Source organism: Anoplopoma fimbria, chromosome 11 (assembly GCF_027596085.1).
Source record: "Anoplopoma fimbria isolate UVic2021 breed Golden Eagle Sablefish chromosome 11, Afim_UVic_2022, whole genome shotgun sequence".
In the NCBI taxonomy this organism is placed as follows: Eukaryota; Metazoa; Chordata; class Actinopteri; order Perciformes; family Anoplopomatidae; genus Anoplopoma; species Anoplopoma fimbria.
In genome coordinates this window covers 7,650,437-7,722,525 of record NC_072459.1, presented here as the reverse complement: position 1 = coordinate 7,722,525, position 72,089 = coordinate 7,650,437, and the positions used below count along the sequence as shown (strand labels likewise).

General features: G+C 41.6%; 3 protein-coding genes across 3 annotated transcripts; 2 read left to right on the top strand and 1 right to left on the bottom strand.

Moving 5' to 3' along the window:
- The first annotated feature begins 24,768 nt into the window (after positions 1–24,768).
- LOC129098278 (ectonucleotide pyrophosphatase/phosphodiesterase family member 7-like) lies at positions 24,769–31,008 on the top strand. The gene is made up of 6 exons (XM_054607261.1): positions 24,769–25,003; positions 25,463–25,608; positions 25,950–26,579; positions 29,179–29,413; positions 30,591–30,714; positions 31,005–31,008. The coding sequence occupies exons 1-6, from the start codon at positions 24,769–24,771 to the stop codon at positions 31,006–31,008; spliced, it is 1,374 nt and encodes a 457-aa protein (XP_054463236.1).
- Positions 31,009–33,117: 2,109 nt separating this feature from the next.
- cbx2 (chromobox homolog 2 (Drosophila Pc class)) lies at positions 33,118–39,720 on the top strand. The gene is made up of 5 exons (XM_054607411.1): positions 33,118–33,201; positions 33,342–33,385; positions 35,587–35,652; positions 36,085–36,154; positions 36,235–39,720. Exons 1-5 carry the CDS (start codon positions 33,130–33,132, stop codon positions 37,558–37,560), a joined length of 1,578 nt encoding a protein of 525 aa, XP_054463386.1. The 5' UTR covers positions 33,118–33,129; the 3' UTR covers positions 37,561–39,720.
- Positions 39,721–60,596: 20,876 nt separating this feature from the next.
- Positions 60,597–61,367, bottom strand: nog1 (noggin 1). Its single transcript, XM_054608175.1, has one exon. The coding sequence runs from the start codon at positions 61,319–61,321 to the stop codon at positions 60,647–60,649; it is 675 nt and encodes a 224-aa protein (XP_054464150.1). The 5' UTR covers positions 61,322–61,367; the 3' UTR covers positions 60,597–60,646.
- Positions 61,368–72,089: the final 10,722 nt, after the last annotated feature.

Genomic DNA, 72,089 nt, shown 5'->3' with positions numbered 1-72,089 from the left:
AATCACACTCGAGAATATCATTTTTTGCCTTTTAACCGAATGAAGAAACAGAGTGGCTCGCTGTGTTACTACATGTTATAGGCCTGAGAGACACTGAGGTCTTCTCTCATTACATGAGTTAAATTTTAGTTGACTCATTTACAATGATATAACCTAGTAAATATAGATCCGTGTTTTGGATCCCTGCCTGACAAAGCCAGCTGGTTCAATTAAGTGTGTGATGCTTTCTCTGGCACACAGAGTGAAATAGGTGGGTGGGTGGCAGAGAAGCAGTTTCAGGGTCTGGAATTGATATCACTGCATTTAAATAATGATAATATTTGATAAACAAGACAAAAAAAACACAAACGTAAACTACCATCAACAGCACTACACCATCATCTACAACAAATATATAATTTGTCAGAGCAATTGTAAAGAGAATTAGATCACAATTTGGGAATTTGAGCTCTACACTGCTGAGTGCATTAGTATCCAGCCACACAATGAGCAGCTCTTACACAACACCGCCCTATAAATCAGATTATCATGAGCTGTTTTATGCAATTTGGCTGCTAACCACTATCTGTGAAAATGCAGTATTTTGTGTGAAGGGAACGCCGCTATAGATAGGAGCTGTAACCCCTCCATTCTGTAACTATGGAAACAATAATGAGGTCACTGTGCTATTTTAGCTGGGTTTACTTGGAGATCATTACTGACATCACCACTGCTGAAGTTTGTGGAAGTTCGGTAAGACAGAGCTTCGCTGGAAACTGAGGGAACTTGTCACACACCAAGTCACATTAAGCTGTGATGCTGCCGGCTATAACCTTGAGTGATCTCACATGGAGCTCATTAGTTACTGCAAACAGTTCAACAAGCTATGTCGAAATCAGAAAATAAAAAGCAAAAACATCCACTTAATTACATTTTGTTTGGCCTTCAATCTTCTGAGAGATTCTTTACTTCTAATCTAAATTCTTTTTCGGAATTAAACATTTGTTCGCTGAAAGCCAAGCCGTGCCGAGGATGTGAGAGATCTGAAGGTACTTTTCAATAAAAGGTTCCAATCAGTGATTGCTTGAACGGCTTGTGTTGGGACTAAGAACTCGAAATTGAAATATAAATTCCTGCTGCAGCGTCTTGCATTCACAGTGGGGTGGGGGGTTTGTTATTTAGCGTTGTTCGTTAATTCCTTCATTGAACAAAACATGCCCATTTATTCAACAGCATAATGAAAGAGGAAACACTAAGTCTAGATGAGCAAACCCAGTATTATGCTCCAAATTACACCCTTAGAAAGACTTGTTCGCCCTTCATTTATGGTCTTATTTAGATGTCAGAGTAGCCACTGAATTTTGCAAACTGGAGAACTGAAAATGGTCTGCTTTTAAGTCAAACCCAGGATGGATAAAGGTTGGATGAATCGCTCTTTATTTGATACATCCTTTAACCTCAAGATGAAGTCACAAAGGGAGAGGTACCATTATTTAATGCTAAATAGACCCGGCTATCCAGAAGAGCTAGCAACCTTTAAACATTGATTTAAAAGGTGTTAAAACATAAAAATGTGTTGTTGTCGCATGTTCGATTGTCACAATCGATATCCAACCAGCGGACTAGTTTTACAGATTGACGAGTGACCGTGTTAACTGGTGACTTCCAGCCAAATGCGTCCTTGATTCCTCGTAATAACTCACCTAAAGGGTCGGCCTAGATAATAAACACAGATGAGTGTGTATTTAAAATTGATTGAAGGCTTTTATGAGGACACCTACATGTTCTGTTGGTGATTTCAACAGCTGCTCTCACGTTGAACGGGTCAACAGTGTGGCCATTTGACACGGGAGTCCTTCTCCCAGTAGTATTTCACCTATTTATTATCTGTTTCAATGACTTTTTGAGGGGCTCTAGCATTGGACATCCTTATTTTCTCTTGACCTTTTTTATTTTTTTGAAAAAAGCATTTGGAGATTGTTGTTGCAATTGAAATGAGGAAAGTACAAAACATAGAAGACCAATGTAAACTCTCATCAACAGCACCAACTCATGATTTACAGAGAATATGCAAAATTTGATCATCATTTGGGAATTTCGGCTTCAGTCTGCTGAGTGCATTAGTATCAAACTGCAAAATAGACAGCACTTACCAACACTGCCTATAAATAAGATTATGAGGAGCTGTTTTAGCAATTTAGCTGTAAATCAACACTAAGCATGAAAGTGAGGAGGACAAATATTCCACGTTTGTTGTTGTAAATGGGACGAGTGCCTTGTGGTAAAAAATGGTAAATGGGCAGATAGCAACACCGACCGGTTTGCACACATTCTCGGAGCATCTGAGTGAACGTTGTCCCCCATGTCTCCGCTCTGTCCTTAACCATTTGTACTCTGGTAATGACTCCAACATGCTGTGTTCACCAGATCGAAAAAAAGGAAGAGAAGATGTGGGGGGTGTGGGGGTGGGGGGGGGGGGGCGGTAAGAGAGGAGGCTTATCGTACAGTTAAGCTGCAGCTGCAGTTTCCATAACAACTACCTGCAAAAACCCTGCTCCCTCGACCATCATTAGAATAACATTTTTACTCGTCAAGTAAGCATTAACGGAATCTACATGAGCAATGAGAAGGGAGTAACACAGAAAAACAGAAAAAGTGCCAGTGTCCATTGGAGCTATCGTTTGACAGTCGTAGCAGGGGGAATATCTAATAGTGTAATTACAGAATGGGAATTGTAAGCGGTGTAGATTTCCCTAGAAAATGGACACATGATGTCAAAGACTTCCAGAGGCTCGTGCAGGAGTTTAGCATAGCAAATTATTTTTTACCCACACTGGGTTCACGAAGAAACACAGTTCAGGGCTTAAGAGGCAGGGTCTTGATCAAAAAACACTCAAGACATCACATTTTTTTTGTTCTAACTCCGGCGACCGACTCAAGGAGAAACGCGCCTTCCCCGTTCAGCCTGTCCTCTGATCATGCATTACAATATTAACATGAAAAGGGGGGGTAATCAGGAGTTTAAAGAAAAAGGGAGAGGGAGAGGGAACACTAAGTGTTGGCTAGTCCAGGGTATCATTTAAAATCAGCGCTGATGGCCTCATCGCTGCCAGCCTGTATGGGCTGTAACCTTGAGCGAGGGCTGGTGGGGGCCCTGGTGACCAGGGAGGGGATGGGGAGAGGGATCGGCTCTTTTTTGCATTCACATTCTGCTCAGCAGGCACCCGGGGGCTATAACCCTGAGAATCCGTATTAGGTGAGCCAAAGTCACCATTAATATAGAGCACTGGGCCATACTATAACCTTACACTTCACATCTCTGGGGTGTCCTGAACTGAGAGGGGGAAAAAAATGGTACTTTCGAACAATCACTTGGGGGGACTTTTCAAAAGTGACCTCTTACCAAAGTCAATCCGTTTGCTTTTCCCCTTCGTTTTTTTTGTATTCATTTTTATCTGTGTTTGCTGTTCCTGCTCAAATCTCTCCATCTCTCTCTGGCTTTGCGCGGCGGCTTCGGCCTCGCGTGTCCATGGCCGGTCACGTCAGAGAGGCTGTTCCTCCTTCACTGGATGCAATTACAGATTAGGGCTAAAACACAGGTTGAGGCCATGCTGCCACCACACCTTCAGCTCCAGCTCCAGCTCCAGACTCCGCTGAGTAAACGGCAATGTGAGGAGGACCAAAAAACAGCAGGAATAAAGTCTTCTATGTGCACAGTTACGCTCAGGAACATTACCGTTAGCCCTAGAGACCGGTGGGTTTGATTCCACTCCAGAGGAGGACAGAATCTGTTTGTTGTTTGAGCTCGGTGAAATTGAGAACTGCACTTTTTGTTTTACTGTCCTATCTACGAGGACATAAGGGATGTACTCTTTGTTAAAACTACTTCCATTTATGTTGATTTCTTTTGGCTGGATGACTACGACAAATTAGAGTTGTGCTTCAGGAAAGGAGCCTTTTTTGTAGCAGATTTTGTTGGCCAGGCCTGAGAGAGAAGGCAGAATGTTTTGTTTAAGGCTGAAAGGTGAAGTAATAATTTTGTTATTGAAAGAAACTTAATGAAATGCCTGTTCAATGCATTTGGTGTCTTATAAACCCATGAGGGATGGGCACGTTATGTGCATGACACCAAAATAAAGATATCAATCGATCAACTAATCAATCAATGTTAGCTGGTGAAATAAGGTAAAGTTAAATAAACTTTAAAAAAGTGCTACATGCAGAACTCTACCATTAGAAGTGTCATTTCAGGAACAGTGCGTTCTCACAATGTTTATGAATGATTCATAACTCATAACGTGTAGAAATATGATGACAAACAAAACCTGCACATTCTGACCTTTATAAAGGTTATTTAATTCTTAACTCCACGGATAAACAGAAGGTTTTTTAATAAGTTAGTTGTAAGTCAAAGTGTGTGTTTAAACTCTTCTGTCACATACACAACGACGTTTCGTATCCATTGCAGACCATCAACTAAACAAACCACAACTGGCAGTTAAAAACAAATCCATAATCTATACACAGCTCTTAACATTAACTTCCTTAAATCTGGAAAGTTCCTTCATTTGAAAAGTTAGACGACAGGATGCTTGAAAAAAACCTACAATTAAGTGATTTACAAACTCTTAATTATCCACAAATAAATAATAAAAAAACATGCCAGGACAACTGAAAACAGAGACGTACATGATTAAAACAGATTATAAGCAAAATCTAGGGCTTCACTTTCATCTCTTAAGGATTAAATGAAGTTATTTTACCCAATAAAGTGACTTAGTATGTATACAATCACCTTGAATCATAATATGAAAAGCTCCAGAGCTTCACTTGGTGAATATGAAGGTAAATGCAAAAGCCTCCTCTGGCCTTGAGAACACACTGTGCGGCACCAGGCTGGAAATTAGGCTTAGAAAGCTGCTGGATCGTTTTTAGGCAAAACATTTCTTTTAAAAAGGGGGTTCTGCTTTACATCATGAAAAAGAGAGAGGGTGCTGTTCCTCTGGCAGCAAAACAACTAAAGCTTTTAGGAGTTCCTAACAATAGCAGATGGTAGAAGGAATGTGTCCCAAGGGGGAGGGTGGGCAAGGAGAAGAGTCCAGTAGGTGACAGGAAGTGGTGCGCTTTATGGGTAAGTCAATGTTTGGGGAAAGACTTGCAGTGTGAGATAGAGGTGAACTGATTTCCAGTAAGTAAACTAATTAATAACAATGAATATGATAATATGATCATCAAAGGGAAAATAGTTCTATAGGTCATAGGTGTCAAACATTCGGCCTGCAAAAGGGTCCAATCCATCCATTTGGATGACTCTGCAAAATGTAAAACTTGCAAAGAAGTCATACATTCAATTTTTTAAATAAAATGTGCTGCTAATCCTGTTTGTCCACTGGGGGTTGCGTTGTCCTTGTAAGAGTAGCAGGACCACTGCTAGACACCTTTTCATAGATCCCATGGTTTTATGTACTTGAATCTTTGTCAAAAAGGAGAACAGTCTGTGTTTTCAAGAAATACGGACCAGTTCTTCTTTCTCCACAGAGGTTAAAGGGAAGTCGGTGTTCTCAATGTGTTCACATCACCTTTCAGTGCTCAAGGAATACGATATACTGCGCCATCGTGGCTAAAAATAAAAGAACGTGCCAGGACAACTGAAAACAGAGACGTACATGAATTGTTGGCAGGTTTGAGGAAACTGTCTGTTTATTGTCGAAGCTGAGGGATCAGAACATCTCAGGTGGTTCATCAACAGTATGTTAAATGACTTGGTCATTAATTGTGAATGTTTTCAGAATACACTTGTACTGCTTTACACTAAAAGAAATTTGAAGTTGTTATTTATACGTTATTATACTATGGTTTTACTGGTCGGGCCCACTTTAGATAAAATTTGTCTGTATGTGGCACATGAACTAAAATGCTGACCTGATACCAGAACAAAATATATCCTATTCTATTTCAGGTTACCTCATCCTGACATGAGAAATTAGAAAGAATACATATTTCAAATGGTTGGTTAACTGAATCATTTTCATATTTGCTGTTAAAGAAAAAATCACTTTGTGACAAAACTATAGAAACCTTTTCCAATGTTACATGGAGAGTATAAGCTGAACCCTATGATGGTCAGCCTTGGGCGGGAATTAATTCATGAATAAATAAAGGAATAAGCAGTCCTCTGGTGATGTGATTTCTTGTACATTTTTTAATGGAATTCAAAGAAATACATGGTCGGGGTTGTTTGTACAGAATCTGTAGGAGTCAAACAGTGACACTGTTCTTTTTGTGTTGTGGATGTTTTGTATTTGGACGCATTGGATTGAGTGGAATTCCATTTGTGGAGATTGAAGAATTGATTAAGAATACGTTCTCTTAAACGTACACTGGTTTCACCACAACCTTAAAGGCCCACTAGAGGCTTGATGAACAAACAACACGCAAATGCAAAATACGCAACAATGCGAATTTGTGACAGTTGAAAGACTCTTTCAATAAAAGCACAACATGTTTGGTTGAATCCTTTACTCGCAGTGTGAAAAGCTCAGAGAATAAAATCGTCTGCCATGTTTGTTTAAATCTTTTATTAATATGTTGTAAAGAACAATCCGGGTGGTGTGACTCTGTTGCAAATTAGTGGTCCATCAGTGCAGTATTTAGGAGACAAATAATAATAAATCAAAGATCACTTATGAAACTGTGGACCAACCTACTGATGACACATTAATAGGACACAGCGGCAACCTGACCACAAAACATGTGCGTTGTTATGACCTCACCAATGAGCTATATTTAGCAATTTCATCACTTCTTCTGGAATGTAACGTTAAAAAAAATAAAAACAGCAATCAGCTGGTCTACATTTTTTCATTAAAGGTGAAGCTGCCTTTGGCGTCTGTTGCCCTGATTTGATCCCGAGTTCAATTTGATTTCTGTCTTGCTGTCATTGGTTTAACACTGACGAGTCCGTCGGGGGGGGAGCAATGAAGTTAGTAATTCATCTCAGAAAAGGGCAGTGTCGGACCCAGCCAATCGCTAAATATAATGTGCCGCCAGCCATTCATGGGATCTGGAAAGCAGGCTCACCCCTGACCTTTGGCCTTTTTGAAATGGGCAACCTTTGCCAGGTGACCCGTTTGAATCCCCACACCTGCTGGGAAATGTGTCTGGGGTACATGAGTGGTGGAAGCATTAGTTCCTACTGTCACGATGCCCTTGCACAAAGCAACTGCTCTAGTGTAAGAGCATGAATGCGTAGTTCCCTTAAGAAATATTTAAAGTAACAATGGGTATATTTGCAGCAGGGATCTTCATTGATCAGATAGGACTGGGGTACCGGTATCAAAGGAAATAACCAAATACCAAGTAGTCTCAAAACTTCACCAGGCAAAAGTTACTTGTAACCGATCCCTTTTTTGTGCCTAGATGTAGAGAAAAATAAATAATATTTGCTTGGTTCTTGATCGCAGCCAGTCATCACTATCCATCCATTATCTTTAACCGAAGGCAGGGTACACCCTGGACAGGCTGCCAGACTCTCAATCTCAAAAACGAACAACCATTCATGTTCACGTCCACAATTTAAAGTAATCAATTGACCTAAGGTTTAGGAAGCCAGAAAACCCGGATGGAACCAGCGCTGACAACATGGAAACTGGACACAGAAGGCCCGTCTAGCCCAGAAATAGAATCCCAGCCCTCTTGCTGTGCTGTGACGGTGCTAGCCCACTACAGCAACAACTACAACCCATGCCTCCGAGTTTTCCTGCCCGCACACGGCTCTGACCACTTGAATGTCTGAGCTAACGGTGGTGGTAACGACGCTAACAACAGCAACCGTGCTGACAGAGCTAACAGGTTTTACAGGGTTTAACCAGTGGGACACACAGCTCCCATTAACATGATGGGTATTGAATCATATTGACCGGCGGACAGCAGGACAGAGTGCAGGACTCGGGTGGGACGAGAGGAGGCGGACTCTCTGTTTACATCATGATGCTTGGTGCTCAAATGGACAATGTTTTCCTCTGGTTGAGTTTTTGGCGAAAAGATTTCGGCCATGTGGACTGCAGTATGGGGCGGCTGTGGCGTAGTGGAGAGCAAGGTAGTTCTCCAATCAGAGGGTCGGTGGTTCGATACCAAAGTTGATGTAGACAATGTTTTCTCTGGTTGAGTTTTGTCATCAGTGTGTGAAAATGATTGTAATATACTATGTGACTGTAAGATTCATTGTGATGCAATTTCAAAAAATGCACTACATCATTTGTATAACTGCTGTTGTTTTGATTTGTTTGTCATGTGTTTGTTGTGTTACAAATGGGCTACAACTGATTTCCATTGTGCATCCACGTGTGTTGCATAATGACAATAAATTATCTTAAATGAGGTACTCTATTGGTATTGGTGTCACTTTAAGGGTACTGGAATTGGTACTGGATGCCAATTCCCAAACCGTGGGTCAGAGAATCTTTTGTTCAGAACTATATTTTGAAGAAAGCTTAGCTGGGGAATAAAAGAGCCAACTGGTGTTAGCAAGGGTCAAAGAATACGGCCGGTCTGCCAGAACAGGGGGCAGATTAAACTCTCCTCTTCCTCAACACAACTACTGTGAAGCCACCATGTGCCCTCAGGGGGTGGGGTGTTTGGAGGCTCAGGGTGGGGGCTCGACTATAATGATTGGCACCTGTGAAAGAGGGTTTGGGCAAGTGCACGGACCATATCAAAGAGGATCAGCCAGGGCACAGTGTGACCTGACTTTTATTAGGTGCCAAAATGAAATGGTCGCTCTATAGCCCTTCAAGAAATCATTTAACCAGTCACAGCTGAGAGAAATACACGCATGCATGCACTCGCTCCACACTGGTGAAGTCACACAAATACATACACACACATAGATTGTACACTAAAGACCAAAGGTTGCTAGCATACATTAACCATGCGGTGAAAGTGGGATGTTTGATGAGAAATCAGATGTCCGAAATCTGTTTGTGTACATGCTTTAAAAAGTTGTCAAGTCAGTCAAGTCATAACATTTACTACAGAGGCTGGGAGATTTTAAAGTATATTCATAAGTAACGTTAGTCTGTTTGAAAATCGGTGTGAGGTGAAGTGAACAAAAATATATATTTGAAAATCTTTCAGGCTTTTTAAACATACATACATACAAACAGACGTGTATTGTGTATGTATTGTAATCAGTGCAGTGATATTTGACCCAAAATGTTTAGTCAGACACCAAAGAAATGGTATTTCATCGGCATTTGGAGTTTGCTCAGTTGTCATGGAAACAACAACAACGACAAAAAAGAAAACTCTTTCACATTCAAACAAGGAAACTATAAAAGGAGGAAGGGTCATTCTGTCGTTGTGACATAATTTGAATCCTTATTTTATTTATTACAGTCTGCATTGCGTATACCCACTTCTGCATCCCCTCTGGTCTTCTTTATGGATTGTTACAGGGAACGTTTGGTAACAACAGTTACTAATGCTAACGAAGCTTCTCGAGTATTGAAGCTGGTTTTTTTCTCGTTTTGACAATCTTACTGCTGACAACGCATTAGTTAAGTTTGTAAGGACTTTGTCTGTCGGTAGCTGCTGTTGATTTTTTATTAAATATGCAGAATTGTAAACTTATGGGTTATTGTTGATTGGACGATTATCTCAGTTGTCACTTGTTACCACGGTAAATATTTAGTTAACAAAAAAATATACATTGAGAAAGTGCAATTGGTAACACAGTTCATGGATGTGCAAGTAGCAACAAGTAAGTAACAAGTATCAGTATACGGTCCAGATTTATCAATGCATATAAAACATTATAAGACAATAATAGGAAACCTTAGTGAGAGAGCCCTCCTGAATATCATAAACAGTCTGATGATCACATCAATGCCAGCCGAATAGACTGTATATGTTGTGCTAATGCACTACACAGTGATGTTGTGACTCTTCCTTCTTTTATATTTTTCTTGCATTCAACAGGGATCTTAACAACTAATGGACGGCACCGTTTTCTCTAGTGAGGGATCTTATATGCAGCTCTATGTGGATTTTTTTCGGATCTCTGGGAAATAACCATAATCAATGTGAGTCTAAATTATGCGCATGGATTTGTCAAATTTGGATCAAACTGTGTAAGATATAAATGAAAGAAAGGATTTGCATTAGTTTTGCAATAGTGTAAAGTCCTTAATAGAAAACAGTTACATATGTTTTGCCGCTGATTCTCAGGGTGGAAATGAATGTCTCCATGCTGTACGCTTTAGAAGTGACTGAGCAGAAAAAGTCCCACATCGTGGCTGAATGATTTGTTTAAGAATTCTGCCCGAGTAGTGAAGGAGAGCGCAGAGGGATAAAGCACCTAAATAACAATAGCGTTAGTCTTGCAACCTTGAACATTTAACCATGTTATCCACGTTATAAAAATTGTGTATCAACGTCTTTGGTGCATCTCAGATCTCTGTCCTCAAAGTCTGTTCAGAAGGTAAAATCAGTTGATAAAAAGGTCAGATCCTTTAGAAAATAAGGAGTACACTATTGTAGGATCAATCTTATTGTGCCTTAAGTACAAACAGGAAGCATTAGAACCACTTTCCATGTTCACCCCCTCTCTTAGAATAGAAATGGACCAACTTCAGGACTTCCTTGCCAACACGTTTCTTTGCATTTTGTCTATTCTCCGTCTGGTTACTGGAAGTCTGGAATATTTCCTGTCACTTAGCAGCACTCCCTGCTCTCCTTCCCATCTCTCCGTTACCCTTTCCTCATTTGTTGTCTCCACATTGGCCGAGCCTGCCGTCCCCTTGAGGGACCGCTTCACTCATGACTTCCACTGTTGTGTGTCGGCAGTCCTCTGCCTTTTTGAACAAACATATCGATCACTTCCACCCCTCCTCCTTCGTCACCTTTTTTCTGTCCTGGGCTAAAAATACACTTTCACGACCGATCCGTGTCGCGAGCGACCACCTCCAATCCTCTCCCCTTCATCCTTTGACCCCCCTCTCCTTCAGGCCTTTAATCCTCTTCAAATTTATGTCTAGTATGTTTGTTTTGTCAAAAATCCATCTCGCAACCTCCTCAAGACTCTGCGACCTTAAGATGATATCGTCACATTCAGAGGTCAGAGGATCTCCCGTGCATCTGGAGTTGCATTGGATTCCTTTGTGAAAACCCACGTATGTACAGTCTTCAAATAAATGCTGATGCTGTGTTATTAGGTTCCTATAGCTCATAAAAACACGACAGCCCCTAGATGTTTACAGAGCCAGGGACTTTACAAGGGTCAATAAAAGGAAATTGCTGCTCAAGGCAGCTGTGGGAGTATGACTTAAGACATACAACTCAATCTATGACCTGATCCAAACAAAAATAAATAAAGAACACAGGCCCTCAAGGCTTTGGAATGAAAGAAAAGAAAAGAAAAGTCCATCGGCAGTGTTTAATTGTATTGCCAGGCTCAGTCTTGTGCCCAAAAAAGTGTCTTAACTCTGCCCCTCGTTTACCCTCGTTGATGAAATCTCACCTGTGAGCCTCTTATCTCTTTGACAAGACTGACAATAACAAGCTCGAAGGTCACCGCAGAGACACTTCTTTACTCCCGAAATAACAAGTTCGGGTTTCATAAGGCTGGAGAAGTGGCAATAATGTCCAGATCAGTGGACCGCACGCATACCCTTGGCAGTGCAAGAAAAAAGGTGTGTTTGCGAGGAGGCTTTTCGGAAGGTCACAGCGGCAGGGCCTGGACTGAAGTGTCTCAATCAAGGCAGTGCAGAGGCAGGGTCACCTGATGGCCAGTGGCGTCCGATCCTGAGGGCACTTAACCCTGCATGAGTAGCTAATGGAGGGAGTCATCCAGAGCGGATTCACCTAACCGATTTAAATAGGCATCCACTCACAAATGCACGGAAGAAGCGCGGAACTGCTGAGTGCTACGAAGCCAAAGGTGCTATTAAGGGGACGAAATAACACTCAACAATATCCACAGACGCTGTGTCGGTGTGCACCGAGCAGATAGTTCAGGGAGCGTGACTTTAAGAAAGATTTTGAGATTTTTTACCATTATTTCAAAGTAGGATATTAAACCTCATTGTCTGCGGTTAATCTTCGCAAGATAAAACCAAAAAACTGACAGAAGAATTCAAAGAATGGTCCGAGACTTACCCGTCACACTGACAGGAGTCAACGCAAAAAAACTGTGGGGGGGAACATGCAGTAAAAAAAACTCGACATCATATTAAATCTGATCGCGCCGTAACGAAAAAGCGAGCAGTGATAATAATAAGCTCTGATGGGGCCCTCTTATGGCCCATCGATTTCCAATAGCTGAGATCATAGAAAGCTGGGCGGGGTAATTACACTGTGCAAGCAGAGGTCGTCCTGAGCAAATATCATTATCATCAGATTAGAATGAAAGGCTGGCGCAGGGTCGAGCACGGCGGGGTGAAGGAGACCCAGAGGAGAAGCTGCTCTGCACACATTCCTGACCCTTCATCCGTCTCAATGTCCCCACCTTGCTCCGGACTCCACGGGTCAGCCCTACATCACTATGACACAAACAAGGGCGAGGGAGGGGAGGGGGGGGGCAGGTCACCGAGGCGCATCCATTCATCAGCGAGGGACAAGGCATATGATGAGAATGATACCTCAGAGTAGCAAACACATAAACAAGGAGGACGACACCGGCTTGGAGCGGAGAGATACGGAGGCAGCGACACCAGGAGGTCCGGCGTTCTGTTGGAGGCTGGATCGAAGGAAATGTTGGTTTTATTTTGGTAAAAAGTGCCTTCAAGTAGTAGTCATGAATAAAGGAAGAGCCACGAACATAGTGACTCCTTTACTCATGTTTACATAAAGTACATATCTATTATTGATTCATATCTTTATTCTTTATTATTTCTTGTATTAATCGTTTAGTCTTTGAAGTGTATAAAATGGCGTTTACAAGTTCCCAGAACCCAAAGTGTCATCTTTAAATTATTCATGTTGTCCAACAGAACAAAAGCCAAGGATATTTAAAATTGGTTATAACACAACCTGCAATTCTAAAAGGTGGAACCAGAAAAGGTTTGGCATTTTAGTTTTGTACATGACTTATAAGAAAAAAAAAAAAAAAAGAGTATCTGGAGCTTGCTGCCTGGTATCAGTTTAAGTTTAAAGGTAGCTTAAAATATACGTTTCCTGTAAGTTGTTCGATACATCAGTAGTGTCATTTTATGAACACAACACATGCATAACTGGCAGTGCATAGCCAGTTTTGATTGAAACTGTCAAGGATATGACCCTATCAAAATAAATAAAACATCAGGAGTTGCTATAGAAATGCTTATATGCAAAGGCTCCTGTATTAAAAGCAGAATCCTCTCTCTCTCTCTCTCTCTCTCTCTCTACAAGATGTCACTTATGGTTCAAACGAAGTGTGGAGAAGTAGATGAACCATTCACAGATGATTAGGTGGGAGGAAGTCCCAGCAGGCCCGTCTCACCACACCCATCTCCCTCACCCTGGGTACTCCCCCATCCCCCCCCACCCCACCCCAGCCCAGCAAGAGGCTGGGAGTGCCACTCTGACGATCCTGTGACGTCTCTATCTGCGGCGCTCAGTGTGGGAGCTGGCCCGGGCCACCAGCATTAACATAAACACGGCGTGCTGCTGGGGTCCGCCTGTCAGGGGGCTGTCACCGCCGAGGACGGAGGAGGGACGCCTCGGCATTACCCTCCAGGCTTATCTCACTCCCGGTGAGTCCCGCAAAAAAAGAAAGAAAGTGGGGATTAGTGCTCGGTCAGGAATTGCTTTTTGGGTCCTTGTCACTCCTGCACGATTATTGAACTCCTTCTTCTAAACCCACGTTATTATTCTCATCGTTCTCTCGAACTTTCCTAAAGCGAGGGAATCCCTGGGGGTTTTTAAACGGCAAACCCAAAGGATCTGAGTTTCTTTGATTTTGGTGAGTTGTGCTTACATGAGCCAATGAAATATGTGGCAATCTGTGTATCGTCACAAAGTGAAATGCTCATTTTAGGTTTTTCCGTGTGCTTTGGGTTCTTTAGGGTAATTTGAAGCAGACAAAGACTAAATCAAAACAGAAGTGCATGAAACAAACCCAAAGATAATTTGACAGATCCAAAACGCGGCAGACCTGACCAAAAACTAAAACTCTGGCAGCAGCGTGATGCTCCACCAATTATCGAGCAGCCGAAGTCAAAAAGAGGAGTGGTTTTTTTCTCTGCACTTTACCTTCTCAGTCTTCCTTTCTTTGTTAATTTAGTCCAGTTTGTGATTAAGGTCAATAGCGATACACACAATGGGAACCAAACATGACCCAATAAACCTGAATACAATTTGGATCTGGACCTGGATCGGGTTCTGCGCCAGGTTTTTGGTTAAAAGGACTATTATTCATATAAATGTCTAATGCTTCTATTTGGAAGTCCACTTCCAAAAATAATCCGTCCAAAATTAAAAAAAATGTCCTGTTGATAAACAAGCACAAAAGCATTCAGTATATGTGGTGATGATTATTTCCATGACAAATACTTATATGTTGAAAGGTTTGAATACACCTTTTAAAATTGAATTAAATTTCACTTTTTTTTAACCTGCTTTTCAAAAACATTCTGACTGAGCGCTTATTCAATAGTCGAATAAAAGGAAACAGATTCTAGGAAAAGTACTGCTGCACAAGTTTGAAAGAAAAAAAACTTTACTTATTAGCTTCTGGCAGAGCAAAAGTCAGGAGGAAAACCTTGAGGAAAGATTTGTTAAACCGCCGATTACGAGGTCAAAAATGAACTTTCACACTTTGCATTGTAGAAGTTTCTTTTCTTGTCTGTCTACAGCATGCTGGGTCCAACTGCCTTGTTGCCAGCAAACTATTTTTTGCTAAAGAGACGCAAGGGCATGATAAATCACAAAAATGATTTCTTGTGAACTTTAGCTATACAGCATGTAGACTTTCTTTATGCCTCCATCACGGCACCACCTATAGAATTCCTTTCGGCAGATTTCTTGACGTCTCCTGCGAAGCCGATTTCCGTATCCTCCGGCTCCGAGGAGGTGCACGCTCCCGTGTCACCAACGATGATGTAGCGTGAAAGCTAAAGGTGCTCCAACTCGGCTGACGGATGTCTGCTTCACCGGCAAAAAAAGTAAACAGCAGTTAAGTCCTTCCTCTTCCTCTCCAGCCTCCTCTTCCTCAGTAAGTGCGGCTGCAACATTGTGAGAGCCTAATCCATATCTCCAGACCTCGGGCCTAATCAAACAGACTGAATGTAGCGAAAGGAGTCAATAGCTGCTTAATTACTAACGAGAGTAATGACAATAACAATCGCGTTTCCTTTCCGGGCTGACGTAATTAAGTCGGGCTGCTTGAAAGGCACAGCGAAGGGAGAGCCCGCCTCGGAGCAAGGCAGCAATTAGGGCAAGAGCCGAGGAGGCAGCTTGTGGCAAAGCCGTGAGACGAGCTGCAGACTCTGTCTCAGCCGTCTTTTTTGGGGGGTTTTCGTCCAACACCTCGTCCTCCTTTCAGGCATCAGTATCATCAGTTGGTGCCATGCGCTGACAGCGCCGGGCTTCATTATATCTGTCCTGAACCGTCGGCGGGGCGAGCACTGTGTTGTTCAACCCCGGCTTCCTCCGGCACGTCGCTGGCGGCTGCCATGTTTAATGACTCTCCTCCTCCTCCTCCTCCTGCATCCAGCGCTCAGTAGGCACAGCGTGAGATGTGGGGAAACACTCAATTTCTGTAATGGCTTGAAATGGAGTAAATATCACTCCCCCCCCATCCCCCACCCACCCTGCCATCCCCCACCCCCTCACCCCCCCCCTGCATTTGTTACTCGTTCAAGCCCCGTTATCACTTGCTGCCTAATTTCCTGGTGCACCGACAAAGGCAGAGGGCGTTTCCATGGAGAGGGAACCCTTGCGGTTTTTCATGCTTCTCTCAACTTGGCACTCTGTTCATTTCACAGCAATTATACTGAGTCATTCCACACATTCTGCCACAGAACTCAAGGGAAGGACCTTTCAGCTAATTGCTTTCAAATGGAAATAAAAAATAATCACACGGCTACTTTGTCAAAATGACTCCTGTTACGCAGCATTTGGTATGGGGAAATTGATGTGGGATTCCTTTTAATGCCCCATTTACAATACCCTTCGCTCTATTTCCAGATGAAAAGCTTTCTTTAAATGCATTTGGGATGAAGTCCTGACACTACGTGAACCATGATTCTTCAATTTAGTCCAGGTTTTTTTTAATCCCAAATATTTGGATCTATTTTCGCTGGAGCAGCTCTGTAGTGTGAGGCAACATATATAAATTCAGTTATTTATTATGACATTAATATTTAATGATGTGTTTCACAGTTATTGACTCTGCTTTTACCTCCATACAGCACACTGTTTTTTTTCCTTTGGTTTTATGTGACTTATCCGAGGTCTGTGAGTCAGAGTTTTCTTTATGCTAATAGACATTACTCTATTCAGGAAATGCAGGAACAACACAAAGATTAGACGGCGTGCTGCTGCGTACAGTAATTGAAATGAGTAGTGCAGCCACAAAGTGTCTGTCAACACATTAATCATGAATGAGCCGCCAACGTGTGTTCAATATTATTGCAAAACGTAAAAATACTCTCAACAATTACTGGAATGCGTCTACTGGAGAATAGGCTGCTTGAAGACGCCTCAGAGGACAAAACGCTGTAAGTGGACTGTGACGCAGCCAAATCCACTGGACATCCAGGGCTGGACTCGGATCTTCGGTTCGTGATGCTAAATCTTTGCTCATATGAAGCATAAACCATGAATATAAAGAAAAGACAAGTCTATAACCACATGCTGATGTAGCATATCCACCATTAAATACAAAGTACAGCTAAGGCTAGTTTTGCAGAGTGCTGCAGGGATGTTGTGTTTTTGTAGGCCAACAGGAAGTTAGCATGGCACTGTTTACCTCCACCAAAACCCAATGGGGTTCTTCCATTGGGTTTTGCATTATTCTAGAAAAGCAAACGTTAATCTATAAAGGAACTAAACCCCGGTCACATGACTTCATTTCCCCACCACTAAGCTAAAGGAGAACTAGTGTTCTAGTGATGATAGCAACCGTCTTTTTTAAGACACGTAAAAGCTTCTAAATTCATGAGATGGGTATTTACTGACGTACTTTATATTGTAGAAGAAAACGTAGAAACACAGTAGTTACTTCAAGCATCTAACCATAAAACCCATATAAAAAACATATTGACTTTGAGAGGATATGAAAAGTTAGGGATCAAAGTCATTATGATTGATCCTCTGGGGACCATGAATATGTATCCTGTTCCGTGTCAATCCATCCTACAGTAGTTGAGGGAGTTCACTAAAACAACAAAAATGTCAACCACATCAACGTATTCTCATACAACGTCAGTAAGCTTCGTCTCTGGTGAAAGTCTGTACAAAATAACCAATCCTTCTGATAGATGTCATTATTTTGCAAGTGAAAACACTTGACTTGTTGGTGGCACAACGTGAAAAGTTAGGGATCAAAGTGTAAATGATTCATCCTCTGGGGACTGTGAATCTGTTTCAAGCTGTTGAGATATTTCACTTAAAAACAAAAATGTCAACCACATGATGGCACAAGAGGAAAACTTCTCTCTGGGACCTTGACTGTCTGTCCAAAATGTAATGGCGATTCATTTAAAAAAAATGATCTATTGACCTAAAGCAATGCCAAAAATGGACACAAGAGAAAATAAAATCAGTCACCTAGCTCCTTTCCGCCCCCTGCGGCTAAATTATTTTGAAACAGTCCCTAGTTTTCCGCTCAATTCCACAACTATTCCACAAACTCCTGGTCTGCAAGCTCCGTCTGGCTGTAACCGAGGTATTCGGCAGCAAAAAATATATTTGTCAATACACATCAACCATCGTAATATGAGCTGCAGCGGGCTATTATTTCGGGTTTAGCGAGCCTCATATTTTTTTTTTGCCGTTTGAAGGCAGGCAGGCAAGCAGAGCGGTGCTGATGTGTTGACGTATGGTGGGAGGCAGGAAGAGGCAGCTGCTGTTCATCTCCACGAGAGGAAGGCCACTCTGAGAGGATGAGTGGAGAGGAGCCCTTTCAGAAGATCTCTGAGTCAGAGCGAGTGGGGAGGCATCGGGATATTATTAGGGAGGTGTGCCTGCTGCCCTGCTATTATGACTGAAATAAATTCTTCTTCTGCGGCTGCTTTAGACAGAAGATACACCTGCCCCGCTTTGTTTCATCTGGTGTTACATGGGAGATGGGAACGAGATTTTATATTATTAAACCTATAATTCCCATCAGATTATAGGGCTAAAGAGACCTTTGATTGTTGTGAAAGGGACAAAAGGCTATTAGGGATGAAACCTGTTCATCACAGATTAATGACGCTGCGAGAGATAGATTTAGAAAAGTGAGGAATATGGTCTTTGTTTGACATTCACTGCAGTGAATTATATTATCTTGGTTCAGTTTAGTCACCTGAAACAGCTACAATATATAACAGAAGCTCCAATAAAAGACGCCCAACAGGAGGTCTGCTTTTTTTATTCTCCTTAATTCCTCGGCTCTACAGACTCGGCATTATCTCATGTGAAACAGCCACACTGCACTTAATCTCTAGTTTAAATGCACTTAAATAAATGATTGAATGTATAGCGCAGGAACCGAAATGTCACTGATGAGCTCCTTTTTGAAGCTTTGTGTAAAACATAAAGGCAGAAATGAAAATGTTAATGAATTGTCTGAGGAGTAGGAGATCAGAGGAGCCAAACGAATTTCATATCACACCTAAAGACCTGGCATTTAATTAAAGTGGCCTGAGAAATGGCTGCCTGGTTGGCTGACAACAGTTTCTCTTGAAGCAAATTAAAGAAATCAATTACCGCCGTGTGAAAAAGTGTAATGCCAGCACACTGGAGCCCCCCCGGCGTCACAATGAGACACCGGGCCAAGGGGAGAGGAGCGAGGAGGAGGGCGCCCCCGATGCGCCACATCTGACTGGCTCCGCTGCAGAGTTTATCGCGTCAACCTGTTACGGGCAACGGAGCCTGAAAGGGCCCACGCGCTGGAATGAAGCCGCAAATCAGCCGAGCTGCCTCCACAAGCCCGAGCCTCCTCCACTCTGCTCCCAGCTCTTACTCATTCTCTCACCTTAATTCTCCCCCTCTCTTGTCTCACAAATACACGGTGCACACATATGGTACACATGCTTGGGCTAGAGATATTTCAGAGCAATAACGGCCCGTTTGCTACACACTGCATATGGCATGTTGGCTCATTAATGTCGTCCTCTACTAATATAACAACCCCCTGCTGCTACTCCGTCAAGCTGTCAGAGCTACGTTACCATGGAGCCCACACTGTCACTATCTGCACTCCCTGAATAAATATCGAATTTTGGGGAAAACTATAAGTGATTTCAGAGAGAGGCAGACAGAAGGGTCGACAATATGTTGTGTTTGAAGGATATATCAGAGATGTCAAACTGATTCAGCAGTGAAAACAGGTTGAAAGGATAAAGGTAGAAGCTAAAGCTACAGATCACAGTGTAAGAGTGAACCACCACGTCACCTGGTGATCGAGACAGAAGACCGGGAAGGTCTTTATTCACCGTTATAATCATGAAAAAGCAAAAGCAGAATGTGTAGACATTTAGTAAACCTTCAGCAGCTAGCGTAGCATAGAAGTGCTAACGCTAGTTTGTATGTGCTAAAAGTATTCTGCTAATGTTAGCTTGTAGAAATGTAACATTTTAAAAAAAAAATATTTTCTTTTAATCTCTCTGGGTAATGAGTATCACTTGTACACAATGTTTAACCATGACGAGCTCCAAATCCACTAAACCAGCCAGAAAATTAAGAACTTTTGAAACAATTGATGAGAGTCTATGTAGCAGAGCCGGATAGTTATTGGACCCTGGTTGGAGCTGGCCAATGAAGCGCTATGATTGGTCAGTCTGCACTCGAAGGGCGGGACAACTATATTTTCTTTGCGTGTTTTAATTTAACATTTATGTTGTTGAAGGGAAGCTATTTTTACCACCATCGGGCCAAGATTACCACCCAAACATCTACGAGAAATATCAAGCTCTGGCATGAAGTTCCCAAAGGACATTCATGCTCCCCAGGATGAACCTTCTGTTATATGAACTCTCTAGTGCCACCCTTAGGAAAACTGGTACATCTTACACTGTGATTTGAAAAAAAAACGTTACTCAAACAGGAGGAAAATAATACATTTGTTGTTTACATAATTATAAAGGCTGTTTGGTCATGACAGAAAATACATTTGGGGGCAAATACAGAAGTGTTTTTTGGTATGAAAATAGTCAAATGAAATATAACCCCAAAATGTTGGCTATTCTTATAAAATATTGGTATTTATGTAACCCAGTTTACACCTGGTAATTTTAACATGGCAAATTGCAGAAAGGTAAGCTTTAAGGTAAAAGTACAAATCAATTTATGTATAAAGGTGAAGTATAATCTATATTTATGCCATCTTTTATGGTGTAGCCTTTAGCTGATCATTAACTAGATTTCCTATTTGTTTCTGGTGTACTTATTTGTTGTTCTGGAAACAACAAATAAAGAAAGAACAGTCATATGTACGCTACTGGCTGTTCAAGAGAGTGAATAAGGAATTAATGAAGAGGAAAGCTGATACACTGTAGGTTAGCAAGTGTAAGAGAAAGTGATTACATGCTAGTGGCCTGCTGGAGGAAGAGCTACTTTATTATAGGGATATCTGCTGTCATATTCCTGCTGCTCAATTTTAATGCAGTGAGTTACGTACACTGTGCCGTTGAGGCGGAACTGACTGCCACCCTCTCTAAATGTTAATCTCATTGTTATCAAATCAACGTCAACACACATAACAGGAGCGGCGTTCACATATAGACTTTGTTCAAGGATACAGACAGACACTCAAGGTCGGTGTGAGTGTAAATTCACTTTGATTAAGTGCTGACACAGACATTAGATAGTCGATAACAATGGAGGTGAATGAAATGCGTTTTTAAAAACATCATTTTTTTTAACTGTATGTTCACTTGACTGTGGATCTGTGGTCCTTTGGTGCTGCCCTGAGACCTCTGCCGTCATCACACACACTCTCTAACCCTTCGTCAGTTTAAGCGTGGTTGTTTGACAGGTGTGAAGGAGACCTCTCCTCACAGCCAGTCCAGTCCCCCTTCTGAAATCTGGTCTGTTTCCCTGATAAGACTGCTCCATAAGGGGGGCCTGCTGGAGACTATTGGCCCGATCCACAGCGGATCAGCATGCATCACAACGTGCCAGATACTGAGGAGTGGGGTAAAAGGAGCTATGAATGATGAGCCATTTATGTCGAATGGCATCGCTCAGTACCGGTGCAGGAAGTTGGCACTCAAGAGGTGCTCTGGTGCATAACGGAGCCTTTCACTGCTTTCGGTACGTATATGAAGGAGGTCAGTGGTGAACCACTTGAGCCACCTTTTAAGTTGATATGTTGAACAGTTGCTTATTTACACATCCAGCAGTTATGGAGCGACATTATCATTAATTTGTAGTCGTGTTTATGGTCAACTGACGGATGTCTCTTTTAGCTCTGTTTTTGGTCTCTACCAAGTCCGAAGGGAAATATCTGTCACTTTAGCTGCTAAATGCTCCACTAATTGTGTCTGTCTGCTGTTTTTTGTTTTTTTTTACAGCTTTTCTGATGAAATCTGATGAAAATGACACTATGAGAGTGGTGAGAGTCAAAACGTTTTGGGACCTGACTGAAACTATAAAGCTCTGAAAAAAAGCCAAGGGAAGCTACAGATTCGGGTGATTATGATCTGTACTGATCATCAAGAACGAAACCTTTTTACAATGCTACATTAGCCATTCCATTCACATATTCATATTCATATGTGTTTTTAGAAAAGATAAATATAACCGGCTTTCTCAATTACGCAAAAATGTATTTAAGATAGCTTCAGGTAGTTACTGAAGAAGCGAACATGGATATCACATGACTGATCAGCTGTTTCCGCCGCCAGCTTCATCTCGGATAACCAATGCTTGACGGCTCGCCTTTGTCCATGGACAACATGAAACGTGGCCAACAGTAGCTGACATGAAAGAACAGTTAAAAGTTGCCCAATTTAATCATATTCCGGAAGGCCTCTCTCTATTTTTCTCTGATAGATGTGTTCTTCGACTCTGTTTACTGGCCAATTACAGACATCACTAGCCTATAGACTTCTGACAAAACTATGTTGTAGTAGAGTTTATTCATTCTAAAACAGTTGATGTAAAAGCGCCTTACTCCCTTTTTTTTGTGACATTTCACAAATTCTCTTAAAAGCTCAATAGATTGTTCTTATGGAAATAGTGATAAAATATCAAATGTGCTTATGTTATATAAAGTAGAGTACTGAGAGGCAGTGTTGAATTACTGTTTATCAATATTGAAAAAAAGATAAAAATGAAAATTGCATGTAGATGCAAAAATTGATAAAATATAAAAAAATTGATTTAACAAATATTGATACATACTGTCAACATTGGAAAAATGATTATCATGAATAAAACATTAACATTGTGGACATGAAATGTAAAGCAAAATGGTTATATAATTAAAATAAGTAAACTGCTTAGAGTTGTATGCAAAAGTTAGTGTTTTGGCACGAATTGATAACAGTTAAAACGTGTGTGTTTTCAGGTTACATAAATAGTCTGATCAATATAATGATCAATATCTCACATTCAGCCTTGTTTAAGCTCTTTCACTGCTTGCTACCAAAACAGATAAAATGACAAAGCGTGACGGTATTTAACTTTGTTGGGCGATTTAAAATGTTGTGGTGTCAAAGTAAAACCTTCCTAGCAGTTATTCAGTGAGAACCATACGTGAAGCTCCAGTGGAGTTTTCCTGTGGTTTGAAGTTTTACACTTGGACTTACTGGCATGTAAACTGATAATAAGCCCTAAAAGTTTGTTTGCTCACAATTCAAAACACATCGATCTCGGCACGCTGGCATGAACTTGATGGTCTACTTCCAGTCGCAGCAGGGAGAGAGGCGGCGTGCCATTCAAACTACAAAGTGAGCAGAATACAGATGCAGGACTGTGTTCCGTTTAAAGGACGGCCGTGGTTTATGTATTTTTACACCAGGATGTTTCTGATTTGAGAGCAAACATTTTATGGGCATGAAATTGTGGAGATTTATTAGAACTCCTAATATTTAAATAAAAAAATGCATTTAGAATGAAGGAAACTTGTTTTTGCTTTTTTCTTGTTGTGCTTGTTTTTGTTAAAATACAAAAGGCTGTTTAGACTAAAAGGTTTAATAACATAAATGAAACAGCAATTAGCTGAAGAACAATTGTTTGGGTTGCAGTGATTGATCAAAAGTTTGCAGCATGAATTTTTTAATATCTCAGACTGTTCGTTCAAAGGATGTAAAATCTTATATAGATGGTGTCATGAACGTTAAACAGAACTCTAGATTAAAAGAAACTTTGCTAGAAGATAAAATACTACATTTTCATCTTGGGAAATACCATGTTTTTTATTTTTTATTTGTGCATTAGTAATGTACTCTGGCTCAAACTGATGAAATTGTTTTGTCTTTCTGTCTGGGGAGGGTGCACTGCAGTGGTTGTGAGTGGGCAGCAGGGAGTGCTAAAGGCAAAAGAAATTACTTTTCTTCTTCAAGAAAATGTGAGAATCCCTGTGGAAGTCTGTGCAGGACTGAGAGGGTCAGATAAAGTTTGCCTGCCCCTCAAGTTCAGAGTGTGCGTGTTTGATAAAGTTCTCATAGCACAGATCTGAGACCGGTGCAGTCCAAAACACTCCTCCGAAATCTTGCTGACAGTGGAGACGAGCAGATAGAGTTAATGCGAGGAAGCTAATGAATATGAATGAGGTAAATGAAAGCTGATGAATGTTATCCCTTATCTCCATAAAGATTGGACAATTCCCTTGAACCTCTGCCAAGGACACACACAATAAAGAACAAATTTGAAGAGTTAGCTCGTCTCGCAATTTGATGGACGTTGATAAGGTTACATCAACGCAGTGATATATAACGTCTGGATGAGGGTTTGATCTGAGCTGAAACACTGAGCAGGCTGCAGATCACTTTTTAATAGTTTGTCCATCTTCATGGAAATTGCACAAAAAAAAAAAAAAAAAAAAAATCAATGTATGTTTTATAAGATCTTTTAACAATATCCTGGGGCTAATACACACATTTGAGGTATTAAAATGAATATGTCTATTAGGGTCTTTTCTTTCCCGAGAGACCACTGCTAGCCGACGAAGAGATATATACTCTCATTTTCCTCTTCATTTTCCCGGTGTCAGATCAATCATGCGCCATCCCAACTCAAGGTGAAAGCCATCAAAGTGTCATTCCTCCATTGTGGGTGATTCACAGGAAACTCCGGCACACAGACGGTGCGGGCAGACAAACAGAAAGACAGCATCAACAAGCGGGTTGGGGGGGGGGGGAACAAACAGCCCCGATGCCCGGGGAGATTAATCTGCTTTTACTGCCGGTCCTCAAGAGCAAAACGAACACAACTCCCAGTCGTAAAATTGACTCATAAACACCAGCAGGCCTCATGTAGAAAGAGCGGAGATAAAGTCTGTCCAATCTACCAGATAAGATACGTTGGGGAAACTTTGCTCGGAAGCTGTTGGCTGCAGAATCCTCACGCGAGAAGCCGGGAAGGTGGTTCGTCCTGTAAATGCGAGTGTTTTCCGGAGGTTTAGAGTCAGTATAGATTTGGGAAGTGCGCGCGTTGGCCATGCTGTGGACCGCGGGTCTCTGCCTCCTCTGGGCCTGGTCCATCCTCGGAGCTCCGGTGAACGTGCAGAGACAGAAGGTGCTGCTGATCTCCTTCGACGGATTCCGGTGGGATTACGACCGCAACGTGGACACGCCAAACCTGGACAAGATGGCCGAGGATGGAGTCAAAGCTCTGTATGTCACACCTCCTTACCTCACTCTCACCAGCCCTACACACTTCACCCTCTTGACAGGTAAAGTGTTTCATTTTCTACCACAGTGCTTTCAGTTGGCAGGGGGAGGGGGGGGATCTGCATATCATGGCGGAGTAGGAAACCGCTCTGAGTTTACTTTGCTAGGATTGTAAAAAAAAAAAAAAAAAAAAAAAGCCATGGTGAAAAAGGAATTAGTTGTAATTGAATGTCCCAGGGTCCAACGGCTTTTATAGCTGAGTAAGATAATTATGCTTGGATGACTGAGGGAAGAATTCGCTGCTCCCTTTTCTTATTTTGACTCTCAAATCATCAGTGCCTGCTAAAAGAAATTTAACTTCCTTGAAATTAAATTCCTCTAATCTCCGAAGTTGGTCATAAGACCTTGTCCAAAAGCGTCATGCCACTCAGCCCGCTAAGTTGATAGAATTTTTAATGTGAATGTGTCACGCTGTGAATAATGAGCGCAAGCGGACTGACAGCGATTTTCCTCTTCTGTAGGCCGCTACATTGAGAACCACGGGGTAATCCACAACATGTGGTTCAACACAACCAGCACGGAGAAGAAGCCCTACTATCAGACCCAGTTTGTGAACGAGTGGTGGAACAATGGCAGTCTGCCGATCTGGATCACCGCGCAGAGACAGGTCTGTGTGAGGCACAATTTCCATCTTATCACTGCGAGAGACTGTTTTGCAGTTTACAGCACTAGAAACCATTTCTCTTGACAAAACACCATCCGAGGCCTGCTGAATAATTTCAGCTAGATCCCTGCAGTTGTGATGCAAATTATTTTTGGCCGGTTTAGATGTTACTGTAACTGCATGCAAATGACAGCTGCTGTTAGTTTGCTGCAAAAATCCACCAACCACTGTTTTGGTTTCTTTGCATGTTGAACCGATCGACCCTTCGCATGCTTGTCGACATGTCATGTTTACAAGTGCATGCGCTATATTTATATGCCTGTCTTTCTCCTACCCCCTTCCAGGGCCTAAAAGCTGGCTCGCTTCACTTTCCTGGCACGGCTTCCAGTTACCAGGGACAGTTTGCTATGGTGCGGGAAGTGGAGCCGGTGCTGTACAACTACAAGAACGAGACCGCTTGGCGAGAGAACATAAACAAGGTGATGGGCTGGCTCAGGGACCAGGATCTGGACTTTGTGTCCCTGTACTTCGGCGAGCCGGACGGCACAGGCCACAGATACGGGCCCGACTCACCGGAGCTCCGGGAGATGGTCAAGCAAGTGGACCGGACGGTGGGCTACATTCGAGACATGTCCGCGCTACACGAGCTGACCGACCGCCTGAACATCATCGTCACATCGGACCACGGCATGGGCACGGTGTACCGGAACGGTCTGGTGGAAGAGATCACGCTGTCCAAGATCCCGGGCTTCTCCTTCACGGACTTGTCTTTTCACCTGGTGGACTTTGGCCCCTCTGGGATGTTGTTGCCGAAGCCGGGCAAGCTGGAGAAGGTTTACAGTGCCTTGAAGGGGGCTCATCCGCACCTCCATGTGTTCAAGAAGGAGGATATGCCGAAGCGCCTCCACTTCGCCAACAATGATCGTATCCTCCCCATCATTTTATGGGCCGACGCTGGATATGTGATCAACGGGGTGCGTTGACAGTTTTCTTTTTTATACCTTTCTTTCTCAAGAATGTCCTGCAAGGCTGCTGAAATACAACTGTTTGATGTGACCAATCACTGCTCCAACAAGTATTCATTTAATCTAAGATTAACATTGTTTGCTAGCTAGCAAAAGCTAAAAAGTCAGTTAGTTCACCAACGTTATTCATGATGGATCAGCAAAAAAGTTGTAATTTCTCCTCCTTTGAGAAAAACACGAATTAAGTGACATGGACAAATATTAGAAAATTAAAAAAACAGACAACAAAGAAAGGCAAAAAAATGTTCCCCACAGTCTGTTGGTCCATTCTACCTGTTCAGCTCCAGAACAGTTTTCTGGCTCAACCTGTATCTTGAAAAGAATTTGAGCAGCAGCAGCAGCATCATACAACTCAGCTGGGTTGAGTCTGTCACTTAACTTTCCTTGAAGATTTTGAGAATTTTGCTCAATCCATCTCAAAAAGCAGCGTTTTTAAAAGGTAAACCTCCTCAGATGTAAGATTAAAAGTTAATACTGGACCTAGTGTTTAAATTGGAGTTAAAAGTTTTGTTGCAACAGAATTCAATTTAATCTAGATTAAGAGTAAAAACTAAACTGATGTTTGAAGAGAGGCTTACATTTTATTGAGAATATGCTACTTTATGTAGCAATAGTTAGCTAGCCAAAGAGTTAGTAATAGTAGTAGTAGTAATAATAGTAGAAGGCCTGGTACAAAAAGTGACAAAGTATGTTTATGAGCAGGTTGTGGTGGATGAATAGATGAAACCAAGGGCTTCCAGAGAGGAGACTGAGGCTTGAATCCTGTTTCAGTGGCAGATTAGTTAGATTCAGTCAACTGAACTACTTGGGTAGGTTTAAGAAAAAAAATGAAACAGCCCACAGTAGGCGACATTAATAGAAACCGTATCAAATATATGTACCTATTGGGTGCAAATAGCATTGTTGGCTATAGACACCCGACTGCCAATAGAAGTCTGCCTTAATTAAATATTTCTTTATTTCAAGCTGGTGTTAAAGTTTGATGCAGCATGATTTAAAGTTAAACCCTAGGGTTTAAAAATGAGTCCTTGTCGGTGTAACCCAAGCTAAGACGCTGCAGCAATGATTAGACATGTCTAACCGTTTGTTTAGTCTGACATCGCTGACTTGGGTTTAGCCAGATATGCAGCATGCTGGGAATTTTAAAACCACAGACAGGTGTGTGACAGCTATTTATTTTCCAATGCAAATCATACAGTGCACTGCTTAGTGCAGCTTTATAGCAGCAGCAACATTTGAAAAATGATTTAAAAAGGTACAGCGTGTAGCATTTAGGGGGATATTTTGGCAGCAATGGATTTATTATGAAATATGTTTTCTTTAGTGTATAATTACTTAGATTAAGATTAAGCCGGCTGCCATGTTGCTACAGTAGCCCAGAAGGGACAAACAAAACGCAGGCTCTAGAGAGGGACATTTGTGTTTTCATGTTTTCGTGTCGGCCATCGTTGTTCTGTTACACGCTTGGCACAAAGAGGAAGTTTAACCTCACCAGTAAATGCTGCTGAATCCTTCACATTAGACCTTCGACTACTGAGATTATGATTATGACCCAGTTAACGGATTATAAATAAATCAAATGATAAGCACTGATACAGATAAACAGTCTTTACAAGCCGTCCAGTTTATTCTATAAATATCCTCAAGTTTCTTCTACAGATATTTAAATTACCAGTTGCATTTGGCTAACAGGAAATGGTGAAACTGGACTCTTTTCATCCAAAAATAAGGAGTTAAATTTTAATCTCAGTACATTACAATTTCAATCAAGTGGATTTGCACGTCCTCGGGATAATCCAGGCCTGGCTGATGACATGCAGCCCTCTCAAATGCTTTATTGAAGCCATTCATGCCTCAAAAATTCTAAATTAGCGTTTTTCATTTGACTCCACTGAGCGGTAACTTTGACTCTGAATGTGTCAGTCAGTATCGGAAATCAGCAAATCATAACAATAAAGAATGAATAACTAAAATCATAAAATGTCTCCACATGCTGAATATGAGGAAAAGAATCTGTCCTGTGAATCAACTGATAAAAAACAGGTTATCTAAAGTTTATAGGTTATGACCGGCCATGATTACGACTGTATTATCTGACTTCTTGTTCTCTCTCTTCATGGCCACTTAAACTCCTTTTAGTCTGATCTCAGAGAAGGAGAAGCATGTTGTGCTGTTACATAACTGCTGGGATAAGGTTATTCTGCATGCTGATATTTCTAGCACATTTCGCTGGTAATAAACTGAATATTTACTACAAAATGATCAAAGGAATTTATGAGTGTTTTATGAAAATGTTTATTTTCGGGCTGGATTTAAATGCTCATTGGTTGATAGAGGCAACAAAGAGATTAAACAGTAAGCAGACGACTCTTTCTCTTGGACAACACCTCCCTCTGCTGACTGAATGAGAGCAGGCCGAGATGCGTCACCTCTGCAGCTGTTAAGATCCTTCTACTTAAAGCAATGCCTAATAAACTTTACGATGTAATTGAATCTAACAAACTGGGTCATGCGTGCTATGTTAATCCTTCCCTCTGTGTCTTTGCAGTATTTCCCCGTTCAGTTCAACAAAGGTGAGCACGGCTTTGACAATGAAGATATGGATATGAAGACCTTCTTTAGGGCGGTGGGACCGGCGTTTCACAAGAACCTGGAGGTGGGGCCCTTCGAGACGGTGAACATCTACCCCTTGATGTGTCACATCCTGGGTATACAGCCGGAGGTCAACGACGGCCACCTGAATGCCACCAAACACATGCTGGTTACTAGCGCTACGAAGCAGGGTGAGTTTATATCGGACTAATGAGTCTCTCCCCGTGGCCTCGAAAGTGTGTCGCTCCAACACCTGCTCCTTCATTACTAGGCCATTCATCCATCATGTCTGACTTCATCATGGGTGGATTACTGAATGGGACTACAAAGCAGAGGCCCCAAAGTGTTAGGGGCCCTACTGGCATTCTTTGAAAAAATGTGATCACGTACCGATCACAAAGACATGCTCACAAATGATCACAAAAGACGTAAAACAACTACAATGAGACTCAAAAAGGCAACAAAGTGACACAACACATTCAAATTACACACATTTCTTCAAAGATGCCAACTACCCAAATAGACACCCAATGACTACAAATATACACAAATCAACCACAAAGAGATAATAACAACTTCAAAGAGAAACTATTAAAAAAAGAGAAGTTCAATTAATTTAGAGACAAAAACCATAACAAAGAGGCGCACAATGACCTGAAAGAGACATAAAATGACACATAATGCCCAAAATCACACAATATTACCGGAAAAGACACTAAAAATGACTTCAGAGGCACAAAACGAACAAAAAAAGACACATATTTACGACAAATATACTCAAAACAACTTCAAAGACAAACAAAAGGACTCCAAAGAGACACAAGTTGACCTCAAAGAGACATAAAATGAATACAAAGTGTCACAAAATGCCCAGAAATTTCACAAAATTACCTCAAAGACACAAATTGATCAAAAAAGACACATAATGACTACAAATCTACACAAGACATCCGGAAAAGAGCTACAAAACAACCACAAAGCGACACAAAACGAACTCAAGTAAACACAAAATGACCCTACGTTTTCTGCAGCGGATTAATCTAATTTGGCGCTATAGTGAGTATTTCTGACCACAGGACATTTCTGACAACACTTACTGTGAATGTTTTTGCTGTTATATCGCCATCTTGTGGTTGGTGGATGCCATTGATACCTAAGTAGAGGCAGTATTTTGATCGCTGTGGGTTTTGCAAAACAAGAACAGTAAGAAAAATAACACTGGTCCTTCCATATATATATATATATATATATATATATATATATATATATATATATATATATATATAATACAGTAGATGCAACATCAGTCTATCACCACCTTCTCTCCAAAAACACACATTTAGACTGTGAATGTGTTCTCAGTTTCAGGTGAAGATGGGCATTTCCTGCAAAATGTCTTCATTGGATTGGCTGCAGTGGCTGGCTTTCTTGTTGCAGTTTTTATAGTGATGACATCCCACAAAATAATTCAGAAAAAACGCAAGAATGAAAGGTAAAGACCAAGTAATTAAAGACTGTTTTTATATGTCATTACTGTTTGTCACATGAAGGGCTGAGCAATACGGCTAAAACAACATTTCGAGGAAACTTTTACGTTTTTCTTTTAATATTGATATTGATGTCACAATATGGCAATTGTGTTCAAAACCACAATAGTATTTCAACTCTTTATGCATGTAAAACAAAAACTTAACTGTTGACTGTTAATTTGTACATAGAGTTCTGTAAAACAATAATAAAGTGTTTATCTCTCAGAATGAATTTATTTTGTTTGTGTTTCAGATAAATGAAGTTCAGAACATCTTCCAGAACAAGAAAAAGAAAAGGCAAACTTCACTTTGATCATCACACAAAAGAAAATAAATGCAAATGCTGCACCGTTGTGACGTTGACTGAGAATAGAAATGAACAGAATTGGGAGAATATAATTAGATTAATAAAATAACAGCTAAAATGTGTGTATTTTTGTTTAGTATTTGGTTGAAACTACTGATGTAGTGTGTGACTAAACAGGATTTTTGTATATTACTATGTGTGTTTCGCAACATGTTGTAATTAAATGTTTACTTTTAATTATGGTTATGAAGTGTCTTACAAATGTGAAGTGGGCCTACCAATAGTTGTATTGAATAAGAGCATCCGAAGTCATAAACATAGTGCATCTATTTATAATAATTCCTGATGTAGAAGACGTTTAAATAATTAAAAAACAAAAACAAGGCAGCAAAAAAAACAGAAAATCTGGCTTTAAAAGCAATAAAATGAAGATAAATAACTTTATTCTAAAACAAAGTGTGTATCAGTGTGTATCAGGTTTGATTTGAGAAAGAAGAAGCGTTTATTTAATCACGTCCATGTCTTTCACTTACAATATGTGAATAAAGCGTTTCGATCACAGGACGGTGGTCGCCAAGGGACATGCTTTAACAACCACATTCTCAGTTGCCCGCCTCTCGTCCCGTAGTGTGATCAAGCTAAGGGCGGAAGCAAAGAACTTCCGGTTACGACTTTCAAAATAACATTATGCTTGGTGATTTGAGTTTTTCTATGAGACCCAATTATGTGTGTATTTTTTGTATTTCTACCGAATTAAAAAAACATGTATTATAACAAATGCTGTCATTTCAAAATGTCTTTAAAGTATTCTCACTTTTTCTAATGCATGTCTTGGTGGTATTTTTAGCATTTCATTTATATTCTTGGTGTGTGTTCTTTGGCCAATGGATCTAAGTCTATGTGTTAGAGCTAAAACATTCAAATATATCTTGAACAACTATCTTTAATTAACTTTTAATATAATGTCTAGTTATTTTATATATACTAGACATTATATTAACTATACCTCCCTACAAATAAAAAAAATACTAACTAGAAATATGGTCGTCCCTGGCCGCTTTTATGTTATATGCAAAACAGTAGCACTGATAATAAATCGGCAACGATATCCTCTCCACCGGTTGGCTACAAATCGATTGACATTTCGCCACTGCTACGGACCTTTTACATGAAAATACAGTATCAGAGAAATGTTGACCCCGTATGAGCCAGCTCGCAGCCTTAGATCCTCAGGTGGGGCCCTTCTGCTTGTTCCAAAGTCGAGACTGAAAGCCAAAGGCGACCGTGCTTTCGCCATAAGGGCCCCTCGGCTTTGGAATGACCAGCCGGAGGAGATAAGGCTTGCAGAATCAGTAATCTCTTTTAAATCACTTCTTAAAACACATTTTTACAGAATGGCTTTTATGTGATGTCGTCGCTTTAATGTTTCATTTTAATTGGTTTTAATATTTTATCTTATATTCTTTTACTATTTTATGTTTACCCATTTCACTTGATTTAATTTATTTTGTTCGTTTATTTAATTGTCACAATCAAAGCATCTGTTCCTTGGACAAATTTAAACTTTCTTAGCTGCAGAAAACAAACTGAAAAACAGGCCACATGCTGCGTGGTCTCCTATCTGAAGTACACGCATTTGTAATGACCTTTTTTCTCCTCATCACTTGTTGTTGAATGGCCTATTCTGATCAGCAGTCACCACTGAAATAAGATAAGATAAGATAAGATAATCCTTTATTAGTCCCGCAGCGGGGAAATTTGCAAATAATCAGTGTCACTTGTTATTTCATTTTGTTTCTTCGTTTAGTTTTATCCTAGCGATTGATCTTAATGTTTCTCCTATTGCACTGTTTTGCTGCCTTGTCTGTCCAAGCACTTTGTAAACCTTGTTTTTAAAAAGGTGCTACATAAACAAAGTTATTATTACTATTGTGAGCGCCTAGGCCGAGGGGAGCTTTATTTTGAAGGCAGAGCCTGCGAACATCCGGGCCCGACCGCGCGTAATTCCGGTGATGTGGACGCGCCTCTCTCGTCTTTTGATAAAGGCTCGCTACTCGGGGCGAAGGCAGACATGGAGGAGCTGAGCGCCGTGGGAGAGCAGGTTTTTGATGCGGAATGCATCTTAAACAAGCGGCAGAAAAAGGTCAGAGCCGAGGAACAAACACACAAACAAACCCGCCTCCGCCTCGTGGTGGTGGTGTTGTTGGTGTTGTTGTTGTTGTTGTTGTTTGTATCAGCTGATCACAAAACATTCATCCGCTCATTGGTTTCTTCTGCTTTCAGGGAAAGTTGGAGTTTCTGGTGAAGTGGAGGGGATGGTCGTCCAAGTGAGTACGAGTGGGAGCGAAACAATGAAAACAACAACAACGTGTCGCTTGTTGCTTTCCATCGATCCGTTATTTATTGATTGGTTCCGTCCAATCAAAGAGTCCGATCAACCATCACATGGTGTTTTTCTGGTGGCAGATTGATGCACAATTCTTTTTTTTTTTTTTTTTTTTTACATTTGCTTTCTTTTGTTCATAACACCCTTACATTTTGGGAAGTTAGCTCCAAGCAAAAGCAATTTTTTTTCTTTTTTTTTTAAGGCTGTATCCGTTTTGTTTTTATTGTTTTTACATACCTCATTTTAATCTAAAGATATTATGTTTTATTCATTTTAATCCTAACTGTAAACAAGTAATGCGTGTGGCCGAGCTGTCCAATTTACAAGGACCGTTTGTTGTTTAACTTACCTTATTTTATGTTGTATAATTCGTTACATAATTCTAGTTATATATAAATATATATATTATTTTTCTCTATTTTTTTTTTTTTTAATATGCTGCATTTATGTTGCTGCTTTCAAGGCTCCACTTCGTTTCTTGTCACTTGCCCTTTTCTGTTCACTCCACATTGTTGCTGTAATCCACCATCAATGCACACTGTTGCCTGCCAGCTCCACGGCTTTCTGTTAGAACCACATCCTTTGTGTGTGTGTGTGTGTGTGTGTGTGTGTGTGTGTGTGTGTGTGTGTGTGTGTGTGTGTGTGTGTGTGTGTGTGTGTGTGTGTGTGTGTAGGGAGAGGGTGGGGGTTGATTATTTCAGTGGTGACTGCTGATCAGAATAGGCCATTCAACAACAAGTGATGAGGAGAAAAAAGGTCATTACAAATGCGTGTACTTCAGATAGGAGACCACGCAGCATGTGGCCTGTTTTCCAGTTTGTTTTCTGCAGCTAAGAAAGTTTAAATTTGTCCAAGGAACAGATGCTTTGATTGTCATAAATAGGAGATGGTGTAGTTCAGCTAAAATAAAGTATAATGAGAATAATTTACCAGCAGTGGTGCCACAAAGAAGCGACTGGAAACCAAGGTTATTTTAGTTTTTTTGTTATCTAAAACACACTCCATGCTGTGCCATCACAAGCACAACAAAGTTGTTATTTTCATCACACCCATAAACGTCAGAGGGCTTCTTTGACCTAAAAATGTTCTTCCTTCCTGGTGCGTATTCTTAACGGTGACTGTGGGAACAGAGAAGTAACTCCCAAACTGAATCTGATTTAGTGTCTTTGCAGGAGGCGAGTTGTAAAAGTAGCTTCTGTCACCAAAGCAACCAAACTTCCCCAGAAATTCCCAAAATATTTCTGGAACAGGCCCTGAAGAATCTCCACTTCTCTTCCGCCCTGCGTCCTTATTTTAGTCTTTGGAAACATTCCACTTTATTTTGAAAGAGGAAATCAAAACCGGCCTATTTTTCTCGCCTCTGCAGAGTCGGCCAAACGCTAAGTGTAACTAAATGGGCGTGAGTGTCAGATCACTTGTTTCAGATCGTTCAATTAGTTTCTCCATCTGTGGACAAACGGGTTTATATATTTTAGCTCTTGCCCTGTTTTGAGCTAACTTGAAAGGTCTTTCTCAGCCAATCATTAAAGGAATATTAATTACTTACCCTGTGTTGCCTAGAAAAGCTTTTCATCTCGCGCTTCAACGTTCAACAGAGACTCCAACAAACCGGAGAAAGTCTTGATGAATTGAAGTAAAACGTGGCCTCGTTTGGAAAAAGCTAAACTATATTAAAACATCTTGTGCAATATAATGACAGTGTCATTTATTAAGTTATATGCTCTCTTTTTACTTCACAAGCATCTGTGCTAAAACTGTACTATTTAAAACACTTTCACCAAAACAGCCCAAAGTGAGTTTTAAAAGTACGGCTTTGGCAAAGACGTGGATTATACTGAGAGTTTTTAAATGTATGTTTTGATATAGTTCTGCTCTTATTAAATGTAGCCCCTTTAATTCAATACATCAAATCCTTTATCATTTGATTCTATTCTTCAGCGTGGAGGCAATGTTCCTTTTAAATAGTTCATCTCAGATAAAAAAAAAAAAAACAGGATACCTTAAGTAAGTTCACAGCTGCTGGAACACCAAAGTCCTTTGTGACTAAATGAACAAACGTGGTTGAAAGGTCATTTATCAAAACTTGGGGGTTCCGTTTAATCTTTCACACTGTGACTCACTCTTATTGTGGATTTATTTCAGACACAACAGCTGGGAGCCCCAAGAAAACATCCTGGACCCCAGACTGTTGGCTGCATTCAACAAGAAGTGAGGGCCTCCGCTTTTAGAATGAGCTTTGTGACGATCAAACATGCATTTAGAGATATCATAAATAAATGACATATTCTCCCAGCATTAATAGAGTTATTGCATTTTTGGCTTTTAGCTTTAGCGTGAGAAAGTAGAGTAACATTTCAATTATAGAGAACATTCTGGGATCATAATTATTACACGTTAGATGTAATTTGTTAATTGTAATATTTCAACCCACTTTATATTTGTTTTTTTAATTTTTTTTTAATTAAAATGTGTTTGCTATCATATTGCTAATCTACTTAATGTTGTAAGCATACTGAAAGCTGACAAAAACTTCTAATGTAGTCTGAAAAGTGTAACATTCTTAGAAGAAAACTGAGGAGCCATTACGTTAATTGATGAATATTATTTAATCCATATTTGTTCATTTTGTTTGTCTTGAAGAGAGCAAGAAAAGGAACTTCTGCTGCTCAAGAAAGGGAAAAGGCCGAGAGGACGACCCCGGAAAATACTAGTAAGTAAAACTCAAAGCAGGATATTGTTAATACTTTGTTGGCTTCGTACAAAGCGTCTAATATTTGCTCTTCAACTTAGGAAAATGTGCCCGAAGCTAAGTCAAGCAGCTCTTCATCCGGCTCCTCATCATCCTCCGATTCCTCCTCCTCGTGCTCCTCCTCTTCATCCTCGTCGGAGGATGACGACGACGACGACAACGACAGAAACAACGTCAAACCGGCGACGCCAGGAGTCAGAACGCGGGACCTCCACCCGGTCCCCCAGAAGAAGGCGCAGATCGTCGTCGCCAAACCGGAGCCCCCGAAGAAGCGAAGCAGGAAACCTCCGTCGCCCGAAGCGAAGGAGTTCCCGCAGAACAAGGGGGTTCGCAAGATCGTCAAGGGGTCCAAGGACGCCGATGTCCCCGGGGCGATCAAGAAGCCCGTTCACCCGGCGAGCTTCACCTTCATGGGGTTCCATCGGGGCTCGCCTCGGGATGCGGTAGCCGCTCAGAGCAGGAGCTCTCTAACTCAAGGAGGGGCCGTTAAAAACTCTGTTGGACCCGGAAGGTCGGTCCAACCGGCCTCCGTAACCCTGAGCAAAGCCAGCCAGAGCAGGAATGTCAGCGAGGGGAAACTGTCCGTCTCCGGCGCGACAAGTCTGGATTTGAAAGCAGCTGCTGGTAAATCAAAAGGCGTAGCGGCGTTGAATTTGAATACATCCAAACACCTCATTCAAGGAACCACTCAACACACACTAAGCTCCCCCATCGGACAAAAGAAGGCCCCGGCCCCTGTGTCAACACCGCAGCGGACACCCAATAATAAACCTTCTTTACCGACTAAGAACGCCCCCGTCAATCAGAGTCCTGGCCCCCAGCCGCTCAACCTCCAGAACAAACGGGTGCAGGGCGGAGGCGCTCCTGGAAACGTCACTGCTCCGGTGTCGGGGTTGAGAAACACAACGAACCCGGCGAGGAAAACAACCGTCCCGCAGAACCAGGAGTATAATCCCCCTCAGAGTCCGGCGGCACCCGGGAGACTTCAGACCAGGAAGAGCCAGCCCGGGGCGGACAAGATCAAGGAGGCGACAGAAATCCAGACCCCCAGAGTCCAAGGCAGGCTGGAGAAGAGCGGCGTGCAGAAATCCTCCACGGAGGTCCAGAGCCAGCCGGAGAGACCGGCCGCCAAGGACGGCAAGAAAGCCGAAATGAGCACGGGCGAAGACGAGAGCTGCTCGGACTCCGACCAGGACTCTCCCTACGTGGGACAGGATTGCTCGGTGGCCTCCCAGAACCAGGACTGGAAGCCCACGCGGAGTCTGATAGAGCACGTCTTCGTAACGGATGTCACCGCTAATCTGGTTACAGTCACGGTCAAGGAGTCGCCGACCAGCGTGGGCTTCTTCAACATTCGCAACTACTGACGGGGGAATCCAGTCGCTGCAAGCCAGATGGGCTTTGAAGCAAACATTTTTTGGCGTGGGGGTTTCGGTTTCTGAAGGAATTAGATAAAAACCTTTTTCGGCTGGAGAATTCCTGAGGAATGCCTCGAGGGGGGCGAGGGGGGCCGGAGGTTTATTTGCGCTTCATCTTTCTTTTAGTAAAAGACCAGTTTTTTAGGTTTAAATACAAAAGGACAGAACGTCAGTTGTTGATTGTGATTATTTATTTGCTTGTGGTCTACAAATTGTTGGAGAAACAGCAGTGGAGAAGGTGCATGAAGCTGCATTCTGGTCCCGACTGATGATCAGGAACAGTCCGAAATGACGTCGCTACCGGGTTACTGGAGATAAAATAACTTATTCATCTGTTTAAGTGTCAAGGTAAAGCTCCAACGCCCCACATTCATGCTGAGTTTCTCTGTCGATGAGGTCAGATCAGAGGAATGTCTTAGTGATGGGAGTAGTAGTGAGCAGGAGGCGCATCTTTATGGGTAGCAGACATTTAGCTCATTATGTGTCGGTGTGAATCCATATCAATCAATAGCTAATGTAAGCCAGTTTTTTTTAATTCTTAGCATAGTATTGTTTACTTTTTAACATTTCATAAGTTAGCTACCTCTTTTTATTTTGTATTCATTTCTCGTGGGATAGGAAAGCCTTTCCCTCCAGGGTATTCCATCATTGTGTCCTTATCCTTGTTTTATATATAAATATATATATATTGGACTCTCATGCTGTATAGACTCATGTTAGCTCCAACAGCTTCATTTCTGTATCGTTCAAAAAAAAAAAAAAAAAAAAAAAAAAACCAACTCTAATCAGAACAGCTTCCTGAGTTCCACGCAGCGTTGAACTGCTCGCACCGTTATCGCCCTCGAAAAAAAGTTTCATTCCACAGTGCAGCCGGTTTATCAGCAGAGCTTTACCCAAACGGGCTGAAGCATGTGGGGAGTCAGATACGGTATCTCTGCTCCTCCTCGCTTTGTTCAGATAAGACTCGGCCCGAAGGTTTTGCTCTTCTGCCTCTGCGTCGGTCCTGTCCTTCGTTCACCCAGCAGCTCCAAATCTTCTCTGACTTTGTAATTAATACGGACAACAAAAAAAACAAAACAAGAGAATACGTGCTCGTGATCACGGACTGTGACGCCTGACGAAGGAATGACAGGTGTGGACAAAGCTTGACAATAAACCGCCGCTGACCAGATGTCGTTGTGTCTGTTGCTGCTGGTGTTTTTTAAAAAAGGAAAACGTTGAGGTCTGAAACGCCAGATTTGGTTGGTTGTTTCTTTTGTTTTTCCTTGCAGCTGCAGACGTCTCATTTCACCCACCTGCATGGAGCTGCAGGCCCCGGCCTCCCAGAAAAAAAAAAAAGAAGAAGAAAAAAAAGATCTTTATCTGATGTAACGGAAAAGAAACCACAACTTTCTGCTCCCTTGAGAGGAGTTCGGCAACAAAGCACTTCGACTGAACTCTTCTGTCTAAATCCTGCTCTGCAGACTGTGCCTTTCTTTTCTCTCTCAAAGACTAAACACAGAGAGGCATTACCCCAAAGATAGCTAGAATTTCAGGTAGTTCAATAAAGGAGTTACCCTGGAGACCGGACCGTATTGTTTTGAGACGGAGGTAATGACAGAAAAGAGGACATATGTACGGAACGGACACATATTTGATGCCTCATTGAAAGGATAGATTCAAGATATTGTAGTTTCCATTCATGACCAGCTGAACACAAAAGGATGAATTCTCATATTACAGGTGTGAAGTGTCTTCTTGTCGATCTGACTCCAGCATATATTTGAATCGGGCTTTAGGTAAAGTTTAGTCTAATCAGAATATCATGTATCACTACGGGGTAACGCACGCTGTTTCTATGAGAAATGTTTTTTTTTTATTGTATCTGTTTTTCCTGAATTAATGAAAAGAACAAACTTGGCATAAATATGTTTTTTTTTGTTATTTTTAGTTCTACTAACCATCTCAATGAAATGTTGTTCTCTTTACAATCTATTTATTTCAAATCCAGAGCCTTTCAGGGTAGGACGGTGTCGCCAATCCTTGTATTGTGCCACTCGTCAAATCGACTAATAAATGATACAGCCTTAATGTCTGACTCCTTTGTTTTTATCAAGCAACTAGAACTAACCAGTCGGGTTAAAGTTCACATCCATGTCTGTGCACAATGTAATCATTTGATCCTGTTTAGACATCTGTGTGAATTTGTCCTAATTAGCAAGTTCATTCTTGGGTTATGGCCAAACAACTTTTTCTGAGGTCACAGTAAGTTTTGACCACCATAATTGTAGTCAGTTTATCTTTGAGTAGAGTTGATATTTGTGCCAAATTCTGAAGACATTCCCTCCAGGTGTTGCTGATTATATATCGCGTTCATGAGAATTGGCAAGACTGACTTTTGTAGCCGGCGATGAGGCATAAAAATGCCAAATTCTTTCTGGTTCCTGCTTCCTAAATATGAGGATTTGCTGCTTTTTTACTGAGTGATATGACTGTAAATTGAATATTTTGGGGTTTTGGACAGTTTGTGGGACAAAACGAGCAATCCGAAGACGCCACGCTGGACTCCTGTTGCTGGTATTATTCATTATTTTCTGACATTTTACAGACTAACCAAGGACGGGTTCAGTGAAAGAACCAGAATCTTTCGTCTTAGATTCTGTTTCCCTCACAACAAAACTATTTTTTAATTTTTCTACAAAATAACCTAAATATTAGTACTTATGGACAATTATCATACAAACCAAGTCAAAGTTGTGTCAAGCATTATTATGTAATTTGTTGAAAAAAAATCACACAAGTATAAACTACGTTTCTGAGAAATAAAGAGGCAGCTAGATCACCAATTTAATTCATGTAACCAGGCAGAATTTTTGTTTTTTGAATAACCTGTTATTTTTTAAGTCACTGAGAATGGAGAAATACAAAAAGTGTTAATTTGTGCAAGTTTGTCTTTGTATGTTTGCATTATTGCAATCAGTTGATATAACTTTTTAAAATAAAAACTCCAAATGTAAAATACCATTTACTTTACCTTCATGCCATCATTTTCCACCCTACCTTTATTATCCCATGTAGAATTGAAAAAAAGATCCTGAAATGAGCACCTCCCTATGAACTCAAGAAACAATCTAAAATGGAAAACTCACATCCCTACTAACCAATCAGTTCAATACATAAACAGATGGATTATGGAAGTAATGTTCCAGCATTTAGCTGAGTTGAGTCAGAACATGTTTGGCTTTTTTCAAAAAGGTGCCGTGGACTTGTATGTTTATTATGACAGACTTTAGCTGATCTGAAATTCACCAACACTCACAAGCTGTCAAGACTGGATATGATATTTGATTCTCTCTGCATTAGTTTGGATTTAATCGTCATCAGCACCACTGCGTATCAGTCACATCCATCAGGGAAAGAATAAGACAACAGGAAGCCAGTTTTCTGTCTCTTTTCTCCACCAGCCCTCATGGACACGTGCACTTAAAACAGCCACTAGATGGTGCTGGTGCACTTGAAGGTAAGGACACCCAAGAGCGCTTCAGTTTCTTAATTAACCCTAATTATATAATCTGTTGGTTTACACACTTGAGATTGAACTCATTTAAGTCAGTGCATCTCATTATGTGCAGCAAAGTGACAATTCTCTGACTCTCTCCCATTATAAGCTCCACAATAGTATTCTCTCTGTAATAACAGTAGAACAGTACACTCTGGTATTTCCTCCATAGTGAAAGACCTGCAATGATACAAACCGCATCGGTTTTTTTGTTCTCAACAATGGCTCGAGTTTAGAGTTATCTATCTACGACCAAGAACGAGCCAAGAGAAATGTAGACGTCCTCTGTTTCCAGTAAAACCTTCATCTGATAACCCTGAACATGCCTCTGACATGCCAACACTTTCACTGTTTGACCACTAGTGATTCAATTCCGTTTCATTTGATTGGCCTCAGGTCTGTGTAGGTATTGGCTGTGTGTGTGTTTGTGTGTGTGTGTGTGTGTGTATTGGCTGTGTAATACTTTATGTCTCACTCACAAACTTGGGAGTCCAGAGCGAGCAGCCACAGAATAACTCAAAAAGACTTTGATTTGGCTCTTAGTCGTTTGAATCAAATCATCTCTCAGAGGCTGTTTGTCCTCCAGTTTCCCATCATCCCTTTAGCTGCCAGCACCAAACCGTTTGGCTGTATTGATCTTTGACGGGCTACTGTCTCCCATAACGCTGCTGTAGTAATGCATGACGTGTAACCATGACGATCAGAAAAGTGCTATGTTTCGCTCTTCTGATTGGCCGATTAGTCGTTAGGATAATAATCCTTTCACCAATCTGATAATCTGCTGCCTTTTCATTTATTTTTATACTGAATTGGCTGTTTTTAACTGCTCAGACAAAAAAAAGTACTAATTGACAATGAAACCTTTGGTCCGAAAGTCATTAACCATGTACATTTACTCCAGTACTACTACATCTCACAGCGAAATATTGTACTTTTTTACTATCTGACAGATTTAGTTAACATACAGATTCAATTTATTAATACAAAATCAAAATCAACAAACGTATTCCAATATTTTATTATAGTTGAATCTACCCAGCAGTATAAGAAGTCGTTTTAATGAACTCCATCTTAACTAGCTGTAACAATAAAGTGAATATTGTATATTATAGTCTAGTAATGTAATATATATTATTCTGAATTCATCTGCGTAATGAGTACTTTTAATTTTTGGTACTTACATACTTTTGCACGCAGGACTTTAACTTGTAACAGAGTTGTGTTTTTTACTCTGTAGTATTGCTTATTTTACTCAAGTAAAAGCTCTAAATACTTGTTCTATTATTACACATACTGAACAGTTAATCGCTTAACGCATCATATTTTATTTTATATGTAAAAACTGAATCTCCAAACAAGAATGCTGTTTCCCACTGAAATGTAGCATGAAATGGTTCTACTCAACTAAAGTGTGAATATATCAATTATACTTAAGTATAGTACTTGAGTATATATAAGTAGCTGCAGTACTTTCTGCTTCTCAGTATCATAAATGTGGCCGAGTGGGGAAAAAAGTGGTGCAAGCTGCTCATTTTACAGCATTGTTATTGTTCCGCTGAGGAGACTAAATGACGGAGAAAGTCTGCAGCACCTTTCAACGCGCAGACACCCGTCTCCCTCCCCCCCGCCGCTGTATTTACACACTCTTAAAAACACTGTCACGCGGCGTGACTAACTGACAGAAGTTATCATTACACAAAGCGCTCGATTCCATAATTTATAGAGATCCCCGTCCCCCGGTCGCGAAGGAATTCTCCCAAAATAAATTCAAGTAAACACTTACGCGACAAAGAGGCACTCACAGTGGCCTGGTATGCATAAACACTATGAACAGTGTGACAGTGTAATCCCAACCCCACCACCCCCCACCCCCAAGGCCCAACACACACACACACACACACACACACACACACACATAGACCCAACAACCCAGCCCAGCACTGACTTCAGGCTGGGGTTGGAAACAAGCCTAAAAAACCCCCCATGCACCAACCCCGATTCCCCCCCACACCTGACTCCTGACTCCTGGCAAAATAAGCCAGACTCCAATCCATCTTCCATCGCAATAACACACCCCCCCAAACCAAGTTGTTTTTGAAGAGCATTCAGCAAGTTCATCTCCGGGGATGTTTTTTGTTTTTTTCTCTCCCGGGACGTCTTATTGTTTTAGCAACACAAGATGCCGTAAATCAAATCGTCTCTCCGCTTAACTCTGGCCTTTGTTTAAAAGCCAGAAATAAGCTTTTTCCATGATACATTGTTGGAAAGTCAGCATATGATACAGAGGATGCAAGCGAACGGTTGCACGGAAACTTGTTCTACTTACCTTTTCATTTGCAGAAAAGATTGTACTTCTTCATGTGTAAATGAATAGAACAAAATATAGAAAATATATTGCCAGAAAAAGGTTCTTCTATTCAGATAAGTACATAGAAGCGCGTCTAATAACGCTTATATTCATTTATTGTGTAAAGGCTCCACAAACAAGGAGCAACAGTAAAACACACTTTTTTTATTTTCTACCTCCATCATTGGCGAGACTCCAGGCTGCATGTTGACTAATACAGGTATTTAAAAGGCCAATACTGATATTGATGTTTCATTTGCTCTGTTTGTATTTGTGTTTGGACTCCTCTCTACCTTGAGGATTGCAACTAAACGGGGGCTGGTTGAGTTTGAAAAAAAAAAAAAAAAAAAACGCCTGGGACGGTTGCTATTCGATTTCAAAGGGAATGTTTAGAAACCTGATCCGACCCTCCAGCGAGCATACCTTCTACACCCACGTCTCCCTCGCCCCTCATTCTAAATCACTCCGCCGGAGCAGTGTAAACAAACTTCAGTTTGCTCTCTGATATTGAGAGGTTAAGACAAGCGGCAATCCTCCGCTATGACAACATGGCCTCAGACAGACGATGTCATCTGTCTTACCTCACTCTCCATCCATCACCGCGCCGGAGTCGACATGTCTGACAGTCCCACTCTCGCTTTTTCTTCGCTGGCACAGGCCTCTCCACATCTGTCACTTTTTCCTCCGAGCCTACTTTTATTACGCCGGATGAACTCCGCCTCCTCGCCTCCTGAATTGGCGGACACCTGAAGGGCAAGCAGGCAGAGAGAGAAAAACCTATTGATTAGTCACGGTATCTGATGTCATCCTGGCTCCACTAACACTTTTTAAATTGCCACTCAGCTACCTGTAAAACCACAGAGAGCAATGTCGGAGCCATAAGAATTCACTTGAAGCTTCTGTGTGGACTTTAAAAGTCCACACAGAAGCTTCAAGTGAATGAAGTATGAACAAAACATGTAAATATGAAGTAATAACGAGTGAAAATAGAAGGAAATGAATGTGTTTGGTTTGTAGGTCTGTTCTGCAGTGTTTGTTAGACATTATATAGTAAACATTCCACAATTAACTTTGTTGTTTGATTTGAATTCATGAGCTGGAAAAAGCAGAGAATGATTGATAAATAATAAATAAATAATAGACTGAAAAGGTTGGAGTTTGGGTCAGAGCTTGTGTTTAATAATATAAACTATCTCTGCTGTTTTCAGCTCTACGAGGAGGCTACTTGAAGGGGAGATAATTAAAATGTAATTAAAGATAGTCCTAGCCGGATGGGGATCCTGAGAAGGGAAACCCTAGATATTTCAGAGGAATGATGAATGTTATATATAACAAGCAAACGACTTGTAAACTAATTAAATGAGAGGTTCTTCCTCGAGTGCTCTTCAGCTAAATTTGGGAAAACCACAACTGATTAATTGCTATTTAGGGAAGTCAGACAGAAGCATATTACAAATAAGAGAAAAGTGTGTTTCTCTTTATTGAAAAAAAATAAAATAAGGGATGGAAATAACACAATGTAATCTGTAATGTCGTTTAAACCACACCAAGATTTCTGCCTCTTAAAAGAAAGCTAGAAACGGCATTAAATGTCGACAGTAAAGCTTTTGTCAGTGGACCCCACTTAGAAGATGGTAAGATGTTCTTAGACATCAAGAACTACGGTCTATCCAACATATAGTTTAAAGAAAAGTAGCAGCTTGTGTAAATGATAACAAGCAGTTACTTAACATCAGCAAAGATGTGTCTCCAGATGACATCATAGTCTTTAAAGATAAAAAAAAAATATGAAAGGACCTAAAACAGAGCCCTGAGGGACACCAAATGATGCATAGCAGTTCTACGCAGCCTGATCTCCTAAAAATGACCTTCCCATACAATGAAACTGGTGGTTTCCATTGTTGAGTTTCCTCTGTTTATATTTAAACTATCCAAAAGATTTGTGGGATTAATGTATCAATAAACATCAACCTTTTTTGGCATCTAAAATCATTTCATTTTCTAAAGGGTCATCTTGTCCCTATTATATCTCCTAAAAAAGATTTGAAATGATTCTCGTATTTATCACAGAATTAATCTCCACATGAACATTGATTCACTGTTAATATAGAAATATTGATCAATTCAGATTCCAGAGAGAACCTTGAACATAAATTTGTCCTTAGTGATCATAAATGTATAAGCCTGCCTTTGAGTTCATGTTTATTACCCACACCAGCAGCGTGACTCTTAATATTTGTTTGTCCTGCACTTTGGTCAAGACTGAAATATTGACAGATACTGGATTAACTGACGTGATGAATCATAAAATCTTTAGTGCTAATTAGAATTATGTTAGCATGCTAACAGGCTAAACTAAGTTGGTGAACATTATCAATGCTAAACATCAGCAAATCAGCATGCTGGCATTGGCTTATACTCTCGTTCCCCAACGAAATTACAGATATTATTCCATTAATCATAGTTATTACAGTGTCAAGTTCAGACAACTAACAGGTTTGTTTCCAATTAATGATTTAGTATTAATACACCGAAAAACCGGGGACGGTAAATAAAAGCAAGACAGAAGGAAGTCTAGTCTGAGGGGTTATTGTAGAAAGCAGTTTTTGACATGAAAACCAGTTTCTCTTCCAGCGAGTGGTTTCTCTTAACACCCACAGGGCAGAATAAGGAGGAATCTCCCTCTGCTGTGAAACCGGGGTAACAAAGTCAAACTGTATCTAGCAGACAGAAGGTGCCAGTGGGATGTTTGCCCCTCTGATCTCCGCATAATCTGCTCTGGGGAAGACACAGCTACTCTCCTTACCGCCTTCAAAGGCTCCTTCTCCTTAACTTTCAGCCTCACGTCCTAATCTGATTGGGCAGGAGAGAAAATATTGACTATTTCACAGCTCAAAGCAGTGTAAATATTTGACGCCATTGCTACGATACACAAGTGGAAATGGAGCTCAAATATTGACAATTGAACCAATTAATTTAGAAACAACAACCTAAAAAAGTAGCCTTTTTAAAAGCAATTCAAAGCATGTCAAGATGTTCTGCAAGAACATGTACAAAACAAGTTAGAAAAATCATATTCACACAGACTTTTCCAAACCTTGACATTCCTAAATACTACATTAATTCCCCCCCCCAAAACTGGGGTCCTTTGGTCAACCCACATAAAACCCCACAAAGCCAATGGCACCAGTAGAGGCGCGCTGATAAATCAGCGGGCAGGCCGCGAACAAGGCCCGGTGCCGGCGGACCTGTGTGCAACAGGACGACTCTATCGCTGAATTTCACAGGTCATTACTCTGGCTCCAGCCACCGCAGCCTCCAGTGGCTCTGGAGACGGCCAGCTTTTTTTCTCAGAGACAACAGCTTACTGGGCTTTGTGCTGGCTAAACAAGCGTGTCTGTCTCACAGCAGTAGATTAATGTCTAGATAGAAGGGTTTGCTCCTCGGGGAGACCTGTGGAGGAGCCATCCTTCAACCTTCGGAGGCCATTACACAATAACAAAATAACAAAAATCTGAGAGAGGGGCTCATTGACTGAACCCCCCCGTCCTCTGGGGCTACAGAGAGAGCGGTAGAGGGGAGGAAGAAGATTCGGATTTAAGTCTCACCAAAGAGAAGAGGGATGAATTTCCTAAATAAAATCAAAGTGGGCATGTAAAAAAAAATCTGCAAGATCAAAAGGAGCTGAAAGCAACAAGAAACATCAAGGGCTGCAACTAATGATTGTTTTTCTCAATTAATTCGTTCACAGTTTTGTCTATAAAATGATAAATATAATTTCATATGGGGCGTCCTTAAAAATCCCTTTTTCTTTTTATTTGACAAGCAGTCCAACATCCAAAGATTAACAAGCTGAAACTGTAGAATGTTTTGGTTGAAAAGTGACTAAAAAGGATTAATTGATTATCAAAGTAGTTGCAAATTACTGTTTGGTTCATTGACTTATCAAATAATAATAGTAATAGCAATACATGTCAGTTGTATAGTGCTTTAAAAAGGTACTCAAAGGGACTTTAAATGTATTAAAGACAGTAACAGAATGAAAACTGCTCCAGAGACAATGAAAGAGGAAGAATGGGGGTCGGCGTCCTCTCTTAGCTGTTTGGGCCTTTAAGAGCTTTAAGAGCATTTTCACTGAGTGTCATCTGTGAGAGGGTTTGTGTGGTAAACACACAAACCCTCAGCACTTCACATGAATGGCAGTAAACAACACAGGATCTCTGGCTGCAACCCCCCCCCACCCTCACCCCTGAGGAGAGAGGGGTCACACAAACACGGCATCTGACTGGCTCTTAATTTGTTTAAAGCAGCCCATTCAAAAAAAAAAAAAAAAAAAAAAAAAAAAACGGCTCATCGACGGGGGAGAAAAACTCGTTTCCAGGGCCGTCGCCGTGGCTCCAAGCCCCGGTGTTGTTCGGGGAGGGAGATCGGGACGCTGACTTCCAGCACACACAGCTTCACAGAGGCGCCAGGTTGTAATTAACACTTTGCAGATTACGTTTACAGGACCAACAAGGTCTGCCTGAGTTTTATTACCGCCTGGGTTGTACTTCTGCCCTCCATGGGGGTTGAGAGGGGGGGGATACAAAACACCCTCTGTTTGACGTCGGCCTGTCCTGTGTGAGAGCGTCTGACGGGGTTTGGACTGAGAGTCCCCCTGGCTGTCCACTGTTCTGCAGAGATAATGTGAATCTGTTCACTTCTGCCAGTTTTCCAGCTCCTCCTGGATGAGGACACACGGCGCAGTCTGACAATATGAATCTATTTCTGTCCCTTCTATCTGCAGCTTTTCTTTTTCATTTATTTATTTGAGCTCACGCTGTTGGCCCTAACGGTCTCATTAGATGAGCGGTGAAACTAATCCATTTCTTGGCAGCGGGCGGCAGACAGCTGGGCAGTGAGGAGTCGCGACAAAGTGGCTGATATAATTGCGGTGTAATCATTTTCATGCAGCTCCTTTTGGCTGCAAGCAGCGCTTCAGGTTAACATGCGATGGTAATAAAGCAGCCATTAGCCCACCGATGACCTCAGAGAGGCCGAGTCATTCAGCTTTCATCAAAAATGCCATTTGTTGCAGATTGCTCACACAGAGGAATCGTCTTAAAACGCCCACAGACAGGAGTAGAATTTTAAATATTTAAATCTATCCTGTTAGAGAACTACTTCTGTGAGCTTTTCTTGGTTCACGTGTTTCGAGAGCTCTTAATTCAGCATGCCAAAACTGGAACAGATTCCTTTGTGTTGGTCTTAGATCTAAATATATCAGATAAAAGCTGAGCTAATGTCCTGTGCTAATATTAGTCCCTAGTTAACATGCTGAACACTTGTGCTTTTTAATCACGGACCGCAGCAGCGTGGACAGTTTGCATGCTTTACCCGTCGTCACTGAGACAGGCAGGGGGGGCTGAATGAGCAGTACATTTTAAGTGCAGAAACATCTGCACACATCTGCACCACTAGATGGCACATATCCCCTGAGATACGTCCAATGCAGTCGCGCACCACTGAGCAGCTGTCATTAATATTCCTTCAATGAAAAGAATTCTAAACTGATGGCTTCCAGTTGTGTCAGAAAAACAAGTAAAGAGTTGTTTTTTTTTGTTTTTTTTTAAATAAATCAGTTCAAACTCCAAACAAGACACGCTTCAAATACTGAATCAACATGCAGCAAATTACCACTGAAAAGCCTGTCAACAACTGACTGTGGCAAACAGTACGGAGGGAGTTCATTACAGATCAGAACACAGAGAGGTGTCAGTCGGGACGGAAAAGGCCTGGCTTTCCCATTTATCTCCCCAAACCACACTTGTGTGTCTTAAACACTTCACACTGAATTAAACTGAAGTGGAAACCCGCTCTCCAGACTCCTTCTTTCCACTCCATGGCTCGGGTGATAAATCTGTAGTCTTCCAAACTCTGCCGCCTGCTTCCCTTGTTCCTCTGTCTCTTTATTTTATAAGCGTTCTTCTTCTCTCTCCGCTCAGACAGCAGGAGGTTTGCTTTGCTCACAAAATATATATCAGGCAGACGGTTTGTGAGTTTGGATCTGCAGAACGATTCAATAAATCAGCAGGAGGAAATGTCCTTGAGGCACCGTGCAGTTTCCAGTAGAGATGCTAAACAAAAGTCACCTCACATCTGTAAATGGGTATGAATCATAGACTGTATACATAAGAAGTGGACGTTGACACCACACATTGGTTTGTGGACTGTCGTTTTGAAACCTCATATTTGGCGATTTGGCCGTCGCCATCTTGCATTACGGCCAACGCCATGTCGGCTTTTTTGCAACCAGTGAACGGAAGTGACCATATTTGGAACGCGGAGGAGTTACGTAGAGACGCTGTATACGTCTCTGGTGTCGACCTGTCAATCATAGTAGCCCCGCCCTAAAGCATACCCTGCTTTATGGTCTGTTTGACTCTAAATGGACCATCATTTACTAAATGAACATCATGCTGTATTGAAGAAGACTTGAAACTAGAGATTGAGACCATAAACTCATGTTTACAATGTTTACTGAGGGAATAAATCAAGAGAGAAGTAGAGTCATTTTCTCATAGACTTCTATACAACCAGAGGAGTCGCCCCCTGATGGACATTAGAGAGAATGCAGCTTTAAGGACACTTTCTCATCGGCTTCACTCGGCAGAACCAGAGGTTGCCTCCTGGTATGACAGCAAAGCTTTACAAATGACCAATCTGCGTGTTATTTCAATGGAATGATATAACAAGTGTTGTAAATTAGAGTTGGATGAGAAAATTGGGACCACTCTCAAGTTTGTGTATACAGAGGTGGAGCTTAGTTTAGCATTAAGACTGTGAGCAGGGGCTCTATTCAAAGTAAAAAAAATGCTTACGAACACCTAAAGCTCACTAATTAACATGTTGCATCTTGTTCATTTGACACCTCCACAAACAGAGATCTGAAAAGGGCAATTTGTGGTTTAGGAGGAGTTATGTGCTCAAACGATTTCGTGACAAGCAATAACTTTAGAAATCCCTGTAAAAACCAAATCTACATAATGTGAGTGTTAGACCCCGCAGGTTAAATGTGAGATACTCGTCAGGCAGTTTTTGTTTTCAACGATGAACGATGAAGAAACGTTTCTCTGTGACAGACAAATGTGCTTAAATCTCACTGCTTAAATCTGGGATGATGCCTGAAGTAGGCCCCCGTCCTGCTCATGAAACACAGTATTTATGTGACATGTTTGTGCAGCACCTCGACAATATGCAATTATATCAGCAACCCACAGGCGTGTTAATGAGGGCGCTCTGTCATTAGGATGGAGACGTGAGGTTGGTTTAGTCTCTGGTTTCTGGTGCTGCAGGGCTTTTGCTCCTGATAACCGTTTTGTTTTACAAACATTTTGGGAAACCTGCTTTTGAGGCAAGGGTTTCAAAACCGTCATCGTCAGCTGACCTCAGGTTGTTGCACACATTCTCTTTCTCCATCTCACTCTGTGGCGACCAAATGAAGAAATGTCTTAGCGAGGCGGCAAGGTATTATGTCCTGTGGAAGTTTCTGGTCAACTTAAGACAACTTTCTTTAGACCTTCCTGATTTGCCCCTACACTTTTTTGTTGCAAAATTTCCTCCTGCCACTGCAGCAAAACCTTTGTCCTTCATTGATTGACAGTAGTCTGTCGGCATCATGAGGTTCTCCAGCAATTCTTCTGGTCAAGATCATGGATCTTATTAGAAAGCACAAACTTAATTATGCCAAGAAAGCCACCCTTGGTGATCAGTTAGAACCAAAGAGTGATATGCAAAATAGCAAAAGTAGTTAGTTATCACTACTATCTCAGAGTTTAGAAAGGGAAAACACTTGAGTCCTTTAAACAGCATCCATCCTACCAAAGCAGGACTACTGGCAGACCTGGACACACGGATAAGGGCGTTTTCACAGCGGCCTTGTTTAGTTCGGTTGATTCCTGGAGCGTTTACTCCTCTTGGTTGTGGTTCATTTGGAAAAGTGTGAACACAGCAATCGCACTTGGTTTACGGATCAAAACAACCTTGTTGAAAAGGTAGTTTCGGTCCAGTAACAAAAAGTCTCAGGTATGGTTCGGTAGAGTTCGTTTGTGCTGGGAATGCACATCAACCTCGATCTGACCCGACTGGAGGAAGCATTGCATCTTGTGTTGGATAAATCCAGCTCCCGTAGCCAGCTGGGAAGTGTATTTTGTGTGTATTTTTGAGCTGGAGCTGTGCCTCTTTTTCAAAGTGTATCGTTTTCCTAGAAAGTAATAAATGTAAACAACGAAATGAATGATAGCCAGGGCCAAGTACACTTTGCATAGTTGTCTGTCCATTTTGGAATTGGAAAGTGGCGAGTCTGTTTTACATCTTCTCTTTGTTCACCCCCAAGAGTTTTCCTGCATGGAAATTCTGGCTTTATTAGAGAGCAGATTCCTTATTCATCACCAATATCGGTCCGCTTGTGAATGCTGCAGTGTGAACACAAACCAAACTCAAGGCAATATGCAATGTATTGTAACTAATCAGTCCTCCAAACTATCGCTGTGAAAAACAAGCCGAATGTTGCTGCCAACACTCAGAGTTCACCTGAAGTGATGCTTCTCCACTACTGAGCTGGTTTACTATCTATACTGTTCAACACCCAGAGAGAAAAGAAGGAAAGTCAGACCATTCAGCTGGGCCTATCAAGGAACGCTTTCGTAAACATGTATTGTGATCGGTCCTGAATCATCATTAACCAAAACCTCTGGCAAAGGATGCAGACCTCAACACTAGATTCTAGTTACAAAACGAAACCAGCAAGATGGGAAGCCTCCAGCTTCCTCCAGGCTATTTCTTTGCTTTTCATGTTTTGTTTTTTTCCTAGTTTTTTTTTTTTGCTTTTATTACCAACAGTGGAGAATAAAAGACAACCTGGGTGAAAGAGCAACAATAAGCAATCTCTGGCCAGATTAAAACCAACGCTGTGGTTACATGGTGGACCTGAATGACAGAAATGTACGCCACAAAAATGTGCACATCTAAAAGGAATTTGTTGTTGTAATAAACACAGAGTGACTGAATGACTCATCAACTTCAAAATACTTAAAGTTTGCAAATCTAGAATTTAGTACAACTACAAAAAGACTGATGTCCCAAACTCCAAATGTTGAGCAATGTGACTATCAACAAATTATGAATCATACAATCTAAATGGGATCAAACATCTTCATTTGTGCGTTTTTTTTATGGCTTTGATACTATACTGTCGGCACCACCATTGCACCCTTTTTTTCCAATATTATATAGTTGGTATCAAGTGAATATTGAGTGTTTTTTTTAAGAACCAGGGGCCTCATTACAAATAAAAAGTATTTTAACTGCTCCTCCTATCTTAACTTAAGTTTCAAAGATTGGAAATATGCTATCTTTCTATTACAAAAGCAAATCCTAAACTCATAACGTAACTTAAGAAATCTTTAATATAACTGCAAGTTTGATTCTTCAATCTGCACTGGTCCTGTCATGCCTGTATTTTAGATTATTATGTGCCGGTAAGCTGTTTACGATGGACAATCCATCATATCAACGACTCTCACTTGACACTAGTTAGCTAGCTTGCTATCATGGACAAAAAAAAGAGGGGCGTTCAATTTTAGCTCCAACGATTCAGTGGAGAAGAGGAAACCCCACTTCTAAAATCTTACTGATTAATCAATTAATTGTCTTCGCAATCGATTTACACCCATTTATACAAAGTTCACGAAATTCAAAAGCGTCATCATACGGCTTTGGTGATGTTTCAATCATTATATTTTGATGTTCGTGTTGTTCCCCCTCTTCATTGTCATTGCCATACAGACGTTAACAACAGTGCTGCCGCAATCTTTGGCAGTTATTTTGAATTTAGGAAAGGGATTATGCCATCCCATCTTAGGTTTCCTAGGACGGATCTGTAACGACTACATTCCTATCCGGAGATAAGATTTATTTCTCAATGCAGTTGGTAAACAACAAAAATCCTAAATGTCCAACTAAACTGAGATAGGACAGGATTTCAGATTCTGTAATGAGGTTCCAGGGCAGCGCTCTTTGGTATTACTTTCTGAAGTTACTGTAGGCGAGAGTATAAATCACAAAGGGGTAGACATGGAAACTATTTGCAGAAATCCTGAATTGCCTCTAATCCTTTAATTATGAATATCTTCAGGAGGCTTGTGTAGTTTTGCAAGTTATGAAGATAATAGCACTTTGGGAAAAGGGTAAGCCTGAATATACTCGAAGGCTTGAGAGGTGCCAGTGGAAGTGGGTGCTCGGGAGAAACAGGGAGACACGGGAGAGACATGATGGACGGCTCACACGCCAGTCATTGTGAGAAAATGATAGCTAGGTGCCGCCAACTGAGGCAGTGTGGCGGCCGGCCAAAGCCCCGGGAGAACAAAGGCAAAGGATCCCCGTGTGTGAGTGAGCCCCGAACCTCCATATTTACATGGGACGCTCAAGAGTTAATTGCAGTGAATTCCTGCGCTGGGTGCAAAGTGGGGGCTCGTTGTTGCTTTATTTTACATAACAAACACACTGTTTCTTGTCATTCCTCTCTTGTTTCCAAGGAACTTGGATGCAAAAAGGGGTTTTCAGCTCTCTCAAATCAAAGGAGCTTTTGAGACAAAACTCTTGAATGAATAAACTATCAATTATTGTTTGTTTGTTTGTTTGTTTGTTGTAATAAGAGTCAGGGAAAGGTTGTTTTTAAAGTTTTATCACAAAGACAATTCTACGGTGAGAACAAATGGAAGCAGTAGGCTAATATTTCGGTTATTTGTTCTGCGTTATCGTGGGGCTTTTTCCTTTTATTTACATGCATTGGTGGCTCCCTGAGGAAAAACATAAAAAGTTCCACGCATTCCTCCGATTACCCCGTGTGTTTGGGAAACGAATTGTGTTTGATTCAGCTTCTCCGGGAAAAATGTTCATGTGTGCGCTTTGGGCTGCGGGAGAGCCAAGAGGCCCCTCTTTTAACAAACCAGACCTCATCCTCACAGTAGTCGGTGGACAAAAGCCAAAATGTGTCAGGGTTGCTGCAGTTCCTGATCTTTGGTAAACGAAACAGTGCCCTCTGGACTCTCCAGACTTGGCAGAGCTGGCCCCCGTGCACATCAAAGTAGGGTCTGACCTTGCATACCAGATGAGGTTTGGATTAACGAGCTCTGGACATCAAACAGCAGGATCACTCCCCACAAGTCATCAAACCCAGCTCGGTGAAATTTACAGCGGAGCAAAAAAAATACAAAAAAATGCTGGAAAAATCAACATCAACCTTTCCACGCATCTCGGTTTGAACATCGTGACCAGGGACGGGGAGCAGCCGCAGCAGAGAGGATATTTCAAAAGCCTCCAATTATCTGATGTGTGGGAGAGCACAATGAACTGGGCCGCATGCCAAACAGCATCCTTTACCAAACAAATAAAACTTTTGACAGGACGTGTCTGCCTTTCAGAGGACTGCACACCAACAAACGGCTCAGGCGGGGCGGCGATGAACGCTCCTCGCTTTCAGTGCTCACTGATTTCTGTAACTTGATTTAACAACTTGCATTCATACTTTTATTGATAGTTTGTCCCTGAAATGGTTTTACGAGACATCATTGGGATTTGGTACAAAGTTTAGTCAAAAGGAATTCTTTAGGCCTGAGTTTGTTAGTTTGTATGACGTGTATGAAGCGGTTGTTTGGGAAAAGCTCCCAAAGTCATGAAGATTGATAGATTGATAGTGATCATCTCTCGAATGGGGATAACGGAGAGAACTTTGGGAAAAGTTTCTCCTTGAAGGCGTTCATGGTGGTGCAAGTCTCAGTTACTTTATGATGCGTTCAGGACTGCTCGAGAATTAGGCAAATGTAAATTACAACGTTAACATGATGTGTTCACATTTAATCAAGGTGTAGTGTTGGTGATAAACTTAAATAAATATAGTTGTTTGAAGAAGACTTTCACAACAGCATTAATAGAAATAAGAGATCATAACAAAGTAAAATAATAGCATTTAGATTTTTGATGGTTTACACTGACTTCAGAGCGGCTGAAATGATTTTTGGGACGGATGCAAAACTGTTAATCCGGTAACCAAGAACTACTATGGAACCGTGCCGGTGGTGGTTGCTACTAGCAACTGAACACCCAACTGAAACCAACTCCTGGTGTCAGAGCGCTCGAAGGTCGTACTCAACAGGAGCAAAGACATAAAAACGTTCTATTTGACAATAAACTAAAAGATCGGAGGAGAAAAAAAACGAGGCGCGAGGTTCATATCTGAGCTGTGTGAACTACAGAACCAGCTGCTCCTCTGGGAGCGAACACCTGCCTTCATTCAGGGACGTTTATCACAAGGCCTCTGCTGCAGCCACAGCTGGACATCTGGACAGCAACATACTTTATATATATGATCATAGTGACAGATGAACGCGGACAAATCACTCAGGTCATTAAAGCAGGGTTTGTCTTCACTGACATACTAATAATGAAATGGAAATTAAAATAGGTCAGAATAGGTTTGAGACGGATCTCAGTTCACCTGAATCCTAAAGGTTTCATTACCAGGACTCACAACGTCCAACAAAATGGTCCTTTTGTGCATCTTTATTCATATTTCTCAACTATATCAATTCAGGAACACGATAGACAGATAGTCCACTCAAGAAATCCTTCAACCAATCATGAAAAACTGTCAAAGACAGAAAATAAATATCACTCTCCTGGCTTTATTGATACATTCTGACCTGGATTTTGGAAAGTCCATGATATGAAATCAGGAGAATTAAAAAGATTTCTTCATCAGCAGTTGTGCAACTTTGAACTTTCAGACAAATCCATGAATCAAAACAATGTATGTTATAATTAGTTTTCTTTCCTTAATTTTAGTTCTGGAAAAAGTTATTAAGTGGAACTTGAGTGAACACAACCAAAGCTTGTTTTTCTATGTCTGTCATTTCATCATGAGGAAACTTTGTAATGTCTGGATTCATTTGATGTTGTTGATTTAGTACATATTTCCCACAAATTAGGCTCGACATTGTGTCTTTTGAAAGTCTGAATAAAGCTTTTTCTGCAAAGAACTAGTTTGAAAAACATTCAAACACCGTAGGGTTCAACAGTATTTATTTCTTTGGAATAAAAAAAATCATCTTTCTTTCACACAGAGATGAAAGAAAGAGATGTAAAAACAAAAGAAAACTATGAAAAAAATGTAATAAACTGTGGCACTTACAGGTGGATTAAAATACCTGTTGAATTAGGTTTTTGAAAATGAAAACACGTTTAAATTAGTCACAAAGCTCTTTTTCAGCTTTCATCAGCGTATAAAAGCACAAAACTTTGTGTATCGTTTTATTACAGAGTTGTGGTTCAAGTACAGTGAACATGTACTCAGAGCTTTTAAGCACGATCATAACAGAACATCCTTTCATGTGCTCAAATTTGTCATTTCCTTTGAATAAACATTCCTCGCCAGTCTGACTTTTACAAACTTGCTCGGCTCGTTACTGTTTTCTTAATGAACTACCACAAAGGCCAATACGTTTGGCCCTATTAATGAGCCAAAGTTATTCAAACAAATTCTATCATCTGTAATGGGAAAAGAAATGAACGACTTATGTTTGATATTGTTGGCAAAAAGTAACAAGGAGAGGTTTGCTTTGATCAGAGAAATATTTGAACCCTGTAGGAGAGTTTAATCAGCAGCAAGGTTTTGGCTTCAGAATATATCTCCATGGAAAAAAACCCAGAAAGTTGATTAGGTTGAGGGGGTGAGGGAGTGGAGAAGCAATAAAATGAGTCCATACCCAAAGAGATCATTAAGGTAATAGATGACCGGTGGCTAAACGCATAACGCCGTCGGTCATCTCAGACCGACGGGGATCTGCGGACAGCCGAGGCCGTCCGTCGAGAGCCGAGGCCCAGAAGTGACGAAGGGCATTAGCAGCCCTGCATCCTCCTCGTCTGCAGCTGGTATTAGCAGCCACCGGGCGCTCTGTCGACACGTATTACTACACACACAAATCATCTGACCGGCGTCGGCACTTTGCCTGTGCTTACAGCAGTAAAAAAAGGTCGAGCTGGACAGAAACTTTAAGAGGAATAACTTGTGTTTCTCAACGTGTGATAAGAAGCAGAAACTCAGCTCAATTCTTGACGGTAACAGAAGAGATATTGACAGAGAGCAGACAAGAAAGGGAAATAAAAGAACACCTTTTACCTAAATAGAATAGAAAGAACAAGTTATGATGTGTATTTTTACGGGGCAGCTGCCAACCGACTGGCTTTTAATCCTTTAACGCCTCGACTGTGACGCCCTAAACCTGAAATAGGTGGAGATCCACGGAGCTTGTCAACTGTGAAGCCTGACCATCATGAGCTTTATGCAGCGGGACAAACAGTATCATGGAAAAGACAAGAGGGATCACTGTCAAACACAGAGGGGTCCAACACACACACACACACACACACACACACACACACACATCAAAGGCTATTTATTGTGTTTGTTTAAGCGGTGTGGTGGAGATCTTCGCCCTTACGTTGCTATCCGGTGACAAGTACGGGGGGATTTGTCCGCTGCATGCGTACGTGTGGAGCTGGCTCCGAAGGCTGAGGAGCATCATTACGGACTAAACACAACTGAAACAAAACACAGGCTCTCTGGTGCCCCACAGTCTACCCCACTGAGGCAGTGGAAGAACAGAGGGAGGGGGGGGGGGAGTTGTCTTTAGTCAGAGAGAGAGAGAGAGAGAGAGAGAGAGAGAGAGAGAGAGAGAGAGAGAGCAGCTATACAAAAACTCAAGACGATTAGAGCAACTAATTTATTGTTTTACTGCTTTAATTCTTTACGACCCCACCAGTGGCTCCATCTTTAAAAATGTAGCCAACTTTGTCCAAACCCGCAGAACTTTACTTTATATTCAGGGGGGAAGATCCCAAAGTTTACAAAAATACCCAGTTTGAATTATGGGTAATTGCTAATAAAACAACACACAAAGACATTTATGATATTTCCTTTTGATGTGACAACGCAGCAGTTAAAAAATGTGCCATTTAATGACGGTTTGTTTTCTCTAAATTTGAAAAGTCATTTGAGGCAAGAGTTGAAGAGTTTAAGAGATTAACTGGCATCATCAGATCCAGAGTCAGTAGAAATGGTTATTATGTGATGGTAGTAAAAAGAGAGGAAGGTATCCGCCTGCCAAATGTGAAGCAATCGCTGGGAGACAAACTCTGATCCATTACTTCAGTAAAGTAGCACTGTGAAGTCACAAAAAACACACTAAAAATGTGTTTAAAGTGAAAAGTATTAATAGCAAATATTTACGTAACTTTATGCAGAACAGACATGTACTGATCATTTTATTAAACATGTTTAAATATGTATTACAATAGTAACTACGTAGTATAAACAAGCACAATTCTAGTACTTCAGTATTTCCACTTTCTGCTACTTTATACTACATTTAAGAGAACTTTGTATTTTTTATATTTATAAAATATGATGCGCTGCTTTATGTTCAAATACCCAACAGTATATTCAGGAGTTATAAGCTCCACCTCCACCAGCTACAACATTAAAATGATGCTCGCATGTTTATGCAACATTATATTTATCCATTATTATCATATCACTAACAGGAGACACTCAACTTTTGATCCTTATTTTAATATCTTACATCATATCACATCTCTTTGGACCATTGCATATTCTGTTTATTCTGAATACTGTTAACTTTTGCACATCCTATAGATTATATATTATAGCTCTTTCCATGTTCAACAGTGACATTGTGCACATTTAATTAGTATTGTTAGTGATATATTTATGTGTATTGTCTGTGCACTGATCAACCAAAGCAAATTCTTTGCGCTGTATGTAATAATTTGCTTGGCAATAAACCGGATTCTGGTTCTGTTTCCATCGTTGCAGCTAAGCGCTCATTGTTGTGGTGTTTTGGGATTCCATTTCAATGGATCACTTCTTGATTTTCTTTTTACGAATAAAGTTTGAATTTTTTGGAGCTTGAGGGTTTTTTTTTTCGGCCTTTTTCCCCCACAGCAAAGACCCATCAGTTAAATAACAAGCCTGTGTGTTGTTTTCTAACTGATTTATATGAAAGAACCATCATGATTTAATGAATAAAGAGACTCAAGAGGCTCTGTAAGAGACATCAGCCTCCGCTTCTCCCACTGGAGCAGAAACCCAGCTCCTCTCTCCAGCTCGGCTCCCGCTGTGCTGCAAATGGGGAGGAGGAGGTCGAGCAGATGAAAAGAATGAGAGCTGTTAGCAGCTGCTGATTCCTTCAATCACCGAATCTCTGCTCCTTCCTTTATCAGCATGTAACGGGGTTCTGATGTATGACCGACACTTTTAGAGTGATAAGATAGGGTTTGTTAACCGGAGGCCAGGGGAGAGCTGTTGACCACATGTTGTCTTTAAATCAAACATTGATATTGTGTAATAAATCCAATATCCATCAGAAAACTCTATTTCCAAACACATCATCGCCACACCCTCCTTTGGGTATATAGTGTTACCACATGAAATTGGAATATGGGGTTAAAGAAGACCACATGGTGCAGGAAATGCACGATTGTTTTTTGGAGTTTTTTTATGCGTTAAATGGCGTTAACATTGTGCACACTGTGGCAGGTGACTGAAAGGTATCCAACCCAGGTAGAAGGAAGAGAAAAAGCATTTCAAGTCATTTCAGTGTTGTTTTATTGTACGAATATAAAGAATAAATAGCACATTTTCCTTAATTTACAGGATAAAACAAGTATCAATAATCCACGTTTAACTCTTGAGGTCGATCTGCTTCCTCCAAATATGAAAAAAAACAAAAAAAAAACAGTGAGTCCTGACGTGGCTCTATGCGCCATATCTCCATAAATACAAAATATATATATATATATATATATATACCAATATTCTCCACAAATAAAGTAGGCTCTGGTTACAAATAATACTGACTTTTGTACAGGGAGCTATATAGAACTGCATGGCACCATATACAGAAATACATTCCTACACTCGGTAGTGCACGTGAACAAAACAAAACAAAAAAAAAAAAAGAATCACAAAAATAATGAGCTTATAATTTATTATTCAGAGTCTTGTTGTTGTTGTTGTTGTTGTTGTGTGTTTTTTAACTGGAACAGGAGCATTTGCAGTCTGTGATGACCGGGTACTGCACCGGGATCCAGGCGCACTTCAGCCCCGCTTTCCTCTGCACGCACCTCCATCTCAGTACCGTCAGGTGGGTCGAGCTGGCGGGTTTGCACACCATCCCCTCCGGAACCGAGCACGACCTCTTGCTCAGGCAGCTGCCGGCGCGCACGAAACGCGGCCAGAACCGGGTCCCCAAGTCGGTCCACGTGGACACGAGCGGGCAGAAGGAGTACGCCCACAGCCACTGCTGCAGCCGCCGCTTCAGCTTCTTGCTCGGCTTGTGCTTCTTCCCGAACTGGACGTCAAAGTCCACGGCTCGGATCTCCTTGGGCAGAACCCCGGCGGGCTTCTGCGCCTCCAGGTCATCCAGCTCGTCGTTGCCGGTGTACTTGTCCTCCACGGGCGGCGGCGGCAGCACCGACAGGTAGCGGCCGTCGAAGTCTCCCAGGACGCTCTTCAGCTCGGTCTCGTTAAGGTCCCGCTCCTTGGGGTCGAAGACCGGGTCCGGGTCTTCTTTTAGTTCCACCAGCGGCAGGCTGTCGCTGGGGATGGGGCGGAGGAGGTAGTAGTGCTGGCAGAGCCCGCGCTCCGTGAGCAGCCCGAGGGACAGCACCAGCAGATACATGGCGGCGCACTGCGGGGTCGGGTCCATGTCCGGGGGTCCGGGGACACTTTCTTGCGCGCAATTTACGCGTGAGAACGTGTCCAAAAAAAACAAGAAGAAAAAAAAAAATAATAAAAAAAAAAAAAAAAAGAAGATATTGTCAGTTTCCCATGATGGAAATCCGTCACAGAAACGAAACGTTGATTTTGATTTGATTTGATTGATTTATTTATGACAACCGTGCGTGACACAGCTCAGGTCTGTCCTCGGGCTCGGTGCGCGCGGGCTCGTCATGATGCTCACCGCTCGTGTCCTCTGAAGCACCGAGCGCGACTCGCGACCTCCCTTATATGCGCCCGCACGCAGCGTGACGTCATTCGCGTGGCTCTCTTTGAATGTGGGTTTGTTGTCTAGGAGGAGATCCCCAATGCCTCCTTCTTCCACACCGCGCTGAGGAGGAGGAGGAGGAGGAGGAGGAGGAGACGCCCCCTGTCGGTGTTCCAGGCCTCCTTGAATCAGCCTCACAGTGGGGATGGTTGCGTTTCATCTGGGGAATCCTTCAGCACAAAGCAACCTCCCAGAACATCCACAACTTATTGCCTAAAAATAGAAGGAGCTGTGGATGTGACTGAGGACCTGTCTCCCCTTTGTCTCCCCTTTGGTCTCGATGGTTGTTCGGTTCTGTAACTGGAGTGTCATCGTGGTTTATTTGATTTAAGGTTGAGCTGTTTGTTTGTTGTCTGGTTCACTTTGTACTTTTATTTATCATTTAATGGCTCTGTGCCGCCTGTCAATGTGCTTGTCCTTGAAAAGGCAAAAAATAAATATGTATTAATAGGAAGAGTAATGATACTTTATGCTTTGGTTTTCCATATTGTAGATTTGGTATTAGACTGCTAGTTGCCGGTTGCTTTGTAAAGATGAGAACATTTCTTTCAGCACTTGTTTATAAAAACAAAGTCAGAGGTCCAGAAAGATTTTACACCACAGATTAAACCACAGAAGCTATGATCTAACTGGGACGTTTTCTGGTCACTTAAAGTCAAATGCCTGCAAATAAAGAACAAAATCTGTGCATTACTAATAAATGTGGACATACATATCGGTCTAAATAAAGCATCACTGTCATGCATACCATTCTAAACGTTAGTGTACTTTGAAAATTGCGGTAACTGTAGCAGAGCTCAAAAAAGGGTCAGGTCTGTCTGTCAGACATTTCTTTTCTAAATAAAGCAGAAATATCTCTCTTAAATAACTTCATTTACTCACACATCTAATATTATTAATAAGCAGCAGTCAGAACATGGGTCGGTCATCTCATACGCATGCTGTGCAGCCAAACTTTGCTCAAACCCACTCAACTATATCATACATTCTTGTGGAGATCCAAAAGTTTACAAAGATACCAAATATGTCGGGTAGAATTTTTGTAGAAGTCTGCATAAAATTGAGCACAAAGATGTGAAGACTGTTTCCGTTTGATGAAACGCTGCCATTAAGAAAAACAGGAAGTCTTGATTTGAAGGTTTCACTCAGAAAAAAACATTCTAAAGCTTTAATAAAGAGCTGAAACAAGTGAATACAGAACACGTGTGATGCTTTCAGGCAGTGTGGGACGAGATACTTTTAACCAGGTGAAAGGGGAAAACATAAGAGGAAAGCTGGATGTTTAGGGTTAATTGAATTTCCTCACAAATTTATTGATTTAAGTGTAAATTATTCCTGAAAGTCGATAAATCAGCTTTGTTCTCTTTATTAAAGACCGCCAAACAAGACACGCTGCACATACACCAAGCGAAACCATATCACCCAATTAGCAGAACTTTGGCGGGTTTTTTTTGAAGAAAGACACAATTTACAGCTTTAATATGACATGAAATGACGTGTTGAGTGCTTGTTTTTGCAGAGTGTATTTACTGCTTACATGTCCAGCTCATGTGGGACAACATGCTCTGCCTGTGACGGTGCCACAGCGAGCCTCTCAATAACGCCGAGGCCAAATTAGCTCCCAAATAAACAACGCTCACTAAGCAGCGCCCATGGAAAGTATCACAATTTGCGAAACCTGTCCAAACTCGTGCTCAGAGAATCATTCTCCGAAAAAGAATTTAATGGAAGAAGTTAGCCAGCTGCTGCATCAGCCATAAACCATCAGCTTCAGATAAATACATCTCTGTTTCATTCTTTGAATGAGCTAATTCACACGTTTAGTTTAGCGGTAAATGATGGCGAAGAAGTCTGGAAAATGTCACCCTTATATTTTTCATCTGACCGGCACGTATATCATAAACCATCGCTTGACAGATCAATCCAGTGCATTCACGACTCGCACAAACATGTCACATGCAAACCTCCTAAAAAAGCCACAGAAACACATAAAAATGAAGAATTTTAAAGCAAAAAATGAAGATTAAATCACTTCGTTCCTTTTTGACGATTCGAAATATAGCAGTTTAACTCACATGCAGGGATTTTCTTCAAAATAAAACCATCACATTTCGCCCCGCTGGAATATTTCATCTGTAACGCGGCTGCATGGAGTGAAGTCCAAATATGGTTCTCATTAAGAGTCATCAGGATTTGCCAGGCTCATTTAACGCCGAGTTGTTTTTGTTTCTTCTAATCCCTTCCTACTGTTTTACCACAGGAACATTTTGATAGTGAAATATTCCTCCTTTAAAAAAGACAGGCTACTAGAGACAGACGCCTGCTTAATTGAGGCTTTTTTTTTTTGTATTCTTGCGTTAAACAAACACAGTTCTCTTTGGCTAATAAACCGGCCAACGTAATGACCTTCTTTTTTTATTTTCAGCGGGGTCTGGTTCTTTGAGAAGACTTTTAAACCTGCGCTCAAGGATACGCGTTTTAAAATGAATCTCCCTGTTTCGAGCCGTGCACACAGGTCATTGTAGCGTTCCCTGCTGATTCCTCATTTAGTGAGGAAAAGCAGACTTCTGCTCTTGGCAGGAAACATTCAGCGCCGGCACCGAGAAGAGGCTCGCTCAGGTAGAACACACACACACACACACACACACACACACACACACACACACACACACACACACACACACACACACACACACACACACACACACACACACACACACACACACACACACACACACACACAGACAGAACTCAATGCTTCTGATCGCTTTCATCCATGCAGTAGCCAAACCACAAAGATATTCAGAAAATCTGCTTTAGGGGTCGTGTTTTTGAAACCAAAAGTCCCGTCTCTTCTGCGGAAACGTTATCAATGACAGGAAGCAGTTACAGTGTCATTCGGGGGGAAAACACACAAAGCACCTTTCACGCTCTTTATCTCCCCTCGCTACGCCGTTTCACACCTCGGGCTAATTGAGGCCACATTGCCAAGCTGAATACACACAGACATGAAGTGGGTGCTATTCTGTTTACTCTGGCTTACTTTGGGAGGTGTGCAATTTGCTAGTTTGTTTAGCGCCATTTTCCTATTCCCTCTGCGATCCAAGAGCACACAATCACAATAATCAGTCCTGCTGTGAGCTTAATTAAAATGTATTGCTACTCTTGACCGCTGACCATGAGATGGACGGGGCATTTGCATTCCTACGAGTCTATTTATAAGGACTTTGTTACCTGTCTTTTCTCAATAAAGGTTGAAATCAAAGTTCTAATTAGTCACTTTTAGTCATTTAAGTCAGTATAGCGACTGATTGTATGAAGATTTTTATGTGGAATAAGTATTTCAGTCTACTAAAACACACTGTATAGGCCCCTTACACACCAGGGGCTGGTGAATTAGTCGCTTTTGATTATTTTTGCATCAAAGCTAAGCAATTTGCGAAAGTTGCAGCAATAGAAGCTCTCAAAAGCCTCACACAGACAGAGGACCAACGATCAGGATGCTATTGACTAAGAACAGAGTCTGTCGTAGGTCAAACTGTCGTAAAGCCTAAAGCTACTGTAAGCTAGTTTATTGAGTTTCCTTTTAGCGAAACGCTCTGAGTGAATTTTAGGGTATATATGTCTCGGGCTTTTATTGTGAAAGGGAAGAACAGAAGGATTAAATTCATCTGGTCTGCGATGCCTTTATCGAGGAATAATAAAATTGGTCTTGGTTCAGAATCCGACATCTGTGTTATCGTGCACGTTTTGAATACAACTAGCAGTCTAATAAAAATCATCTTCATTCCCAAAAAAGACATTTTTGCCGAAAATATTCTTGTACTTCTGACAAAAACAAGTTTGATTCGATACATTTACATGCTCCGGTGTGTAAAGGACTTAAAGGTTTGATTTATTGATGTATAAGAAAAGTTAGTTAGATATTCAAGTTTGATATCGAGGATTATCGAACCCTCAGCGCATTCTTATTATTAAAGCCTGATCCTGTATTACTCTAAGGAACCCTCTACGTCAAGTCCATTATTATCATCATCGGCCTGCAGAGTACACTCATAAATATCTGTGGCTTTTAACGAGAGCTATAATTAGCACATTTCGCTCGTTTTTCCCACAGGTTGCAGAGCTGATGCTCGAAGCTCGAAGCTCTGGTGCGTGCGTGTGTGTTCCTTCCACTCCTCCATAAAAAGGTTTCACAGACAGAATCTCTGCATCCAAACAAAGTCATTAAAACCAAAAAAGTCAGAACAAAGTAGTCAATGGTTACTCAGAGGGCTGACATTGTATTCTGGCAAACAGGTGACGGACGAGTTTAGCAGTATAATAAATATATATATATATATATATATATATATTTATATTTATTTTTTTTTAACTTTTCCAACCTCAGTGTCTTTGGCTCATTGTTTGTGCTGATTTTCATTTTTGCATCATCATTTTCCAGTATTTTGAATTTTATTTAAAAAAGGTGATTAACAGTTGGAGAGAGGAGCGCCGTTGTTGTCAGAGTTTGTTATGTTGAAGGACAGAACGAGTGTCTTAGTGTTATCTCAAAAGATTTTCAACGTCATGGCTGAATATTGAGATGATTACGACAAAACGAATGTGACACGAGATCTCAGAACGAGACTTCTCCTTGAGTGAGACGCGGCAACAAAATCAGACAGACTGGATCAAGTGAAAGGTAAAGAAAAAGGTTTAGTTTCTCCGTGGGGTTCCTTCCATGATGTTGTCAGACACTTCGAACAACAACAGTCTGAGCCTCTCAGTGACAAAATCAAGCACTTTTATCGTTTCCCCGAGCTTTTACATTACAGCCGTTTAGCAGCTGCAGCGTTCTTGCTCAATACTGGACACATTTTTGGGTGTGTGACACTAAAACATGACAAAAAAAGTGTTAAAAATACCTGATTTTGCTTCATCTTCAGAGCCCATAATCGAGTCTCACAGTCTAAAAGCAGCTGGCTCAGGTACTATCACATGACCAAACTGCACATTTTCAGTCACTTGCGTCCACATCTGTAATAAATGTGACATTTAGCTGTGACACACAAGTCCATGCTGAAGGTGCACAAACAGAAAACACTTTAATGTTTGACGTAAAACCTCCATCAGAGAGTTTATTCTCGCTGTCAAATAGATTTCCAATAGATGTGGACCGACTTGCAGGTCTGAACAGTGTCAAATCCTCATCAGTTTGTTCTGGAATATGGACTACACAGGGCAAACACAACCACCGTGTACTCGCCCTTAACTTAACATGTCGGCTGAAGAGCAGGTCCAGGTCGGCGGTTTTTAGATCGGCCCTTTTACTCTACTGGAATCAAAGTAAACACCTCTGCCTTTTTGATGGATGATTCAGCACTCCATCAACCTGCCGTGTGGTATAAATGAAGCCTGACGAGCAGCGCAGACACACATCATGGGCGTCTAGCGGGGGGGCATTTGGCACATTTCAGCGCCTTTGCCGAGGCCGAGGCGTTGATCCCCACATGGCGATCTGGGCTGGATTTCCACAGATCGTCAGGGGCCAAAAGCTGCAGAGGCTCCTGTGAATGAGCGAACAGGCCGGGAGTCAGAGCGTAGTGGTGGTGGTGGTGGTGGTGGTTGGTTGGTTGGTTGGGGGGATGACGGGAGGTCGCGGTGTCTCCAGCCCCTCCAACACAGACGGCTGTTTGTGCCACGCAACCCCCACCGACCCCACCTTGGTCTCAAAAACCCTCAGCTCCTAATTCACACTCCATAAATCAAGATGACCTGTCCTAATGTGAATTCATATCTCTCTCTCTCTCTCTCTCTCTGTGTGCTGGATAATAGTGGCGCTATTGTTCCAGCACGAGGATTCATTTTCAGAGACATAAACTACCCCCCCCCCCCGTCCTCCCCGTGTCAGGCCACGTCTGCTCCGTTATGTTTTCAACTTTTCTCTGGCAGCTAAAATAGTTCCAAAAATAAGAGCACTAATTGGCCGGTGTTTATTTCTGCATGGGAGAAATACTCTAAGTGTTTTGAGCAGGTTGTTTGTGGCACGATGGTTTAACAGTCGGGGCTCTCTGGGAGGTACGGGCTCAGTCTCACTGCACGGAAAAAGAGCCGACTCCCCCCCCCCTTTTTTTTTTTTTTTTTAATAAATAAGGTCTTTTATACGAAAATTGGTAATACAGTATAGTTGTGTGTGTGAGGCTGGCAAGGCAGCAGTGTGACATCATGTGTGTTGACTCATGAGCAGATGAGTGATGCACACTGAGCTTTTTGCCTCCTCTCAAACTCATGTTTAGTGCCACAGAAACAGCAGCTCTCTACTTCTGTCTGTCTCTCCAGCTCAGGAGGAGGCGGGGGGGGGGGGGGTCCTGGTAATGAAGCAAGTGTTCCTATGCATGGGGGCTGTCAGCTCTACACACAGCAGACCTCTGTCACCTGTTGCCACCGGCGGGAGAGCTCGGGCGACGGGGCGTGGAGCCAAAGCCTGCCAGCGGGCCAGCAGCGGGGGCCATGGCTCCACCTACAGACGGCTCAGCGGGGAGATTTACTCCGCCTGTGTGCCGAGGTGTCTACGGACACTTTGTGCATACGACGTGTGTACGCTTTCTGCCCCACATCCATTCGTGTTGACATGAAACAGTTACAGTATATATGTCGCAGGGCTTTTATTGTGAAAGGTTAGAACAGAAGGAGGACAGCTGTCTGGTCAGCGCTGCCTTTGTCAAGGCGTAATAACGTTGCGAATCTCTTATTTGAATTGTTTGGCGCAAGGACAAAAAATGACAGATGGCTAATTAGTTCTTTCTTCACTGAATGAGGTGGGATAAGAACCTCTGCAGGCGCTTTATAAGTAAACACTTTGTTTAGTATGCTTAAAACAAACGTCTAAAGGCAGCCGTGGTTGGACCTGCACCAGATGGAAGCAAAAAGCCTGCCATCATAGCAACATCATTGTCATAAACGTTACTGTATGTCATCAAAAACACAAACGATGGAAACGGCGTTTGCAGGGATGGCCATGGATGATTGGTATTTCATACGTCAGCTTAATCGTGCTTACGTTTTCTTTACACCGCTATGGAAGGGCAGATAACGATGGGCGGAAGGAACCTTTTAGATCCTTTAAAAAAGTAGTCCCAAGACTAAAATTACCAGGAACATCTTTTTGTTAAATTTTGAAAGCTTCGCTCCAAGAAAAGTCCGCTGCATATCGAATCAAGCACCAGCCAGCCACCAGGGGGCGATCCAGATGTTTTGGCTTCACTTCTGGGGAGCCGTAATGCCACTGAACGAGCACCCTTCAGCGACAGTGGAAAACTTTAAGAAAGAGTTATATACTGTACGATTAATAAACTAAATTTAGGCGAAGAAGAACAATATTTGAAGTCTTCTTTTGAGGCAAAGATTTGTTAATTAGCAGGAATGTAGCACATCGTAAAAAGCAGCGCTTTGTTCATTTAGTTGTGTGTAAAAGTTTTGCTACAGTTTTTTATTTCGCTTTAATGGGATTAACTGGCAACGATGTAGCACAAAATATATATATATATAAGTTTAAGCATTGCTTTGTTTATTTAAAAGTGAGAGTGCTATAAATAATTGTTATTTTTAATATTGATCAAGAATAATCGTGAGAATAATCTTGCAGCACTTCCTTGTGATAAACAACAAACCTGTTCGTTTTATGGACGTCAATAAAAGGAAGAAAAAGAAACAGGGAAAAGGCTTTCAGAGATTATAAATAGCTTTGGTCTAAATTTATGTGTGAGGCAGCTACTCTGACTAGACGACACAAAAATACCAAGTCGGCGTGAGCGCACATGAAGTTTTTCAGGTGAGAAAAAGGAAAGTGCAGCAGTAAATGAGACAGAGAGATGAAGACTGACAGCAGGAGGAATGGGATTTGAGTTGTGAGGAAGGGGAGGAGGAGGAGGAGGGGGTCTTGGCCGCTGCAGTAACAGTCAGAGCAGCAGTGGAAAGGGTTAACGCGAGACAGTAAAGTGAATCCAGATGTGCTGTTATTATTAATATCTCCGGCTGATGAATGGGAAGGTAAAATTACAGGCGCCAGCCAGGGAGGCCCCGCGCGTTGCCCTGCCACCCAGGCGCTTCCCAGCTCACCTCCACAGCTCCGGGAGCCGCGGCGGAGAGCGTCTGCGGGGTGAGAGCGTCTGCGGGGTGAGAGCGTCTGCGGGGTGAGAGCGTCTGCGGGGTGAGAGCGTCTGCGGGGTGAGAGCGTCTGCGGGGTCAGTCTGCGGGGTGAGGCGTCTGCGGGGTGAGAGCGTCTGCGGGGTGAGAGCGTCTGCGGGGACCGTGAGGGTGAGCGTCTGCGGGGTGAGAGCGTCTGCGGGGTGAGAGCGTCTGCGGGGTGAGAGCGTCTGCGGGGTGAGAGACCTTCGTCCGAGGGGTGAGACCGTCAACAAGCCTCCACGCGGCTCCAACATGTCAAACAACCACGACCAAGGTAGACAGACAGGCAGTCACTTTCACCAGCCGGCACACACATGACTTTACGCTTTACACTCCTCTGGGTCAAAATACACGTGTGATTTCATACAAACATGTAACTGAAAAATGGGTTTTCTGAAAGACAAGCTATGTGGTGATTTAATAACAGTTTAGGATTGAAGCTCAGTTACTCAATAACTTTAAAATCATACCCCTTACATGCCACATTAATATTCAGTGTTTCTGCCAGACACTGGATGGAGACGATGGAAGCAGAACAGAAACCATATCGTCGTTTAATCATAGAGTCAATCTACAATAAGAAATTGCCAACTATTTTAACAAGATAAAAGCTTTTTTTAAGCAAGAATGCAAAACATTTTCTGGTTCCATCTTCTCAGATTTGCTTCTTGCTGTTTTTATTTTCTTATATGAAAATAAGCTCTTTGAAAGATCTTTCAGTTGTTAATCCCCAAAAAACAACCAATTTGAAGTCCAGAAAATATTCAGTAGTCTCAGTCCCAAATGAAACAAAGAATATTTGGATTTATACCACCTTTCCACCAAGTTAAGCTCACATATGCGTTTCTTTAAAGCGGGAAAACACGCTTAAAAATGGAGATAGACTCCTTTCCCATTGTCAGTAGATGAGCAGCCGTCTTTTTCTGGTATTTCAGGTTCATCATCACGAAAATGCCTGAAAACAGTGTTTATAAACAGCTGAAATGTCCCGTGGTTATTCATTATTTTATTACTTTTACTTATTCAGTCTCTCTACAAACTTGGTGCCGACTCTTTTGGTAGGATTTTCTACGGCTGCTTGGACGGGGATAGACGGAATTTGTGGCTCCCTGGGGGAAAAAAAGCCAAATTAGCGTTTCCATCCGGGTGTCATGTGTCCATCACTGCCGATAAATACCCGTGACTACTGCAGAGTCATTTGTCCCGGGATTGAATGCTTATTGTAACACTAGAGACAAAAGCCAGATGTTAGTGTTTTTTTTTGTCTGGCTTCAGTTATTTATGAAGTAGAATCAGATTAAATAAATATAAAGAAAATCAATTAAAAAGGCTTCAAAGATCTGCGTGTGTTTGAGCCTCTGTGAAGATAAAAATCAACATGTTTGTTGAACTATCAGCTGCTGATTAATTGAAGCGTCAGGCAGCTCTGTGGGATTGACAGGAAGGAACCTATTATCACTTTATTGGCTCGATAAGCTCCTCGCACCTCTCGCAAGTTCACACCTCAGTCAGCCTCTCGTGTTGGTTCAACGTGTGACAGTGTTGTTGCTGCGAATGCTAACAGACGGGATTTCATACCGTTTCTGGCAGACGGCAGCGTTTTTCCATCTCCTTTTTTCCCTTTCATCATAAAACGTGACACTAAGGCGGTGGAGTTTTTGCGTTCTGTTACTAAACAGGAGCTCTGCTGGTAAACATCAGGGACATTGTCACAAATAGAAAAACATTAGAGTGACGGACCGATGCTAAGTGAGGATTTGTGCTCCAGACTTTTCACTTCCAATTTGTAGAAGAGTTAACAAAACACATTTGAGCTCGACATGTGTTGTGCATAGTATAAATCAAAAGTGTAACCCCACCATGAACTGTAGAAGGGGCGTGATCATCGTGACGTCACCCATCGGTTTGTGGACTGCTGTTTTGAAGCCTGGAGTTCGTCATTTTGGCAGTCGCCATCTTGTTTTTTTTGCAACCGAACCCAACTGAACGAGACTTTTTTAGGCGACCAAATTGTCCCAATTAACTTTAATGAACTGAAATCACACTGTGAAAGTGTAAAAGTTGTAGGACCAAAACACAGGCAACTCCCAGACCGGTCAACTCTGTGGAAGCGACCTGTCAATCACAGTAAGCTCCGCCCTAAAGCATACCCTGCTTTATGGTCTATTTGACTCTAAATGGAGCATCATTTACTAAATGAACATCATGCTTTACTCTGTGCTGCTGTAAGCCTGCAAATTTCCCCGCTGCGGGACTAATA

Bases quoted from the DNA above. Each gene is read 5' to 3' on its own strand.
- LOC129098278 (XM_054607261.1), top strand. From the start codon at position 24,769: ATGCTGTGGACCGCGGGTCTCTGCCTCCTCTGGGCCTGGTCCATCCTC. The intron at 25,609-25,949 runs GTCTGTGTGAGG...ACCCCCTTCCAG, and splicing joins GGATCACCGCGCAGAGACAG to GGCCTAAAAGCTGGCTCGCT. The intron at 29,414-30,590 runs GTGAGTTTATAT...TCTCAGTTTCAG, and splicing joins TACTAGCGCTACGAAGCAGG to GTGAAGATGGGCATTTCCTG.
- cbx2 (XM_054607411.1), top strand. From the start codon at position 33,130: ATGGAGGAGCTGAGCGCCGTGGGAGAGCAGGTTTTTGATGCGGAATGC. The intron at 33,202-33,341 runs GTCAGAGCCGAG...TTCTGCTTTCAG, and splicing joins TAAACAAGCGGCAGAAAAAG to GGAAAGTTGGAGTTTCTGGT. The intron at 33,386-35,586 runs GTGAGTACGAGT...GATTTATTTCAG, and splicing joins TGGAGGGGATGGTCGTCCAA to ACACAACAGCTGGGAGCCCC.
- nog1 (XM_054608175.1), bottom strand. From the start codon at position 61,321: ATGGACCCGACCCCGCAGTGCGCCGCCATGTATCTGCTGGTGCTGTCC.